Raw genomic sequence first — 72089 nt, forward strand, 5'->3', positions numbered from 1 at the left:
AATAGAGGCAGCGCGACCTCGACGCCGAGGTGACGGCGGGGCAAGCTGTCGCCTAGCGCACGACATGTAGCGTGGGCCCGGCGCGCTCCCGGCCAAGGTAGTGCAGAGCAGGACATGGCGCGGCAAGGTTGGTCGGCGGGCAGTAGCATGGTCATGGCCGGCAGCGGGGCAGTAGCATGGCCGAGGCCGGCAATGGGGGCAGGCGGACCTGGCGCGCAATGCTAGAGCCGCGCGCGTGCCTGGCGGGACGGTGGATGCGGTGCGCGCACGAACGCAGCCGACACGGTAGAGCGCTGTCAATGCCAGCAGCGTGCTAGGCCAGCGGTGACCGCGCCCAGTGTCAATTCCAGTGACGCACGCGCTTTTTAAAGCAGGCAGAAAACTTGTACACGATGCTCCAAAAGCCGAACTAACTATTCGATGCACAAGAGGGTACATTAAGCTATCTATCGCAGTCATGACATCGTGCTACTGCTTAAGCCGATTGCTCCACAGAGCTTGCCAAAAGTGGCATCGTCGACCACTTCCGAAACTTACGCGAACGACGTTGAAACGAACGATTCCACGTCGGAACCCAAACCCAGCCTACTCGAGGTACTAACCAGCTATCCTTGTCCGACCACACCTATTTTATCATGGTTAGCCAAACGTTCTTTAGCCTTTTGTTTCCAGAACAATTCGATTACATAGTATTATATGAAACGTAACCACGGACTCATGTTTCGTATGAATGTTTCAAGTGCCGAACATTGAGTTATACTTTATGTCATACACATATGCACATAATTCAGATACTTACGAAATGTTTAAGCAAAACATTACAATGTAACACCGGGGTGTTACAAACCTACCCCCCTAAAACAAAATCTTGACCTGAGATTTCATGTCCCTAGTGTGAGAAAGAGGTAGGGAGTACATTTGGCGCAAAAACTAACTATCCGACCTAGAGAGGAGATGGGGGTAATGCTTTAATCTGTAGCTCTCTTGCTTCCAGGTTGCTTCGTCTTCTGAATGATTTTGTCATTGCACCTTGTAAAATTTTATCACTCTGTTCCTGGTCACTCTCTCCTTCTCATCCAAGATTTTTATAGGATGCTCCACATAAGACAGATCAGGTTGGAGTGGAAGTCCCTCTATTTCCATAGATTCTTCAGGAACTCGTAGGCATTTCTTCAATTACGAGACGTGAAATACATTGTGAACTACCGAGAGAATTTTAGGGAGTTGGAGACGATAAGCAACGGGGCCACACTGCTGCAACACCTTGTATGGACCCACATATCGAGGGGCTAACTTGCCATGGACACCAAACTGATGTACCCCTCTCATAGGAGATACCTTGAGATACACATAATCCCCAACTGCAAACTCCAACGGCCTTCTCCGCTTGTCTGTGTAAGCCTTCTGCCGACTCTGAGCTGCCTTCAAGTGTTCATGAATTATATTTACTTTCTCTCGAGCCTCCTTTATGAAATCAGGCCTGAAGTACCCCCGATCTCCTACTTCAACCCAGTTTAGTGGCATCCTACACTTCTACCCATATAAAGCTTCAAATGGTGCCATGCGGATACTCTCTTGGTAGCTGTTATTATATGAAAATTCTGCTAGCTTCAAACACTGATCCCACTTCTCAGGAAAAGAGATGGTGCAAGCCCGCAGCATATCCTCGAGCACCTGGTTCACCCTTTTAGTTTAACCATCAGTTTGTGGGTGGCATGTCGAGCTTCTGAGAAGACGCGTACCCAGACATTCCTAGAGTTTCTCCCAGAAACGAGAGACAAAAACTGACCCTCTATCAGAGATGATGGTGAGAGGAACTCCATGTAGGGTCACAATCCGATCAAAGTATAACTCCGCATACTTCTTGGCAGTGTATCTAGTATCCATCGGAAGGAAGTGGGCAGACTTAGTGAGATGGTCCACAATGACCCAAATAGAATCAAAGCCCATGGAGGTGCGGGGTAAACCCACAATGAAATCTAGGGAAATATCCTCCCATTTCCAAATAGGAATGGGCAAAGGCTGCAGATATCTAGGAGCACGCATATGATCTGCCTTGACTCTACTACAAGTGTCACACTCTGCAATGAACTGGGTGATATCTTGCTTCATGTAGGACCACCAGTACAGTTGGCGCAGATCATGGTACATCTTGTTGCTACCAGGGTGGATAGACAGCTTGGAGTGATGGGCTTCTTGCAAAATCTTTCTTTTCAGCTCTTCATTGGATGGGACCACCAGCCTATCCTTGTATCTCATGATCCCTTGCTCATCAATGCTAAAATGAGGTCCACGCCCTTCAGCTAGCAACTTCCTGATGTGAGGAATCTCTTCGGGGTCTTCCTTCTGCTCCCGAATAATTTGTTCCAACAATTCTAAGGTCAATGCAATCTAAGCTAGCACCTCTATGTGGTGGAGTGACAAGGGTATTTCCTCAACCTGATGCGACTTACGACTCAAAGCATCAGCTACCACATCGGCTTTTCCTAGATGATAATGGACTTCCAAATTATAATCCTTGATCAACTCTAACCATCTCCTTTGCCTCATGTTCAACTCAGACCGAGTGAAAATATACTTAAGGCTCTTGTGGTCAGTAAAGATATGCACTTTGTTGCCCAACAGATAATGCCTCCAAATCTTCAAAGAGTGAACTACAGTAGCCAGCTCTAAATCATGGGTGGGGTAGTTCACCTCGTGCTTCTTCAGTCGGCGCGAAGCATAAGCTATCACACGCCCATCTTGCATAAGCACACATCCCAATCCCGTCTTCGAGGCATCACAGTAAACATCAAAGTGCCTCTCAATATCTGGTTGGGCCAACATAGGAGCAATGGTCAGAAAAGTCTTCAACGACTGAAAAGCTTCTTCACAAGCTAGACTCCAATCAAACTTAGCTTCTTTCTAGAGTAGCCTGGTCATGGGCTGGGCTATCTTGGAGAAATCAGTGACGAAACGCCGATAGTATCCAGCTAGCCCAAGGAACTGATGGATCTGGTGCACAGACTTGGGAGACTTCCAATCTAATACATCTTGCACCTTGCTGGGATCTACAAAAACACCTTCAGGTGTCAACACATGTCCCAAAAACTGCACTCGATCTAACCAAAACTCACACTTGCTGAATTTAGCATACAGCTGGTGCTCCTTTAGTCGAGTCAGTACTATCCTGAGGTGACGGGCATGCTCTTCACATTCTTGGAATAGATCAAGATGTCATCAATGAAAACCACCACAAACTTGTCTAACTCCGGCATGAAAACTAAATTCATTTGGTACATGAAGAAGGTCGGGGCATTGGTGAGACCGAAAGACATCACTAGGTACTCATACAACCCATACCTAGTAGAGAAAGCTGTCTTTGGTATATCCTGTGGCCTTATCTTGATCTGATGATAGCCCGATCGGAGATCTATCTTCGAGAACACCTTGGCACCAGCTAACTAATCAAACAAAGTATCTATGCGGGGCAAAGAATACTTGTTCTTAACTGTTACCGCATTGAGGGGGCGGTAATCCACACACATCCGCAGAGTACCATCCTTCTTCTTCACAAAAATAGCTAGGCAACCCCATGGTGAAGAACTTGGGCGGATGAAACCCTTGTCCATCAACTCCTCCAGTTGCTTCTTCATTTCTGCTAGTTCTCTCGGAGCCATGCGGTACGAACGTCTGGAGATAGGAGCAGTACCAGGCTCAAGCTCAATGGAGAATTCTACCTCACGGTCTGGTGGCAATCTAGGAAGATCTTCAGGGAAAACATCTGGGAACTCACATACTACTGGAATGGAGGTAAGATCAGGAATGGCTTCAGCATGGGCAGCAACAGGTAAGACTGGTTCTGAGGGTATGATAAGAGACATCCTATCCTCAGAAGAAGGAAGTCGCAACTCCACACTTCTCTTCATATCCAATACTACCCCATACACCCGTAACCAGTTCATTCCAAGAATAGCATCAATGCCTTGCCTAGGCATTATCATGAACTATAGACGGTACGTGTGGGTGGCTAATACCAAACTTACTATATCTGTGTGGGTATTGATGAATATCTAAGAACCCGCAGTACGGATCTTATAGGCATATGGTATAGCCAATAGTGATAAGTTATGCCACTCTACAAACCCCATGCTCATAAAGGAATGCGATGCACAGAATCAAACAACACCAAAGATGGATGGGATTCGATGGTAAACATACCAGCCATAACTGTCTCCTGCTGCACAACTTGCTGAGCATCTATGAAATGCACCTGACCAGATCTGCTGGGCACCTTCCTCTTGATGATAGTCCTCTTAATAAGCCTAGAATTTGCAGACGGCTGAGACGACTGAGTTGCCTGCTGCTGAGGACACTCTCTGGCATAGTGGCCATCCTTGCCACACTTGAAACAAGCACCAGGCTTGTTCCCGAATCCCTGACGAGGTGGGACCTGCTGTCCCTGAGTCTGCTGAGGCTGCACCTGCTGCGGAGGTGCTTTGTATTGAGTAGAGGATGTCTGTGACGTTTGCTGGGGTGACCGGAATGGAGGCCCATCGGATGGTTGATAGGGCCCCTGCCTAACAATTTGCACCTTCTGTGTATGAGGGTAGCTGGAGGATGCAGCTGCCACCCGCTTCCTCTTCCAATCCGCCTGTGATGCCCGCTAAAAACCCTCAAGAGCAATAGCGGCGTTCATGAGAGCCCCAAAGTTCTGATAGTTCCCTAGATATAGCTTCTCCTGAAGGGAAGGAGTGAGACCACAAAAGAAGCGGTCCCTCTTCTTGTCGTCCATATCCACCTGACTACTAGCATATTGAGCCAAGTGGTTAAACTGGGTCACATACTCCATTACCATCCTGCTTCCCTAGCGCAGCTCTAGGAACTCGATCACCTTCTGGTTGATAACACTAGCAGGGATGAAGAACTCATGGAAGGTGGTGGAGAACTCCTACCATGTTGCTGGATGATCCGGCAGCTCCGTGGCCTGGAAAGTTTCCCACTAGGCACCTACGGACCCCAAAAGCTGTTGGGACGCAAAGTGCACCTTCTGCTCGTTGGCCACTCCGAGCAGCTGAAACTTCTGCTCCAGCATGCGAAGCCAATGCTCTGCCTCCAAAGGCTCGTCCGATGGCGTGAACGTGGGCGGGTGGGTCTTGAGGAAGTCTTGGTAAGAGGACTGTCCCTCAGGACGGCGAGCACCACCCCCATTCCCACCGTTGCCCCTAGGGCCTCCACGGGCAAGGCCCGCAACGGCTTGTGCCATAATCTCCATGGCACGAGCTGTCTCCTGACGAGCAGCGGCTGACTCCCGACGAGTAGCCAACAACTCCACCATGATCTCCACGGGGGACATCGGCAGAGGCGGTGTCGGTGGCGGGAAAGGATGAGGAACTAGAGGTGGAACCTCCTGAGCTCCCACATTGCCACGCTCAAAGGCCCGAGCACTGTCACCTTGGCCCTCGTTGGCCGCTCCCGAACTGGTGCTCCCACGTCCGGACCTCGGATTCATCTGTAAGAGAGACAAGCCATCCATTAGGACACCTTCCCGATCAGAATCCAGGGATTAAAGAGATGACAACACATTTATTAAAGCATTCATTTAGTTAGTCCTACCAATTTACTACTTTCATTATATGTGAAGGGGGATTTATAGTTCAAGGAAGATGCAATTATATGATGCATGTTTCGACCTATGCGTTCACTCAAGCCGGAATATAGCGGCATTCGTAAAATTTTCGGCACACCGTACGCTCACTTTCCGTGTTCTAAACGATTTCTTACGCAACGTAAGTCAGTGTACCTACAGAAACCTGATTAGATAAAACTAGTGCCGCTATCCTAGATATACCATATAGCTAGGGCTTATACTTATATAACTTAACTTAATCGCATCCTACTTTTCGCAAAACTTTTGTTGGTCAAATTTTTAGTTTTGTAAAAGAGTGAGGAAACTCGTGACCATTATTGGTTCTGGTACCAACTGTGGCAGAACTGCCCGAAATAGCGTACTTACAGAGGCGCTTGTCTTCCACCAAACACTAAGCACCCCAGAAGCAACTATAGCGAGCGGTGTCCGTCGGGCACACCCCGAGGGAGAACCCAAAAGATCCACATTTTTTCCAAGGATCCAATAATGAGAACGAGTTACAACACAAGTCCATCTCATACATTAGAGTTTCTTAAAAAGTACATTATTACAATACCAAATACAGAGTGCGGAATAATAAACAGCGGAATATTAAAGATAACATCTAGCGATAAGATAACGAGGATTCCGTCTGAGCCCACCAGAAGAATCCTCCACACAAGGTACTCCACAAGCATCACCTGCAATAGGGGTAAATAAACCCTGAGTACACAATGTACTCGCAAGACTTATCCGACCAGTGGGAATACTTTCCCGACTCTAAGGAATATGCTAGGCTTTATGGTTGCTGGTTTTCTTTAGCAGAAAGCAATACTAATAGTGAGTCCTTATTGATGCATTATTATCATCAGCCATATTAAGTTTTCATCTAGTTAATCTATATAAGCACCTGTTCTACTTTCAAGCAAGAGTTGCACAATCGATGCTGTTCCTTCTCCTTTTTCCACTTCTAGTTCTTACTACGGTGCTAAACTGCAAACAAGTCGTACCGGATAGCCCAACGATTCGCGAATCAATGTGCCCAGCTGGGTGCCCCGAAGACACACGCCCTGCTTGTACCATAGGCACAAGCAGGACTAACCCACCACTCTCCTGTCCTGGGTGTCCAGGTCCCTGTCCAAACTTGGACTCTAAGCCCCCGCCCCTGAGTCCCGGACTCAGTGCGGTGCATGGACCTCCACCATCTCCTCTTCCCATCAGTCAGTCCAGAAAGAGCCAGATCCGCGACAAGAGAGCAGCAAGTCTTCCCTGCGCCCATACCCAAGTATGTGCTCAGGACAATAATCTGTTACTTGCCTAGAGTCATATGCAACGACCGGTCCTTAATCGACATAGACAGGGAAAAAGTGTAACCGGGCTATGCCCTATTGGCCGCAGGACACAACCCCTCACACCCACTAGTACCAAATTCACATCCCTGCCCGGTCACCATTTTCCTTTCCATTTTTTCATCATGATATCATAGTTTAATCACCTATTTGCGAGTAACGACAGGTTACTCACGCTACCGACATCCTGAGCATAGCAGCTATTCAACCTGTACTAGTAGGACTCATGGTGGATATATTTATGCATGTAGTTTCCATAAAATGCCTGTAACGTAAATGCATATCATATAAATATATTCAGTGATCATTTAAAAATAGGGGTTATGCACCGGGGCTTGCCTTGGGCAGGTGCTGGGTCAGCAAGGTCAGTACCAACAGGCTCCTGGGCTCCCTCCTGTGCGAAGAGCTCCTCCTCGTACTCCTCGATCACCTCGTCGTGCTCCGGCTCGTAGATGGGTACGAAGTCTACCTGTTCGTGATCTACATGAAATGATGATGCAATGCTTAAGAAGATGACGACAACAACTCTTCGCCTAAAAGTACATCTATTAAACTACTAAGTGAGATCTACCCACTAAAGGCTAAGCTACGTACTATCACCACCAACAAGTATTAAACATGGCATCTATTCTTATAGCAATTATCAATGTTCCTACTCCGAACGCTAATTTACACTATATGCAATAAAGCAAAGGTAATAGTAACTCTATCTAACAACTCGTTATAAGGCTACAAAATTTACAGCAAGCACATAATATCCTAGTGAACATATTGTAAAATTTCTAAAGCTAAAACTATTACCGATTTGCCAAAAGAATTCCTACAAACATTAATCTACATAAATGCTAAGTTTTCTAATTAGAATTTATGAACCTATAATCATAACAGCTAACTGTGAACTAACTACACTAACAGATAGATGGATATTTTGCAAACCTAACAAAAGTAGTTTCACTATTTTTGGATAACCACGTAATTTACTACGATTTATCGAAGTTGGATTCATAACCAAAATGAATAAGCATTTCTATCCTCTGGAAAAATTAGAAAACCAAATCCTCTACGTCGGCCCACACCGCGCGGCTCGGCCCAGTGCGCCATCCCGCCCGCGCGCGACAGCAGGCCACCACGCGGCCCACGCGGAGGCGCGGCCCAGACGGCCAACGACCCGTGACGGGGGGAAGGCATGTGCACATCAGCAAATATGCACGGACACCCCCGAAGTCCTAGATAATCTCCACGAGCACCAGAGCACTATTTCCTTAGTCTAGGATTTTACAGCTGCACCCTCCCTTTTCTACTTCTTCACCGCGGCTACATCACTGGCCCCAGGGCGCACACCGGCGCGACGGCGCGGGCACAGGATGGCCACGCCGGCGCCACCCGACCTCCCACTATATAACTAAGAGGACGATGATTACCATGGAGACAACACACGGCTGCTGGAAGCGCTACTATGGACAGGGGCGACGCTCCGAACTCCCTCCCCGGCGGTGGCTCCTGACCTGCAAAGGCGGGCGCGTTCCCGTAAGCAACAACGAAGGCAAGGCCAGCACACGAGCTAGCGAGCACCCGGGAGTACTCACGGATACCTTCACGTTGACGATTCAGTCGGAGGTGGTCTGAGCAGAGCTAGCCACGTGCGCTCGCGGTGGTGCGGCGGGGCCCGACGGTGGCACAACTGTGGCGGTGGGGGGGCTGGCCTACTGCAAAGCTACGGCTGAGGTGCGTGGGGTACTCAGGAGGGTACGACAAAGCTGTGGGTGCACTAAATCGCTATGAGGGGCACAGAGTGACTAGCTTGCCGTCGGGCAGCGTCCGTGCGGTCTTAAGGACCTGGTGGCGCGGGATGACGAAATTGTGCCCCTATGCAACGGCATACACAGCAAGGCGGAGATGGGACGCGGCCAGATACCTAACGAAGCCGTGCCTAAGCCAAATTGGAGCCTAATGCTACGGTCATGGCGAATTGAGAAGAATCGTCTCGGCGGCCAAGGAGACAGCGGGGCAGGGGACGTCATGGCTTGGCTTGTCTGCGGTGTCAACGCATAGGCCAACAGCACCACTATGGGACAGCGGGACAGGTGAGCTGTCAGCACAGCACAGCCACTGCGGCAAGGCGACAAGCGCGGTATGGCGCCATCGCGTCGGGTAGTGCCAGACAATAGAGGCAGCGCGACCTCGACGCCGAGGTGACGGCGGGGCAGGCTGTCGCCCAGCGCATGAGCAGCCAACAAGAGGTCAACGGACACAGGACCAGCGGGACGACGGGCGGCGTGTAGCACGGGCCCGGTGCGTTCCTGGCCAAGGCAATGTAGAGCAGGACATGGCGCGGCAAGGTTGGTCGGTGGGCAGCAGCGTGGTCGTGGCCGGCAGCGGGGCAGTAGCGTGGCCGAGGTCGGCAGCGAGGGCAGGCGGACTTGGCGCGCAATGCTAGAGCCGCACGCGTGCCCGGCGGGATGGTGGACGCGGTGCGCGCACGAACGCGCGGCACGGCAGAGCGCTGGCAATGCCAGCAGCATGCTAGGCCAGCGGTGACCGCGCCCATTGTCAAATCCAGTGATGCGCACGCTTTTTAAAGCAAGCAGAAAACTTGTACACGATGCTCCAAAAGCCAAACTAACTATTCGATGCACAAGAGGGCACATTAAGCTATCTATCGCAGTCATGACATCGTGCTACTGCTTAAGCCGATCGCTCCACAGAGCTTGCCAAAAGTGGCATCGTTGACCACTTCCGAAACTTACGTGAACGACGTTGAAACGAACGATTCTGCGTCGGAACCCAAACCCAGCCTACTCGAGGTACTAACCAGCTATCCTTGTCCGACCACACCTATTTTATCGCCGTTAGCCAAACGTTCTTTAGCCTTGTTGTTTCCAGAACAATTCGATTACACAGTATTATCTGAAACGTAACCACGGACTCGTGTTTCGTATGAATGTTTCAAGCGCCGAACATTGAGTTATACTTTATGTCATATACATATGCACATAATTTAGATGCTTATGAAATGTTTAAGCAAAACATTACAATGTAACACCGGGGTGTTACACCGAGCCGGTGAAGAAGGTGAGCACGGCGTTCGGCACCAGCTCCGCTCCAATCTCCACCGCCGCGCCATGGCAATGTTCACCGGCGAGGACCTCTTCGGGTGGCCACCTGTCCACCCCCTCCTCTACCACCTCCGCGCGGCCCACCACCATGTCATTCACCTCCGGCGGCCGCCCCGTCACTCTGTCCGCCGCCGACGGGGCCGGAGGACGAGACCCTGGTGGGCGGGGCCGAAGGCCGAGGCACCGTTGGCGGGCAGCCGTAGCAGCCGGTGAGGGGGAGGCTTGAGCAAAGAAGCAAGAGGTCAGGGGGAGTGAGGGGAGGCGGATCCGGGTAGCGTGGGCATGGATCTGGCGACGGCGGCGGAGGATCGACGACGACGTTGCTGGAAGAAGCGGCGGGGGTGGCAGAACGTGTGTGAGGCATGGCTGTGGCATCTAAGGAGTGGGGAGGAGACTGGAGGGAGAAAGAGTGGCGTGCGGAGCTGAGGGAGAAAGAGAGTAGCGTCAGGGGTAACTGGGGAGGGCATCATGGTCCTTTTACCTCCCTGGCTGCGCCACCGCCGGATCCTAGAGGGGTCGAGGAGGAGTGCCCGCGCCGTAGTGGATCCATGGCTTGGGAGGGAGAGGTAGCCCGCCGAGGTGGAGAGGAGGAGGAGCGCCCGCTCGATCTGGCCTCCCTGGCCGCGCCATCACCGGATCCCGCGCACCGTTGCGGAGGAGATGGTCGTCGCTGTCGGAAGCGCGCGGCCCTTGCCTAGGTGCGCAGCACCAGCCACCAGGGCCTCTGCTGGGGGCACGTCACCACCATGGCCAAGCCCTGCACCGCCGAGAGAGAGTGGAGGGAGGGCCAGAGGGAGAGAGAGTTTGAATGGAGGGAGAGAGAGGTGGTGGATCCGAGGGAGAGCGTGAGGGAGGGAGGCGGTGCCGGCGGGAGGAGAGGGGGCGCCGGGGGCCGGGACGAGTGGGGACGAAGAAGGGGTGGGGCGCTGGGGACGGGAGTGGGTTAATTACGATATTTTTTTCGTTTGCCGAGTGTCCCAGATCGGGATACTCGGCAAAGTTTTTTTTCATTTTTTTCTTCTTTTTTTTGCCGAGTGTTCTAGATCTGAGCACTCGGCAAAGTTTTTTTTATTTTTTTTTCTTCTCCTTCTGTTCCAGAAAAAAAAATTTATTTCTTTGCCGAGTGGTTTTTTTTAACACTCGGCAAACCCCCTCTTTGTCGAGTGTTTTTTTTTGACACTCAGCAAACCCTCTATTTGCCGAGTGTTTTTAGCGTAGCACTCGGCAAAGAACTGGTTCGCCGAGTGCCCGAGGAAATACACTCGACAAACATAAAAATACTCGGCAAAATTGAGGATTCCGGTAGTGTAGTGTACTCTCTATTTCAAACTATAAGTTGCTTTATCTTTCATAGGTACATGTCAAGCTATGTACCTAGATATACATTGTGTTTAGATACATAATAAAATTAATATATTAAAAAAGATAAAAACACCTAAAATTGAGGGAGTAGCTTGTATCTTATCGATCGACCGATAGCGAGGAAGAGGCCAAATTCTCAGAGCAGGCTAATAACAATGCAGAAAGGTGAAAGAGGATCGGAATCTGCCGCTCACTAACTAACTAACCGAACGCGGCAACAAATGATTAGTTTGTTCTGCCTCCCGTCGTGGTCGCAACTTTCAAGTAATCGTTCTTACCAACTAATGCAAATCATAACCTCGATCGCGAACAAAATCCGTCACCACCAGCTAGCAACTCCTTGATATAGAAGAAGAACAAGACGACGACGTTGACGACGCAACGAACACGAACCCGTTGGCATTGCGATTTGGGACACACTTGCTGTTGCGCCGGCCAGCCATGGCGGTGTTCAGACTTTGGTTAACCAACCGATCTGAGCAGACAGACAGACTATAGAGAGTAGAGAACACTCCACCGATCATGTGGTACGTTTCGTACGGGACAGCACGCGGTTGCGCCGGTGCACGCAGGACGACAACGGAGAGAAGTATGGGGAGGACGACGCCGTAGATGCCGAAATCTGACGGGGGAACATTTTTAAAGTAAACGAGCGCAGGCCACTTTTTTTTTTCTTTATGCAAGTCAATGCTGCCATTGCCAACCGCCAAAATGATTAGGGCAAGGCAATCACAGGCAGCTGGTTGGCTAATTAATTAAGCTCAGGAAATTAGTGCTTGGCTGGTGCATTATTAGGTGTGTTCATCACATGCATGTAGCTAGTGCCTAGTAGTAGCTTCTTCTTCCACCTGCCGTGTGTTCATATTCTGATCCCGGCTCAGGAAGAACGAGACGTACTGTACGATGGAGCGACCCCGTAGACTCGACACGACGACACGACGCATATGCATGCAGTGCAGGTCTCGCTGGATTCCTGGCCGCCCAAACCGCAAGAGGCTCTGACACGCCCGACCTGCTGTAGATCTGTTACAGTTGCAGCAGAAGCTAAGGGGGGAAACTGTTGGCCAACTGGCCGGCGGTTTCCGGAGCAAGGCGGCCGGGCTGTTGCTTGTTGGCAAAACGCTCTGGAGACCGGCAACGCTTCGTTTGACTGAATATTTCAGTTCAGGTGACGGTAGATTTGCCCATTTTCCCTTCGCTAGATCTGACAGAGCCGCCGTCAGAAAAGCAACGAGTTTTGGATAACTTTTGCACATCTACGGACTGATGCAGGCCCTGTTGGACATTTTAGCTTTGTTTTTTTTAGCCAGAACAGTATTTTTCTCTCACAACAAATTAGCCAGAACAGTGTTTCGGCTTGTTTTTTCAGCGAAGCGAACGAGGACCGCAAAGGCCAGCATTTTGTCCAAGATGGCAATGGCATGGCGCGCGAGAAATCTATCCAGCCTCTCCAACACATCAACTAGAAGAGAGCACCGCTAGTTCTCTTTCACAAGTTAACTTTACTCTACAAACCATACATTCGTTCTAAGACTTATATAAGTTTGGTTAAGGATTTTCTAAAAAAATTTATATTTAACATTTAAAATTTGAAATAAATGCAATATCAAGATGTTAATAAATTTTATTTGACTAGTTTGATATTTTAGGCACTCTCAAATTTATTGCTCCCGAGATAGGTAGGGGCACTTTGTCTCAGTTGAATATTTTAGCTCAGGTGACGATAGATGTGTACTCCCTCAATTCTAAATTATAAGACTGTTTGACTTTTTTAGATATATAGTTTTTACTATACACTTAGATATATATTATGTCTAGATACATAGTAAAACCAATAAATCTAGAAAGTCAAAATGTCTTATAATTTAAAATAGAGAAAGTAGTGGTTTTGGATCCATTTTCCATGGATTTTAGCGAGTGACCGAAAAGCAACAAGTTTTCGATACCTGTTGTCCATTCACATACTGACCCAAAGCTAGCATTTTGTTCGAGATTGCAAGGTCACAACGATCAAGAAATATATTGAGTGTCTTCAGCTAGTGGCGGATTTAAAAAAAAAAGGACCCAGAAGACTACGACTACATAAAACAATTATTTTGAAAAATGTGTTCTTTTTTAAAAAATAAATAAATTCCCTTTGTGCTTAGCCGAGCCTAGGTGGTGATCAAAGATTGTCGTGCGGTGGATCCACTACCGTCTCCAACACGAACATGGGCAGCTCTTGTTGTTCTATATAGTAGAAAATGAGGCAATTTAGGATGTCTCTAGTGGTAAAGTCGCTATCTATAAGAAACATACACATCAACCGAAGATATAGACAACATATCCAATGGTCGAACTTAACATGGGTCCACATGTCATAGAGCTTCATTAATTACTTCTTTAATACGAAAATAAGAGATTTTTAGTTATCCTAAGTCAAACCATTTTGAGTTTGATCAAGTTTGTATAAAAAGAACAATCATATTCACTATGAAATATATTTTCATGATTTACGATTTTGATATAGTAGACATTAATAATCTTCTCTATAAATCTGATTAAATTTAGGACATTATTATCCTCACTAGGTTTGAAAGATGAAATGACGGACGAAATCATGCCTAGAAGATGGAGAGAGAGAAGAGCTTTCTTGACCAGTTAAAAATCATGCCTAAGAAGATGGAGAGAGAAGATATTTCTTGACCGGTTAAACTAATTGACAGTTTGCTTGAATCAGTAGAGCTTAAGATAATCGGCAGGGAGAAATTCACCAAAAAAAACAAAATACTAAAGTGGGACCCACCAGAGAAAAGATCCTAAGCTGGGGCGGTGGGGCCCATCGCTCTCCTGCCTTTAAAACTCCCTCGATGGGCGCGGCAGAGCTCCACCACACCATCAAAACGAACTCGTTGAGAGCGCCTCAAAACCCGCCGAAAATTTCCCCAGATCGTCCCCAGCACAAAGAAGAAGCGCAGATGGAGCAGTCCGGCGCCAAGAAGTCAAACAAGATCACTGAGATCGTGCGGATGCAGCAGATGCTGAAGAAGTGGCGCAAGCTCTCGGTCACCCCCAAGGAGCCAAGCTCGCCCACCGCCGCCGGCGGCGGCGCCAATGCCGGCGAGAGCAAGGCCAAGAAGTTCCTGAAGCGGACGCTTTCCTTCACGGACGGCCCGCCCAAGGGCCACCTCGCCGTGTGCGTGGGCCCCGCGATGCAGAGGTTCGTGATCCCGATGGAGTACCTGAAGCACCGCGCCTTCGCGGCGCTGCTGCGGGAGGCTGAGGAGGAGTTCGGCTTCCAGCAGGAGGGCGTGCTCCGCATCCCCTGCGAGCTCCCCGTCTTCGAGTCCATCCTCAAGGCCGTCGAGAAGAACAAGAAGGATGCCGCCTTGTGTTACTGCAGCGTCGAGTACGCCGCCGACGAGGTCGGACTTGGCACGCCCAACAACCCGCTCTGCAGATAGGTGGAGCTCAAGAACAAAACAAAAAGGAATATTTTCTTCCTCTTTTTTCCCCTTGTTCTTTGTAACGTGGTGCGGTGAGGGATGAGTCGATAGTATCTCCCCCCGCGGATTAAAATTACTGCCTGATTTTTATTTCTGCTGAACTGAGCTGATCTGGACCGGATAATGCAGCCCTCATGGATGAAACGAATTATGGAAAATTTGATGTGGAAACGAAGGGTTTTCTGTGTTCTATGAAAGGCAATGAGGAGGAGCTACCTCTAACTGCTGAAAGATTCGATTTTTTTTCCCTTTCCGTTTGTCTTTTGTCATCCTTGATCTGCAGTAATTGCTATTCTATCTTTATGTAGTACATCACTGGTTTGTCGTTTGGTATGGTATGACTGCTATGTGCCTATGTCTCTGCAAATAGAATAGAAGTATTGACTATGACCACAGTTTTCATAGTTGCTTTGTTTTATTTTCGATACCAACGACTTCCAAGATAGAAAAGAAGCACAAGCCACAAGGTGACAAGCACACATATCCTAATACTGATATCATTCATGTGACAAGATCCTAGCTCATGTTTTCTGCATCTTGCTGTCTTAGGGATGCCTAAACCCTGTAGCTTAAGCTTCAGATATGGAAAATCTGTGTACAACCGGGCTTCACACGATATGCTATCAGAATCACCACTTCAGACTGACTGAACAACCAAGACAGATGAATCATCTCACAGATCTGCACTTCGTTCGCCGCTGCATCGACTCATGAACACACACATGGATTCACGACGTTGTGACCATGCCATCCATGTGACGGAGGTACGCCAGAGGTTTTGGCTGCACGTTTTGCTGTCCTCTATATGGATCCTTTGAGTGACTACACATGTCCAGAGACTAGAGATAGGCAGGCAGAGAACTAGAGAAACCATTTAGAAATGTTCACAGCAGTTGCTTTGCCCTTTTTCTTGTTTTTATTTTTATTTTTACTAGGCTGCTATATATTGTATCCTTGTACTGTGCAATTATATTTGGGCCAATTTCTAAATGGGCCCTTGATGTGTCGTTTTGGGTTTTATAGATGGGCCTATGACACAGAAACCATTTTTGATAATCTCAATCCAATCAAAATTGTAACTCCATCCGAGATAACCTCCTCCCGACCGTTCCCACTACACTCGTCGTCCTCGTCACCGCCGATGACTCGCATCACCGCGCCGCCGCCGCCGTCCTCGCCCCCGGGGTCCCTGCAACCCATCCGCCACTCCCCAGCGGCGGCAACCCCGCTTTCTCGCCTCCGCGGATGCCACTCGCCCTCCCCATCCCTTGCTCTCACCCCCTCCTCCACTTCCACCTCCTCGAGGACGAAGCTGCGGCCCACTCTGAAGCGGGCCTACTCTCCGGCGCAGTAGGTGCCTCTGAACTCTCACCCTGTCTTCTCTCAACGTGACAGCGGCGGCGGCGGCGCTGCCGCGTGGGACGCCATAGCATCGCGGCTGTACGCGTGGGATCCTTCAGCATGCGGCGCCCACCGGATTGGCGTGCGGACTAGGGACCCAGACACGGAGAATGGTTGTTAGAAATTTAGGCATTTTCATTATCAGTTTAATCCAGAAAAGTAACATCAGCAGGTTCGTGACGGTATATATGTGCATGCGTATATCTCTAATGAACACTATAGCATGCAGTGATAACATATAGATGAACACAGTAGCAGCGAGTACAGTAATCACAGAGATTAGAGTGTACCCAGCGGAGGGTCCCATGCCGAGAGCATCGGAGGCTCCATTCGCACTAGTCGACATAGTGCGTTGCTTGAAGTCGTGGACCACAGTCGGTGCAAGACGATGTTCGCAGTGCAGTCCCACGAATGGATCACTAGGAAGAAGACGCCTTGACGTTCCGCAGGCAATCACCGAGAAGAACATGTACGTGGACAAGCAGTCACGGATCGCTCCCCAAAAACCTAATCGCCGCGCACCCCGTGTAAGGTTCTCTAGCGGACGAGGGTTCCGGAGGCACCTGCTCTCCCGGACGAGGGTTCCGGAGGCACCTGCTCTCCCGCTACTCTGTGCGCGCAGAGGTACGGGACGGGGAAACCAGAAAGCTGTGGAAGTACCAGGTCTGGACTAATGGAAGACTCGGATATATGGACGAGGAGAAGAGAGGCAGCAGAGAATCCCAGGAGACGGAAGCGGAAGAGATAGTAACTAATCAGTTCATCTCCACCATCAAGGGGAGTAACTCCCGTTGTTATGTGGATTAAGTGGTAAAAGACTGGCCACGCCCGCCCGCTCGCCGCCTGCCACGGCTCGGCCGGCGGCGACGGCGGCACGCGTGTGTGGCATGCCATTGTCCTTTTCTCAGCTTCTCAATTTAGATGAATAATTTCCAACCATATAAGCTGAGTCAGCGTTCAGTCAAAATCACATATGGTATTAAACCATGCAACACTTACGCACCATAGAGTTTTATTTGATTCATTAAATATTATATGGGCCAAGCCCATATTACATCCAACAACAATTGTGAGGTGGATGTCGCCGTGGAAGCCGCCGTGCCTTCCGAGGTGAGGTGTTTCCCCGTTGTTTTTGCGTTTTGCTGCTAGTGCGATACTGCCATGAAGTGCTATAGCATCTGTCCTCCCCGTGTTCGATCGATAGGGACGTATGCTTGAGGGTTCGACCTAGGACGAGCTTAATACGCAATTCATTGCCACATCGATATCCAGTTTGATAGCATGTTGGGTTTTTAGTGTTCTGAGGGGTATTATAATGGGAGAATTGGTTCTGTAGCATCAAAAGATCACAAGAATCGGAAAATACCACCGAAAAAGCTCCGTCACGTGAAATACCATCGAAAGATGTAAGCGTTAACCAAAATTAGCATTTCGTCACGTTCAGTCAATTTTGGGGTAACGGCCGTCATGTCCACCCGCACGAGCATGCGCTGTGATGCGCCCTTCTTCCTCCGTCCATTTGCTGCCCCATGCTCTCCAGCTGTGAGCAGTGTCACCTCACCGCGCCGCCGTCCGCACGCCCGCGAGCACCGTGCCGCACCGTCATCCACATGTCGTCCGCGAGGAGCTGGAGGTCGCCGTAGTCGAGGAACCACGTGGTATGCTGCACGCGCTACTCGCTCCAGCTCCTCCAACCCCATCCCTCCTTCCCCGAGTCTCCAGCGCCTTCTTGAAGAAGGCCGCCCTCACGCACACGTCCGCCAGCGCCCCCAGCAGCTCCTCGTCAGCCTCCTCCAGGCACCGCTCCTTCACCTCGTTCCAGAGTACCAGCGCCTCCCCTGGCTTGCGCGCCATCGTGATGCCCTTTGCCAGGCTGCCGTACGTCGCCACGTCCGGCTGCATGCCGCGTTCCTTCATCCTCTCTACCACCTGCTTCGCCGTCTCCACCAGCCCCAGCTGGCAGTACCCCTCCACGAGCATGTTCCACGCCGCCCTGTCCACCGTCACCCTGGGGTCCCGCTCCATCTCCTCAAACACCTTGTGCGCTACCTTGGGCTGCCCCGACACAGCGAACGCCTTCATCAGCGTCGTGTAGCTCACCGTGGACGGCGCGATGCCCCATGACCGCATCTCGTTGAAGAAGGCTAGCGCGCCCGCGCTGTCGTCGCTGAGCACGCACCCGTCCATGAGGGTGTTGTATGTCACCACGCCGGGCTGGATGCCGGCGTCCGTCACCATCTCCTAAAGGAGCTGCTTCGCCATCTCCACCAGCCCCAGCTGGCAGTACCCCTCCACGAGCATGTTCCACGCCGCCCTGTCCACCGACACCCTGGGGTCCCGCTCCATCTCCTCGAACACCTTGTGCGCTACCTTGGGCTGCCCCGACACAGCAAACGCCTTCATCAGCGTCGTGTAGCTCACCGTGGACGGCACGATGCCCCATGACCGCATCTCGTTGAAGAAGGCTAGCGCGCCCGCGCTGTCGTCGCTGAGCACGCACCCGTCCATGAGGGTGTTGTATGTCACCACGCCGGGCTGGATGCCGGCGTCCGTCACCATCTCCTAAAAGAGCTCCCTGGCCTTGCCGATCTATAGCTGCTGGCAGTACCCCTTGAGTAGGACATTGTAGGTGACACGGTTGGCTGGAACTCCGGCCGCGGCCATCTCGCCCAGCACGCACGTGCGCGCGCGCCACATCGCCCGCACCGACAAGCGCTGATATCACCGTCGTGTAAGTCACATGGTCCGACCGGCTTGCGGGTACCATCAGCGCCTCTTGCCGCATCGCGCGCAGCACGGCCACGACATCGTCGACGCGGCCTGCGTTCATGTATCCCTTCATCAACGTGGTGTACACCCTGGCGTTGGGCAGATAAGCCTTGGGGAGCAGCGGCACCTCATCTGAGCCCTGTCCCTGTTTGGCCCCGGCAACAATGTCGTCCAGCAGCGCGGCACCCTCCTCGACGTCAGTCGCACCGGCGCAATCCATAGCGACAGCCCTGAGCAGTGAGCATATGTCTTTGCGCTCTTCCCGCATCGCCTGCGCGATCCTCTCCGCCGTGGTGATGTCACCGAAGCCGACGAACGAGGCGACGAGGGAGTGGAAAGTGGTGGCGCAGGGGGCGAGGCCGGAGGAGAGCATGCGCTCAAGCACGCGCGCGACGAGGTCCTTTCGGCCGGCGCGCGCGCACATCTTGATGACGACGTTGTAGGTGAGCGCATCGGCGGCGGCGCTCCATTCGCTCATTGCGTCGAACAACTGCCGGAATCGGCGGCAGTCCTCGGCGTCGACGCAGGCGCTGAGCGCTGCGTTGAATGCGGCCGCGTCGAGGAGGCAGGAGGGGTAGACGAGCTCTGGTGGCGCGCGATGGAGGTGGCAGAGATGGCGTCGAAGAGGCGGAGCGCCTTGGTGGGCGGCGTGAGGTGGGCGACGGCGGTGGTGTACGCGCGTCGGTCGGGGAGGAGGCCCTAACGGAGCATGTAGAGGAGGAGGGAGTGGGCGAGGCGGGTGTCGCGAGAGCGGGCGGCAGCCGCGGCCGCGGCCGCGAGGGAGAGGGAGTTGGCGTCGAGGAGGTCGAGGGCGCCGCGGGCGCGGAGGCTCTGGAGGAGGCAGGCGGCGCGGGAGAACGTATTGGGGCTGTTGGAATTGAAGGAGAGCTGCGCGAGGAGGCGAGAGGCCGTGGTGGGGGAGGAAGGGAGGGCAGAAGGCTTCGAGGAGAAGAGTCTGTAGGCGGCATCGGTGTCATGGGCGCGGAGGAGCGCCAGGAGGGCGTCATCGGAGGCGCCATCTTCGTCATGGTCAGGCGTGTGGGTGAGTGGCGGGGTGGAACGGGAAGTAGCTGGGGATAGGGCGGCTGGCGGATGGAGCCTCTGGTGCTGGTTGCCGGAGGAGGAAGAAGGCGGGGAACATGAGCATGAGCAAGAGCAGGTGGCGCCACCGGGGAAGGAGGGATGGGGTTGGAGGAGTTGGAGCGAGTAGCGCGTGCAGCATAGCATCCCTGGAGTACCACGTGGTTACTCGACTCCGGCGACCTCCAGCTCCTCGCGGACGACATGTGGATGGCGGTGCGGCACGGTGCTCGCGGGCGTGAGGACGGTGGCGCGGTGAGGCGACACTGCTCACAGCTGACGAGCATGGGCAGCAAATGGACGGAGGAGGAAGAAGGGCGCATCACAGCGCATGCTCGTGCGGGTGGAGATGACGGCGGTTACCCTAAAATTGACTGAACATGACGGAATGTTAATTTCGGTTAACGCTTACATCTTTCGATGGTATTTCACGTGACGGAGCTTTTTCAGTGGTATTTTCTGATTCTTGTGATCTTTTGATGCTACAGAACCAATTCTCCCTATTATAATTCAGACATTACTTTTTTGCTCTATATTATCTTATGTGGTAGCTTGTACTTTCGAATTTGTAGAAATGGGAAGCTTGTTTTCAGCATCATACATGGCAAAATGGGGAAGACTGGAAGAGGCAGGACTACCTTCCTATCTCTGTTACCATATGGCTTTAAGGGCCTTTTCCCCTCTTCCAATCATGTTGAGTGCGTTATAAAAACAGCAACAACACTAAGTTTCAACTAGGTCATTGTGTTAGTTCAATAACTGGATAACTAGTGTCATTCAGTAAAAGGATAACTAGTGGGCCTGTTTGGTACTCTCGGCCAGACGCGCGCGTGCGGCCACACCGCGCCGGTACCCTCGCCCCGGCTAGACGCGCTGCCACACCGCCGGCCGGTACCCTCGCCCCGGCCAGACACGCGGCCACACCGCCGGCCGCCCGAGGTACGCTAGCTGTGCTTGCTCCGATCCTATTCCATCGATCTCCATGCATGAAACACTACGTACATATGTTTTAGGCAACGATCATGGTAACCGTACGTACATGTTATTCACGTTTTCTTTTATTCCTACGTGCATGCTTTGATACAGTAGCGAAACATTGTTGGTTGTCACTTGCATACGTACGTACGTCAACAAATGTGTGTATCGATCACAAACCCAAACGTATACTTAGCTAATTTTCATGTCACGTCGCACACGGCGTTCAGACGGGCATTATTCTCTGTCACGCTAACTATTATAAGAAAGAAAGCGCCAAAGGAACAGATCAAAAAAAAATCCAGTGTATACGTGCCATCTATAAGCGCCATGCATTTCTATGTATAAGCGCCATGCGTTTCTATGTATACGGCGGAGCACCGCCGCCCTCGTTTGCCCTAGGGTTTATACGGCGGAGCACCGTCGCCCTCGTTCGCCCTAGGGTTTATATGGCAGAGCACCGCCGCCCTCGTTCGCCCTAGGGTTTAGGGTTTATACGGCGGAGCACCGCCGCCCTCGTTCGCCCTAGGGTTTAGGGTTACGCCGCCCTCGTTCGATCATTTTTGGTGGGTGAATGTTGGTTTGCAGGTGGTTGTGGATGATATAGCTGAGTCTATGAAGGATATAGCTCAGTCTATGAAGAGTGTGCTTGAAGTGGTTTTGTTGTAAATTTGGCGTGTTGTTGTGAACCTCTTCGAGGGTTCCAATCATTGTAAATATTATTTGGAGCTGTTTACTCGACGAGTTAGGATGCAGTGCGATTTTGTTGTCACTTTGGTTTGCAGCAACGCCCCCTTTTCTTTTAGGCGATGCTCATCGTTTATTGTTCTCAGAAACTTGACGCGCAACGATGCCCCCTTTCTTTCAGGCGAGGCTCGCTATTTTCCGTTTAATAAAACCTAATGCGTAGCGACGCCCCCCTTTTGTTTTAGGCGGGATCGCCGCCAAAACCTAATCGCTTCCTGATTCTTCTTATCATACAAACCAACCTTCACCCATCAAAACCTACTCGTTTAGGGTTTAGGGTTTATACGGCGGAAGATTTTACGCATGTAAGCAAAGATTTGACGTACTATATATTGGTTTTGTTTTTTGAAGCTAGATGGCCAACCCGAGAAACATGGATGAGGAGGAGTTGATGATGAATTTGATCAACACTGGCACTCAAGTTGCCGGCAATGATGGTGCTAAAAATAACGTGCAAGAGGATGCAGATGACGGGAGTTAGTACTTAGCTCTTGAACAAAATGAGCAACAACATATTGGCCAAGTATATATTTTTTATTATTAGCTATATATATTATCATATGTCTTATGTGTGCTCATGACATTAAAAATAATGTTTATGTTTTGTAGCCCTCTGAATCGACATCAACAACTACAATGAAGAGTAAAAATGTTCGAGGTCCCAAAAAGCCATTGGAGGGCCGCTTCATCATCTCGGAATTCAATGTGGATACAGGAGAACCGGGGGGGGGCGAATAAAATGAAATTCGTGCACCACTGTGGTTACCTTTTACGGGACCGGCTCCCGATCAGTACCCGCGAATGGAAGAAGAAGACCAATGCTCCTCATATCAGTTTTGTCTCCGATCATGACAAGACATTAATTTGGAAAGATGTATTGGTATATTTCACGCTCCAAACAGATGGTTACGATGATATAATAGATGATGATGAATTGAAGGAGCGAGTTAGGGATTGGGCAATGAAGAAGATGGCCACCCAGTTTCAGACTTGGAAGAAACACCTATACACGACGTATGTCAAGAAGAACATAGCACCAGATTTTACAGTCCCAGGCCCGATCTCAAAGCAGAGGCCCTATTGGGATGAGTTTGTACAGTACAAGACTTCGGAAGAGGGTGTGAGTCGGATGATAAAGAACCAACGTAATGCCCAACAGAAGACATACCACCATAACTTAGGATCAGATGGCTACCCGACTGCCATTAAGAAGTGGAACAAAATAGAAGCAGACCTTCTTGCCAAGGGTATCACACCAGAATCACTCGAGTGGGGAGAACGTGCAAAGAATTGGTTTTTTGCTCATGAGGGAACACTGGACCAGGAGACAGGGAAGTGCGTTTATGGCGCAAGACTGCAAGAAGCAGCAGAAAGATTGTTTTATGCTCAGAGAGCTACTGCTAGTGGTGCGTTCAGGCCCAACAGAGAGAAGGATGAGCTGACATACGCCATCAGAACTATTGAACATGGTGGCCGAACTAGAGGCAAAGGAAGTGTCTCGTGGGAGCATGGATTCCCTCAGGACAGACCTTCCTACAGAAGCCGCCAGAGAAAGAAGGAAGAAGAGGCACAGCGGCTCCAGAGGTTGGAGGAAGCGGTGCGTGAAGCACAGGAGCGAGAAAAAAAAACCTTGAAGCGAGAATGCAGGAGGAAATCAGAAGGCAAGTGCAAATAGTAGTGAGTGCAAGCAAGCATGCATCAGAGCCAGAAATCAACATTAGCCAATCTGTTCAGTTGAAAAGCAGCTGCGCTTCCACGGAGATACCAAATCAAGGGGACACAGGACTGCGCTTCCCTGTGGATGACGTCACTGAACCTTGTATATCATGTGAGCTACACATTCCGAAGGGGAATTCCACAATCAAGGTGGCTATCGGTCTTGTTAATCCTATCGACCGAACCAAGACACCAACGATTCATGGGAATATAATCCAAGAAGGATATGCTACCATCTCGGTAGATAAAGCTGAAAAAGGTTTTAGTGATTTGCCACTTGACATTCCTGGAGGTGATGGCGAGAAGACTCTAGGAGAAGCAGAGAAGACATTCATTCTATGGCGCAAGCGCTACATCATCATTCCCGGGATGTCGGCTCCACCTCCTCCTAAACTACCTCACCATAGGTACGTGCAGATGAAAACACTACATCATTAATTTGTATTGGCTTAAATAATTAACAATCTGCTCATAATAATATGTCATTCCTTTTTTTGTAGCAGATCCTCCCCCAACCTAAATCCAATTGTTCAATCGCCAGATCATCATAGTGCTCTGTACGATGACATTGTGTTGGAAGGCGAGGCTGCATCCACACCATCTCCAAGGAAGTCTCCAACGCCGCAGCCGCCACCTCCAAAGAGGTCTCCAACGCCGCTGCCAACACCTCCAAGGAGGTCTCCAACGCCTCCCCCGCCCCCGCCTACCAAGAAGCCTAGCAAGAGGCCAGCCCCACAAACGAAGAACCAGTCCCCATCGGCAAAGAAAGCCACCGTGAAACCAAGGGCTATTCCCAAAATAATATCTAAAGAGAAGGAAGAAGAAACTGATGCATATAAAAAAGATATGTCTAGATTCTATGACAAACTTAAAAAGAATCAAGAAGCAAGGAGAAACCCGGAGAAACCATACTTCTTCGTAGCTCCAGATATTCTAAGAAAAAGGGTGGCTTCTTACCAACAACAACAGCGGGAATCTCGTAAGCCGTCCAAATCAACGTTATCGGACTATGACCGCACTCTCACCAAGTCAGTTGAGGCGGCACAGAAAAAGAAGCGGGCAGGAAAAGGAGTTGCCCAACTCGGACAACAAGCGCACCAATCAGTCCCCCCGCTAGTTGTTGGTAATGAATATGGTTCGAATTTAGGATTAATGCATCAGGCAAACATACCTCCGGATGTCGATTTGGATCACCTTGGTGAATTTATTGATGAGACTGGTCTCGACCTTTACCAGATGTTTGGTGATGGAAACATTGAGAGTGTGGCGGAGGTTGATATTTGGAAGAAAAAAATTGTACTAGGCCAGAGTCTATACAACCCTCAAGCCTTATCTAATCTAGGGACGCAAATGTACCTGCTAAATAAGTGGTACATGTAGGCGTCTACCGGTGGAGACTTCTGCGTTGGTGTCAGATTTAGAGACGAACATTGGTTCCGTGGCGATGATGTTATGTATGTTGACTTTGCAGAATTTCATCAACTATGCCACCTGACCTCTCTGAACAAAGTTATCATTAGCTGCTATTGCCTATAAGTAATAATTCTTTCGATCTATTATTAAACTCATCATATGTGTGTATATGCATATAAATTATCCTAACAATTACTATATATATGTAGATTTACAATGACAGAGCTCAGAAAGGAAGGCTGCAATGAAATTGGTTTTGTTGATCCCCATATAGTATTCAAAGACCCAGTTACTCCAAAGACTAATTGGAAGTCTGAGTCAGAGAGTAACCTCATGAACTTCTTAGTGAAACAACGCCACAAGAAGGATATACTCTTTCCCTACAACTTCAAGTGAGTGTTAATAATGTCGATCATCCTTAATGGCTCATATGTTGATTCTAGTTAATTAATGATCGAGTGTTATGCGTTATATCCTATAAACACATGCAGCAATCACTGGATATTGATGGACATCGATCTGGTGAAAAGTCACTTGATAATCTATGACTCGATGAGAAAACCACAACAAGACTACCAAGATATGATAGATATTATCCAGAGGTAATTTTGGTATCTCTAGCAACTATATATACACACAAACATGATGATTAACTATATCTGTTGACGTGGCAAATTTTTTATTGGGCAGTGTTTGGAAAACCTTTATTGAGAAGCAACACATGGGAAAATGCAAAGCGCCACTGAATGTAATCCCTTTGAAAGTAAGTCCCCTAAATCGCATCATCTTTATTAATTAAACATATAGCTTTCACCGGATCACCAGATTGGATGACAAATCTTTTTCTCGTAAAGTGGTGTCTGAGGCAGGAACAGGGGAACAACTACTGTGGTTACTATGTTTGCAAGTTTATCAAGGTGGTCTCCCAAAAAAACTCCTACAGAGAGACTAAAAGTACGTTAAAAATACACTATATATTCATTTAATTATTATTATTGATTGTGTTACTATGTCTTTATATATATATATGTACATATATTAATTTATTTTCCTTTAATTCAAACCATAGACTCGATGGTTGGAGGAAAAGGTCATACGGCAAGACCAAATCAAAGCAATTCAAGAGTCTATAGTCGGATTTTTTAATGAGCAGGTCATCGATTCCAAGGGCGAGTTCTACTTCGACCCAACACTGCCATGGAAGCCAAGCTAGAGGATGAGAGAAAACTTGTTATATCACAACAACTGTAATGCAATCTTTTTGTAATATATACACATGAAATAATATAATGCAAAATACACATATGCATGCATGCATGTATATATATATATATATATATATATATATATATATATATATATATATATATATATATATATATATATATATATATATATATATATATATTTCTATGCTTGAATTGTGTGATTTAATACGTTCATTGTGCTTGAACCGAAACATACTATATGCGCGTATAAATGTATAATTAGCATCGTACAATATGACTTCGAAAACCTATTTTAAAAAGAAAACAAAAAAATAAAAAGAAAAGAAAAAAGAAAAAAACCTTTAGTCCCGGTTCGTGTTACCAACCGGGACTAAAGGTGCCGGCCATCGTGGCATGTCAGGAGGCATCTTTAGTCCCGGTTGGTGTTACCTACTGGGACTAAAGGTCCTCCTTTAGTCCCGGTTCCTGACCCGGGACTAAAGGACCCTCTTTAGTCCTGGATGCTTGCTCTCGGGTGGAGAACCGGGACTAGAGAGAGTTCCCCACCGGGAGTAAAGCTCTGTTCTCTACCAGTGGTATGCTCCAAGAATATTTGTAGCTGGTCATTCCTAGCTCCAGAAAGTCTTGGAGCTGGAGCCTTGGGCAGACTAGGGAGGGCTTTTAGTTGAGCCATTCTGTTGCTTTGGATTAAATACAGAAGTTTGGACCACTTTTATCTATCTTTTTTTTTGAAACGAGACCACTTTTATTTATCATACAAACTCCAAATCCTGCATGGATCTTGGAGCTGGAGCTCTGCCAGACAGCCCGTAGCACTGTACAGTAGTAGTATGTATGCAACATGAAGTATTGAAGTTTACACATGAAACTTGCACTACTTATAGTGATTTGACTCCAACAAGGATGCAGCATCCATCCCCATCCTTATTACTTTTGCAAAGAAATTTCTCATATTCCCTCCTTGTGCTGGTGTATTTGTGATATTCCTCATGGGAGCTGAAATTCGTCGCGTTTAATGCAATTCTTCTGTCTACCCATTTGAATTATCTTAGCACTATTGCCCCATCTGACCTCAGTTTTGTACATGAAATTCTTTCATAATTATGCATCGTTTTGTTATTGAGATCATATTCCATGTTATCTCATTCCGATATGTTGCTTTTGCTATACAGCTGTTGACACCAAGGTTTTCATTATCGGAAATAAAAATTTATTGGAGGTCATGGATAAATAGGATAAGCAAGATATATCGGAAATATCGGACCAAATTTAAAAAAAAATTCAAATTGTTTTAAAAAAATTCCATAGAATTTTACGTGAAACTATTCCTAAGCTATTAAACATCACTTGTTCACAGATAAAAACAAGAATAAAACATTATAGTGTGGGATTGTCGCACGGCTGAATTTGGGTTGTCTGTGTGGAAGCAGGAAAAAAGGGAAAAATTTGGCCGATGTCAAATTTTATCGGACCCTGTGGATAGAAAGGAAATTTCGAAAATTTCCGTGAATTTCGGCCGATAAAAAAAACCTTGGTTGACACCAGAGTCTGATCTTGGTTATACGGTCACACACATATCACTTAACGCTGACGGTTCATCACTGCTACTTGTTGGATCACATAACTTAAGTGTCCTGTATGTACATGAGAGGGTGTCTGAAGATGGGGATATAATCATATACAGGTATGTTGCTCCATTATGATTTTATCACATGCTGACAGCATTCTCTTTTTACTTCATTTCCTAATAACTGTTGTGGTTATGTAAGTTACAGAACTAAAATCAATGGAAAACTTGTGTCCCCTACATTCCATTAGTCATGCACTAGATTATTAATTATTTGAAGATTGTGCTAAAAAACTTGCGATCTTCTGCCCTATAGGTTAATGAGCTGTTTAGCTATCTCTTTGCTACATTTGACTTGTACATATGAAATTCACAACAGGACTGCACCGGTTGCTTCTCAGATCCTACCCAATGACAGTGATGGCATAAAAGTTCTCCAGGCATCTTGGCATCCCTTTAGCAACAACCATTTTCCAGTTTTGACATCAGATGCTGTTTTCAGGTATGCTACATGGATGAGTGCCATATAACCTCATTTGTCCAGTTTATAGTTGGTGTGACTGAGAAAGATAAGAAGTGTGTCTCACCCGTTTTCTTATATTTTTCTGAATAACCCTTTTATTGAAAATCAAGAAACCATTCTGCAGGTTATTTGATCTCTCATCCGATTTAGAACAGCCAGAATAGGAATTTTATTTGCAGCCAATTCTACCTGGGAAATGTCAACACTACTAGAGAAACAGGTTTTAGTCCCGGTTGGGAAGGCCCTTTAGTCCCGGTTTTCCCAACCGGGACTAAATTCCCGGGACTAAAGGTCCGGGTCTGGGAACCGGGACTAAAGGTCACCCACTTAAGAAAAAAAATAAAAAAAATCCTCGAGGCCTCGCTTGCTCTACGTGAGATTCGAACCCAACACCTCTCTTCTTGCGCGTAGGTACATTACCAACTCAACTGCACACCACTTGTGATAGAGTCATGTGCGCTCTCCTTTTGAATAGACTCGTGGGAGACCTTTAGTCCCGGGTAAAAGACCTTTAGTCCCGGTTGAAGACACCAACCGGGACTAAACGGTCACTCTTTAGTCCCGGTTGGTGTTACCAACCGGAACTAAAAGTTGGTGAACTTTTACTCCGGGTTGGTGACACCAACCGGGACTAAAGATGACTTTTAGTCCCAATTGGTATTACGAACCGGAACTAAAAGTCCTTTAGCCCCGAATGCAAAAAATATCGAGACTAAAGGCTAAAATCGAAGTGGGTGAAAGGTCTGTTTTGTAGTAGTGCAAAATGCTTCAGCGATTTGTCCAGTGGCTTTCTCTTATGGGGAGTGATCATCTATGGGATAGATTTTTGGTATGTCACAATTCACATAAATAAGCATATCAAGATCTTATAGAAGTCCTTTAGAAAAAAAATTACTTACCAGGAGCGTTGATAACTTATGTTAGGTGCCAAGGAGAAAAAATAGAGTTGATTTCACATTCCTGGATTATTATGGTAACTACTAATGAAGATTATGACAAAGTTAGTTCCTACTTCAAGTAGATAGTGGCCTTGTTCACACCATCCTTAGGTCAATTTACTTGTGACATTTTTTTAAGTCTTAAGGTTTTTACAATATTAATCTACACGATTTGCATTGTGACATCTTTGTAAAATGAACATGGGAATGTCATGCTGTTTTTTGTTTGTTTGTTTGTGTGTTTAGATGGTGCATGTATTTTTTTTCTTTTTTGCGTGAATCTATGCACGCACTGTAAGTCATAGTAGAGTTACACAAATACATGACATGATTGCCGTGTATCAGGTTTGGTTTTAAGTTACCATTTGGACATGCATACTCTTTATAGCTATCATTTAGTTTTGTGTTGGATGGTTCGTCTGCTTGATTTCACAATTCACATGCAAACCCATCTTTTATGCAGGTTTTCATCTTATTCAGTGATGGTTCAATTTTTGTGCTCTGTCCTGTTGTTCCATTTGGAAGGTAATATGACGTTTTTCTGTTTTATTTGTTGAATTCTTATGATTTTCTATAATGCCTGGCATTGTTGAAGCTACAAATTGTTGAGCTAATTTTCTTTTGTTAAAGGCAAATATGGTGCATGTATTAGGCAATGATATGGAAATGTCTCAGTATTCTTAAATCTGTAATATACATTCTCTTTTATCTGTGGCCTGTGGGTTGGTTTTTAATTTTGAAATTTCTTTTTCATGATGCAGTGACTATAGCAAGAAACATATTCAAGAGATATATGAAGATGTTAATGCATTTGGATTGAAATCTTCAAATCCAAATGTTGTCACTAATTCACATTTGGCCATAGCTTGGTTGGAGGCAACATTTCCTGACCTGTTACATCAATCAACAGATACCAGTTTTCTGATGTCAAAAGCTCATGCATATGCGCCAGTAGATGATTCTCTAACATTACAGGTCTTCTTCTACATTGATTTTATGAGATATTTGTCTGAGAGACTGTGTGCTATGCATCAATAACTGATAGACTGTGTGTTGGGTAACAAGATAATTTTCCAATGGATCAGTATTGAAAATGGTGAAGAAATTCATAGTTTATTTTGGAGTATGGGCTGGTGTTTCTCACCTTTAATTTTAGCTAGTTTTATCAAATGTTGGGGTGTGGGATGGTTAGCTTTGTAACATGTCCTCATACTACATTATTGCATCTATTTGTGCATTGACATCAAGTCAATACTTTTTAAAGGAAAGAAGGGGATGGCTATGTTCCCAAATTATAGATGACACTTCATTTTGTGTAAAAAGAGGATATAATCTCTACCAGTTTGGGTATATAAAAATCCACACTTTTGGAGGTTCACAGTATTTATGGATAACCGAACTCAAATATTAGAAGGTCACCTTACTTTCAATAGGTCTAACATCTATAAATCGATCTATTGTAAACCTGAAGTTTCTTTGATTGCCATTTAATTTTCTCATTGGTGTATCTTAATAGTTAAAAACATATATGGAATTTACAGTTTTTATTAAAAGGAAAGTTTTTAAATATCATGGAACTGAAAAACTACTCAAAAAGTGTTCATTCGTTTAGATTTGGCATTCCAAATTTGAACATCCTATTGTGTATAACTTGTGTTCTTTGCTTTTAACGTGAAGCTCATGAATCACGATCTATGTTGATCTGGTTGAGAACCTATGCAGGGGCATCTTTGTAGAGTTTGTGAGGAAAGTAATGAATCTGAAGGCAAGAACAGCAGTTGCGAAGGAAAAGCTGTAGGTTTTATGTACAGTTCTGCTGGCAAAGATTCAGTTCTTGTGACTGCCTGGGGTAGTGCGCAGTTCCAGATTGATGCTGTTGCAGATGAAATTCAACCGCAGTGGAACATTGGGGTTCCTTCTCGCCTTAATGTCGATTCACATGGACAAATAAAGAGTGTTGCCATGATATGTGACTCCAATTCACAAGATCCATTGGCTTTGAGATCACATCGACCATCTAGTACAGGATCAAACGTGAAGAGCAACATAGAAGCTGTTTGGATGGGGAACTCTCCTCCTTTGCTAAGGCTCGCAATTGTGGATTTGGCACTACACCAAAAACTCCTAATGATAACTCTCTGTCATTGTTTCCTGACCCCTTTGTTCCAGAGAGATTTTATTGTGCGCATGGTGGGGGCCTTGACATGGTCACACTGCACTTCCTACCTTTTTCATACCCCGAAATGTCTTCGACACCACCCTCTGTGCATCCTGTCCTCACTACAGGCAACAGCGAAACAAGTTCTCCTTTTCTTTCTGGATTTGTTACCATAGCTGATGCATATGGTCATGTACAGTTAGTTGGCATCACATGCTTGGGTGAGTGCTTTGTGGTGGAGATGAAGGGTTGGAAGGAACCAACACCTCTTCAGCTAGACATAGAAAGCAAAAGCACCAAGGATGTGGAGCCTCCTGCAACTGGAATGATCAGCAAAGAGCTTATTGCTGGTCCAGACCCACCCATACTTCCATCTTCATCAAGCTTGAAATCGTTGACCCCTGACTCTATTGAAGGAAAATCCACGCTTCATCACTATATTAAGGTCTTCCATGAGTACTATGTGGAGTACGGGCACAAGGTAAGAAATTGCTACAATGATATTTTTGTATTCAACCATTATCGTTTTTGCAATTTTTTCAAGGCCGTAAAACATGTTATCTGGAATTATTGGCCAAAGTTTGGTGGACAACTGAAGTCACTTGATTCTGTACACCATAATGTAAATGCGTCATTACTGATCCAGTAATAATAAATGAAGGGATGAAAGGAAAACACGCTGATCAAGAGGTTAATTTATTGATAATTAGGTTTTCATTGAACTCAAGGAGCATGCGGACTATTTAAAGACAGAAATGGATCGACAAACAGAAACGCTTAGAAGCAGTGAAGAAATCACTTATATCCATAGAAGCCAAAGACGGAGACATTAACAAGAGGATAGATCGGGCCTTCAAGGTGTATGAAGTGTTGGAGAAGCAAATAGATAGCTTCAAGATGCTTCCTGCTGCAAACAAGAAACCATTATCCCAGGCAGAGCAGGAGTTCAAGGCACAGCTTGGTCCGTTTATGTGTTATCTGATTTCGCATTCTTCACCTTGCAGTTTCATGTGCTAACTGAATTTGTATCTGCTAAAACCTTTTGCAGATAGGTTTGCAGATGTGGAGTTGGATGCTTTGCGCTCTTCCATTGCCACCCTGAGTGCTAGGATGAAACGGTTTGCTCAGCAATCCATGGGCGGTGCAGCTAGCACAGGAGTGACACCATGGCAGGCACCAAAGGCAGGACGGAGCCATATCTCAGAATCCCAGATGTCACTGCTGAAATCTTCGCTTGAGAAGCTCTCTCTCCTCAATGAAGAGAACAATCTGAAGCTGCGCCTTATTGATCATGAACTCAAGAACCAGGAACAATAGGTTGGCAGGTCCATGCGACTTATTGTACAGGATCCATAGGAGCCTGTTTGCTATCACTTTCTGTGGGGGCGGAACCGCGAAAGGGTTGGGCCTGTGGATTGCCCTTGATTGCAGCAGCAGAACCTCTACACATGTCGCGAACTGCATTTGCATGTCAGCGTGATGTAACTAGCACTCCAGAAGCACGTGCAAACCGCTTCACTTTTTCCTCCTGCAGATCGGGACCGGTAGGTTTGGTATCCTGTGTACTGCGTGGTCTGAAGCTGCAGACTACGATTGTCGATTGAGGGTAATGAGTAATGACAGCAAATGGTACTGGAAAAGTAAGTAGTACAGGCGAGATGGCCTGTGCCTGAGAAATGAGAACAGAGTGATCGAACATGATTCGAATACGGCTATCGTTTAGGGGACATGTTTAATGGCTGCTCTTGTGTCATTGGCATGTTCGCTTGTCTTATAATCCATATTTTTCAACTTGTTTTTTTAGCTAAAACAATATTTTTTCTCTCACAACAAATCAGCCGGAACAGTATTTTAGCTTGTTTTTTCAGCGAAGTGAACGTGCAATTATTTGGCTTGTTGGCTTGTACTAGGATTTAGTAGCGACGCTTGTTTTATTTTGCCATCAGGTATAGCCTGTTTGTGTGCCATGTACCGTGCTGCCCTTTCACCCCTTTTTGTGCTGGTGCTGCTACTGTTTTTGCGCTGCCCTATAAAACACATCTACGTAGAGTCAAAGAGCCTGTTCGTTTTCTTGTTTTCTGGCTGTTAAGTTCGGTTAGTGCTGGTTTATGATGAGAGAAAAATACTATTGACTAACTGATAAGCCCTGGTTAACAAGTGAACAGGCCGAAGAAGGCAAAATTGGCAGAAGGTGCATACACGCAGGACGCAGCAATGCCTGGCGACGTCGGGTACTCGAGTGACTGCCAGGTCTGTGGCCGTGGCAAATAGCTCGCGTGGCCGATCGTTGCCACACATTGCACTCTCGCCGAAACTTTTTTTCTTTTCTGTAAAGTTCTCAGCGAAACCTCGAGAGACACGCGACGGCGTGTTTAGAAGTTGTAGAGTGCCCGTTCGTGCGGTACGACTCCGGATACCCACGGCAGATTACAAGGGCTGCACTCCTAGGGGCGGTTCAGCCTATAAGACGAAGCCTTGCGGAGCACGGCGCTACTCGGCGCGTCCTGCAAGACACCGGGAAGATATCTTGAAGATACTACGAGATCTGTTAGGATATGTTCGATCTCATGATTCTTATAATCTGTTATTAATTTTCGGTTATCTCCTAGGTTTAACTGATTTGTAACCCTGCCTCTAGACTATATAAGACGGGCAGGGACCCCCTCAAAACACGCACAATATCATACGATAGTCAATATAATCCAACAGACCACAGGAGTAAGGTATTACGTCGTGCTGACGGTCCGAACCTGTCTAACTCTTATGTCTTTGTTGCCTTCTTGTTCTCGATTACACACATCTCTGCCGATCAATCTACCTTCATGGGATACCTCTCGAAGGACTACCGACGATATTATGTCGACAGTTGGCGCGTCAGGTAGGGGTGTGCGTGCTGTTTCCATGTCGAACAAGATAGTACGTTTTACAGGCTCTTTGTCCCTCCCACAGCCCGGCTAGATCTTCATGGTCGGATCGATCTCCTGGGTCATCAACGCTGACGGAGACGGAGAGCTCATCGAGCCGGTGCAGATCGATTCTGCACCGATCACCCCAACACCTGCGACTACAGATCCGATCTCGGAACCGCCTCCGAGGTCATCTTCATCGACAATTCGTCGTCCGCTCCCCCGCTATCCGAGGAGACAGATCAACAACGACGATCTGATCGTGTCCATCGATCAGGTTGACCAGAAGCTCATCGATTGCCTCTTCATCGTAGAATCGGCTCTAACCACTCTGGTCTAGCGCCGACCACCCTCCGAGTCAGATCTATCGGAGGTTGTTTAGGAAACTCCAGGGGTTACGACCCTACACTTTAGGCTCACCAGCATTGCCGCCACCTATCAAGGCGCCCTAAAGGGCAAATTCGCCGACCAGGCAGGAGATATCTATCCCCTCTTCGACCAGATCACCGACTAGCTCACGCCGACTGTCAACATGCTACACATCGACCGACGCCCTGAAGCATCCCTCCAAACCATCCTGGAGGAAAATCCAGACTCCAAGTCCCAGGGCTCTACAGAGACTGTCGCCGAAACCATCGCCGTACAACCTTCTCTCCCACCCTTCCGAGGAGGAGGGATTTTCAACGTCAGCGTCGATAGCCCTCTACGGGATGGAGAAACTGACGAGGACCACACCGCGCGTGTCAATTGGAACGCCAACCATGCGCAACGCCGAGCAAATGAGGCCGCCATTGTGCTGGCCGAAGCTGCTCGCAACGAATAGCTCGACTCGCAAGGGAGGCCACGCCCACTCCAACGCAATCTCGACGATGAATTTGTCCATGTTGATGACCACGACGTCTACAAGACCCCAAGCGTCAACTTGGCCGTGGCCGCCAATGAGCTCGCACGGCTCCCGCAAATACCAGAGGTCGCCAAGGTCGTCGCCATGCTTAAAGCGGTGCACTGCCAGGTCGACGAGATCCATCATGATCGGAGACCTTCCTACTCGATGAGCTCGATTCGCCGATCCGCCGTGCCAAGATCTAATCGCCGCCCCAGCCGAACTCGTTTCGCCGACCAGCACCGCGACAATGGACAACCTCTCTAGGGGGAGCTAGGGGCAACCGCATCGACTACCCTCGCCAACACGACCAGGAAGTCGACCAAGACGTCCGAGCGCACATCAACAATCTCCGAGACGCGCGACGTCATATCGACGGGCGTCGTTTCTCTCGCCATGAAGAAGTACACCGCCGTCAAGAATACGAGCAAGAGTTCGGTAATCTAGACTCAGCCCTCCAGCCACTCAACGTCGGCATGTAGGGTTATGAGGATGCTACGCTAGCCGAAAAACAAAAAAAAATCAACCTCATAAACCAGGATCTACTGCTAGTTATAGATCACGGGATTACCACTAGACGCGTAGGTGCAGCGGAAGCGACTCGATGTAGTCGTACGCGTCATAGCAGTGCCGTGCAGTTGTAAGGTCGTCCGTACGTCCCCTTCGTGCGGTTCGTCCTTGTGCTCCAGATGTAGCAACTCTGAGGTATCCACACGTACAGGGAGGAAGCGTCGCACCTCTGGACTGCTAGGTCCACGAGGAGCAGCAGACGTGGACATAGGATGGGCGGCGGCGGCTGCCAAAATGGCGTGGATCCCTAGCCCCGTTGCCCACCCCACTTATTTATAGGTGTCCCTAATGAGCTCCCGAGTTGGAGGCCCATTAGTAACCCTAAGCCTTGTCTAACTCGGATCTAATCCGAATTAGGCTTCCAGCCCCTTAAGCGTGCGACCCTATGGGTTCACGCACACATAGACATGGCCCGAGTACTCCTACTCGGCCATTAGTTGATAGCGGCCTCTAGCAAGGCATGTCAACTCCTATGCGTACGCAAAGATCATATCAGACGAACCACCACAAAACCACATACTTGTTATTCCCTTGCCTCTTGATATTTGGTCCAACTCATAGGTTAACACTTAACCCATGCACGGCCATGCATTTCTTGATCTAATCATTAGAGTGATCCAGTGATATCTCTCTCATATAGAGAGGGGCAAATTCCTTCTTGATTGTCTATGTCTCATAGCATGTTTCCCGACAAACCCGAAAACCACCTTTATAACTACCCTATTACGGAGTAGCATTTGATAGTCCCTGAGTAGGTCATTTCATATCTTGAATACATACAACAATCTCAGGTCTAAGGACATAACGTACATGATGTGAATAGAGATAATAACAATATCTCACGTTGGGTCAGTCCAGCCCCATGTCATACATGTGCCCACATTATTAGTTTGACATCTCCATGTCTATGACTTGTGAAACATAGTCATCAACTAATAATGTGCTGATCCTTTATTCATGTGTGTCCTCACACGAACTCTGACCAGGGACAACATTAGAATAACCATACAAGTAAAAGAGTTTCACAAACAATTCATATAATTGCTAATCGATACAGGTTGTCTTTAATGGAAATTCAATGAACTCATAATATATCATGGATATAAGGTAATATAATCATCTCTATGATTATCTCTAGGGCATACTCCCAGCAATCTCCCACTTGCACTAGAGTTAATCTCGAAGATATCTAATACCCATAGCTCTCATGTGCGCATCATGCTTAGGCTGTGGAAGGGCCTTTGTCAAAGGATCTGCAATATTCAAATCTGTGTGTATCTTGCACATCTTGATCTCATCTCGTCTAATAAACTCTCGAATGAGGTGAAACTTCCACAGTACATATTTGTTCTTTTGGTGATTCCTTGGCCCCTTAGCCTGCGCAATTGCCCCATTGTTGTCACAATGTAGATTCAATGGGCTGGACGCATTCGGAAACACACCATGTTCAATGAGAAACCTCCTCATCCAAACACCATCCTTCGCAGCTCCAGAAGCTACAATGTACTCGGCCTCTGCTGTAGAATCAGTCACCGTCTCTTGCTTGGAACTTTTCCAACTTACAGCACCACCATTTATTGTGAACACAAAACCTAATTGAGACTGTGAATCATCCATGTCAGTTTGTAAGCTAGCATCGGTGTAACCGTTTACAACGAGCTCCTCCTCACCTCCATAGATTAGGAACACATCTTTAGTCATTCTCAAGTACTTAAGAATGTTTTTAACAAGTGTCCAGTGACTCTCTCCTGGATCAGCTTGGTACCTGCTCACAACACTTAGAGCAAATGAGACATCTGGGCGAGTACATATCATGGCGTACATGATGGAACCAACTGCCGAGGCGTATGGAACCTTACTCATGCGCTTCCGCTCATCAGCTGTCGAAGGACACTATTTATCGCTAAAGCGCATACCATGTGACATAGGCAAGAACCCTTCCTTGGACCATTCCATGTTGAATCATTTCAACACCTTATCAATGTACGTATCTTGGCTTAATCCTATAAGCCTCTTCGATCTATCTCTATAGATCTTGATGCCCAAAATATATGCTGCTTCTCCTAAATCCTTCATAGAAAAAATATTATTCAGTGAAGTCTTTACGGATTGCAACATAGGAATGCCATTCCCAATCAATAATATGTCATCCACATACAAGATCAGAAATACAACAGCGCTCCCACTTTCCTTCTTATAAACACAAGGTTCTTCTTCATTCTGACAGAAGCCAAACACTTTGATCACTTCATCAAAACGAATGTTCCAACTCCGAGATGCTTGCTTTAACCCATAAATGGATTTCTGAAGCTTGCAAATTTTTCTAGCATTGTTTGGATCAACAAAACCTTCGGGCTGTATCATATACACGTCCTCATCTAAATTTCCATTTAGAAAGGCTATTTTAACATCCATCTGCCATATCTCATAATCAAAATAAGCAGCTATTGCTAGAATGATCCGGATAGATTTAAGCATCGCTACCGGCGAGAAAGTATCATCGTAGTCAATTCCTTGAACTTGCCGAAAACCCTTTGCAACAAGTCTAGCTTTATAGATGTGAATGTTTCCATCCATATCCAATTTCTTTTTATAGATCCATTTGCACTCTATGGGTCTAACCCCATCAGGCGGGTCAACCAAATTCCAAACTTGATTGTTTCGCATGGAATCTATCTCGGATCTCATGGCACTTTGCCATTTCTCGGAATCTGGGTCCATCATTGTTTCCGCATAAGTCGCAAGTTCGTCATCGTCTAACAATAACAAATCTCCACGCAACTCATGGATTCTTGCTGACCTTCGTGGTTGTGGCGGTGTTTCTATTGCCATGGGTATCTCAACTTGTTCTACTACATTAGCATCACTCGTAGAGTCCTTCCCAACTAGCTCATCTTGAACTTCTTCAAGATACACCTTCTGTCCACTTTTCTCTCTTTTGAGAAACTCTTTCTCTAAGAAAACACCGTTCCGAGCAACAAACACTTTGCCCTCTGATCGGTTGTAGAAGTAATACCCTAAAGTTTCATTCGGATATCCCACGAAAAAGCATTTGTCTGACTTGGGTGTTAGTTTATCTGTCATAAGTCATTTGACATAAACTTCACAACCCCAAATTTTCAGAAAAGACAAACTGGGACTCTTACCAGTCCACATCTCATGTGGTGTCTTAACTACGGACTTAGACGGTACCCTATTCAATGTGAAAGCGGTTGGTTCTAGAGCGTATCCCTAAAATGATAATGGTAGGTCTGACTGGCTCATCATAGACCGAACCATGTCCAACAAAGTCCGATTACGTCGCTCGAACACACCATTTCTATGAGGCATTCCAGGTGGTGTAAGCTGTGGAACAATTCCGCAACTCTTTAGATGATTGCTAAACTCGTGGCTCAAATATTCGCCTCCACGATCAGATCGCAAAGCATTAATTTTCTTGCCATGTTGATTCTCTACTTCATTCTAAAACTCCTTGAACTTTTCAAATGTCTCAGACTTATATCTCATTAAGTAGACATAGCCATATCTACTAAAGTCATCAATGAAGGTTATGAACTATTGGAATCCGCCTATTGCTGTCGTACTCATTGGTCCGCACACATCAGTATGTATGAGTTCCAGCAAGTCTGCCGCCCTCTCAGGAAAACCTACGAAGGGTGTCTTGGTCATCTTGCCCAGCAGGCAAGCCTCACATGTCTCGTATGATTCAAAATCAAATGAAGTTAAAAGCCCATCAGAATGGAACCTCTTCATGCGATTCTCACTTATATAACCTAAACGACAATGCCACATATAGGTAGGACTTAACTCATTAAGCCAAGGCTTTTTAGCACTTATATTATAGACAGGAGCATCTTTAAGATTTAAAATAAATAACCCATTCACAATGGATGCAGAAGCCACAAACATGTCATTTTTAGAGATCACAGAACCATTGCCTTTACTCGCAAATGAATAACCATCCTTCATCAAACATGAAGGTGACACAGTGTTTCGACTTAAACTAGGAACAAAATAACAATTATTCAACTCCATAATAAATCTTGACGGGAGGTGGAGTTGCATCGTCCCGACGTTCAACGCAGCAACTCTTGCATTATTGCCCACACAGAAATCAACTTCTCCCTTTTCCATGCTTCTACTTCTTATCATTCCCTGCATCGTATTGCAAATATGAGCAACCAATCCAATATCAAATACCCAAGAATTAATATAAGAATTAGCAAGGAAAATGTCTATAACATAAACAACAAGTGTACAAGCTGCGGGAGTACCTTTACTACTGTGATCCTTTATGGATTCCAGGTACAGCTTGCAATTCCTCTTCCAATGACCTTTCCCATGACAATGAAAGCACTCAGCATCAGCAGGTGGTCCAGCCTTGGGTGCAGGTGGGTTTAGCTTAGAGATCTCATCTTTAGCCTTGCCCTTTTTCTTCTTCCAAGAATTGCCCTTCTTCTTAAACTTAGGCTTGTTTTGGACCGCCATCACATGACTACTGCCAGCACCTTTCTTGATATCAGTCTCTGCTGTTTTAAGCATCCCACATAATTCATTCAAGCCCTTCTCTGCCCCATGCATATGGTAGTTCACGACGAAATTTCCATAGCTGGGCAAAAGAGACGCGAGAATAAAATCAGTAGCTAATTCAGGGCCAATGGGGAAGCCCAACTTCTCCAACCTCTGAGTGTAACCAACCATTTTGATCACATGTGGCCCAACTGTTGCGCCCTCTGCTAGCTTGGTTTCAGCAAAAGCCTTTGAGACATTGAACCTTTTAGTCCTGGCTTGAGTCTGGAACATATCATTGAGCGCCACGATCATATCGTGCGCTGTATGGTTACTGTCAAACTGCAACTACAGATCTGGTTCCATACAAGCAAGCATAAGGCAACTCACTTCAAGATCAGCATCACATGATCTCTTGTAAGCGTTTTTCTCTACAGTAGGTGCATTATCAGTAGACTCTTCTGGTAATGGGGTGTCTAGAATTTCTTCCTTTTTCTCAGCCCTGAGAACAATTCTCAGGTTGCGGATCCAATCCGCATAGTTTGTTCCATTCAACTTATCTTTCTCAAGAATTGAACGCAAAGTAAATGGTTGATTGCTAGGCGCCATTTATCTACAACAAAAGTAATGCAAAATACTAAGACAATGTATCTAAGACAGAGTAAACAATATTAAATCTTTAATAGAATCTACTCCCACTAAAATCAATATCCCTCTTTTGAAACTTAGTGATTCAAGACCCACAACTAACAAGTCTACTAGTGAGCTTTAGCATCACCGCTAGAAGACATGGTAGATTGGTAAGCAACTCTTTGCTAATCATATCACATATGACTCTTGTTGTTGGGTAGCATCTCCATGCTTTGGTGCCCAACTACTCATGCTCCAAGGTCCCTAACCGTTAGGATGACCTTGTCCAAGTAACCAACCCTTCTGCTGTAAGTATCCGATACGAACCTGTCTAGTCAAGGAAAACTAGTGGCACCCTAATTTCATAGACCCACCACCGATTGTACAAGACACATGATAGTGCAAGGTTTGGGGAAGCATTTTAACTTAAACATTGTTGAGGGATCGTTCCACTTCACCATCACATGTAGACAAAAACATTATCGCACGTGAAAGTAGAACATAGTAAGAATGGCATTAACATAGATATGACATGGTATAGCCCATTGTTCCTTTGGGGATCTCCATCTCCATCGAACTGTTCCTCATGATGATCTCCATCTCCATGATCCATGTATGCCATCCTTCAGTGATGAGTCCACCAAGACTAACTATCACTAACGCAAGGCAGTGAAGAAAATTACATAGTCGCGGATAGGATCATCACAGTTTGGCACGTAGGTCATTACATCAAATTGACAATATCTTTGTGGCTCCAGCCATATTGTCATACCCACGACATGAAAGCCATAAATTAATTACATACATGCATCACATACACATAAGGGCTATACCAGTCATAAATTCCTGAAAAACAGAGTTAACCGATTCTGATGTCTAATCTTAAACCACCGAAAACACCATCTTTCTGGGCATTTTCGCAAATCTAATTTCAACGAAACTACCAAAGGAGGTGAGAATTGGATGTAAAATTTTTTTCTCGAATCAATCTGATTCATCTCCATCTTGCCATGACTGGATTTACATGTATCACTTAACTCGGATGGCGGAATTCCGACCGGTACGAGTAGATCGTTACAAGACCAATACGGTAAAATCACGAACCATGATCAGAGACTCATCTACAACCACGCATATCTCCATATGCACTCATTCGAACCTATAACAACGCAGTAACCTAGCTCTGATACCACTGTAGGGTTATGAGGATGCTACGCTAGCCGGAAAACAAAAAAAATTTCGACCTCATAAATCAGGATCTACTGCTAGTTATAGATCACGGGATTACCACTAGATGCGTAGGTGCAGCGGAAGCGACTCGATGTAGTCGTACACGTCGTAGCAGTGCCGTGCAGTTGCAAGGTTGTCCATACGTCCGCCCCCTTTATGCGGTTCGTCCTTGTGCTCCAGATGCAGCAACTCCGAGGTATCCACACGTACAGGGAGGAAGCGTCGCGCCTCTGGACTGCTAGGTCCACGAGGAGCAGCAAGCGCGGGCATAGGATGGGCGGCGGCGGCTGCCAAAATGGCATGGATCCCTAGCCCCGTTGCCCACCGCACTTATTTATAGGCGTCCCTAATGAGCTCCCGAGTTGGAGGCCCATTAGTAACCCTAAGCCATGTCTAACTCGGATCCAATCCGAATTAGGCTTCCAGCCCCTTAAGCGTGCAACTCTATGGGTTCACGCACACATAGACATGGCCCGAGTACTCCTACTCAGCCATTAGTTGATAGCGGCCTCTAGCAAGGCATGTTAACTCCTATGCGTATGCAAAGATCATATCAGACGAACCAACATAAAAACCACATACCTGTTATTCCCTTGCCTCACGATATTTGGTCCAACTCATAGGTTAAAACTTAACCCAAGCATGGCCATGCATTTCTTGATCTAATCATTATAGTGATCCAGTGATATCTCTCTCATATAGAGAGGGGCAAATTCCTTTTGATTGTCTATGTCTCATAGCATGTTTCCCGACATACCCGAAAAACCACCTTTATAACTACCCTGTTATGGAATAGCGTTTGATAGTCCCTGAGTAGGTCGTTTCACATCTTGAATACATACAATAATCTCAAGTCTAAGGACATAACGTACATGATGTGAATAGAGATAATAACAACATCTCACGTTGGGTCAGTCCATCCCCATGTCATACATGTGCCCACATTATTAGTTTGACATCTCCATGTCTATGCTGATCCATTATTCATGTGTGTCCTCACACGAACTCTGACCAGGGACAACATTAGAATAACCATACAAGTAAAAGAGTTTCACAAACAATTCATATAATTGCTAATCGATACAGGTTGTCTTTAATGGAAATTCAATCAACTCATAATATATCATGGATACAAGGCAATATAATCATCTCTATGATTATCTCTAGGGCATACTCCCAACACGGCAACGCCGCAGATCATGACGACGACGATCTCGAAGGGCCCCGAGCATTTACGAGGGCACTCCGAACACTCTAGTGGCCCCGTGGTTTTAAAATCACTAGGGTCGAGCCCTACAAGGGACAGATGAACCCCACACAGTGGCTACAAGCTTATGCCACTGCTATGCGTGCCACCGGGGGAGATACCAGCGTCATGGTGCCCGTCATGCTTACGCCAACTGCGATGAACTGGTTCCCAAGCCTCACCCCAGACTCCATCGGATCCTAGGAAGAGCTGAAGAAAGTCTTCACCGACAACTACATGGCTACGTGTATTCGGGCGGGCACCAAACATGATCTGAATCGCATCTGATTTTTCTAAGGTTGGACTTGTAGTGGGCCAAATTTGGTTCAAACCGAATTTCGAATTTGGGATATTCCGAATTAAAAGTTGAAAAGTAAAAAACAGTTTTCTAAAAGACTACGTTTTTGTTTCTCTGTTTTGATGCTTACACCTACCTGTACATTGTTGCACGAGACAGCATGCGCTGATGCTGCATAGTATGGTTTAAAATCTGCCCCGGTTTCCTAAAAGACAATTTCACGCCCTTACCTCTATCCTGGTCTTATGGTAGGGCAGAATTACCTATTATCTGAGTTTTTGCATTTTTTTTCTTTTGGTTTTGTTAAGGTAGGATATTGTCCTGTTCATGATTTTCTACTTTTTAGCGCCCATGATAGTTTTTTCTGTGTGATGATCTAAGCTTTTGCTTTCATGATTTCATCTACAGGACACTTGGGTCAATGGGAGGGATACCCATATGCTGTGAGTGCAGAGGGACTTGATGCTGCATACCCTGTAACTGTAAGCCTGTTTCTTAATTTTCTTGGTCATGTTTACTTAAGTGATTTTACTGCAAAACTAGCTACTCATGTATCTCCTCAATATGCAAACAATTCACAGGTATATGTATGGAGCTTATTCCCCTTTGTCAGCCATTGGAGACAGCCAGACATATTTCTCTTTGCTCTGCCCCATGTCAAGCCCTTGCTACCAGACACCTGCTTCAAGCACGGGATATTCAAGTCCTGGTACTGGAATGTCACAATTTGATCCGATGCACCAGTATTACTTTCCTGACGAAGTTCATTACTCACCGACTACTGGCTTCTACCAGTCTTTTGGTTCTTTCAATGGAGGTAAGAATTCATTTTGTTGATATCTTTGTGGCTCTTTATAATATATGTAGAATTGAATTTCTGTTTTCATTGTCACATATTTTACTACATTATTCACATGCCATTTTGTGAATTTGTTGCAGTTCCTATGCAATCTAGTGGTGTTCCTGGATTTTTTGAGCAAGGAAACATACCCCTGGCTTCTAGAATGGTATGTGATCATTTAATTGCATTTTAACTTGTTCTTGTTAATTGATTGTATTAGTGTTTGTGGTCCAAAGATGGTTCTATAACTAGATTTTATAGTTTCACTGCACTTTCCGTGCCAGTTATGTTGTTTTGGAACTAATAGCATGCATTCTTTTAGCATCAGGAATAGTCTAATTCTGGATCATACAAGGCATTCCAGCAACGTGGTAAATTTGGAGGCAGTACACAAAGTTGGAGCACTGCTAGTTGCAGATTCGGCACCTTCAACAAGGGCTTCAAGAATGAGAAGGGCTCTCTTGACTTTCTGAATGAGCAATGCCGTGGCCCAAGGGCCACCAAAACACAGAAAGAAGTGGGGAGCTCTTCAGCTGAGGACAAAAATAAGAAGACATTGCCAATAGCTGATTCTGAGAAGTACAACCACCCTGGTTTTGTCACAGAGTACAAAGATGCCAAATTTTTTGTAATAAAATCCTACACTGAAGATCACATTCACAAGAGCATAAAGTATAATGTTTGGGCCAGCACTCCCAGAGGGAACAGGAAGTTAAATGCTTGTTATTGTGAGGCGAAAGAGAAGGAAGACCGTTGTCCCATTTTCTTGTTTTTCTCGGTATGGTTATTCACTTTACCGCTAGATTTTCTTTTTAATCTTTTGCTTTCTTGCGGAGGGAGAAATAGAACAATCTCCACGCCTATGGGTGCCATATGATTTTGGCTAAGAGTCAGTCACTGTGCTCAAGATGCCTTATGAATTTATAACTATTTCTTTGCAGGTTAATAGCAGTGGTCAATTCTGCGGTGTAGCTGAGATGACTGGGCCTGTCGATTTTGACAAGAGTGTTGATTACTGGCAGAATGACAGATGGAATGGCCAATTCCCTGTCAAATGGCACATTGTTAAGGATGTCCCAAACAACATTGTCCGGCACATCATCCTGGAGAACAATGAGAACAAGCGAGTTACAAATAGCAGGGACACGCAGGAGGTACAACTGATGCACATAGCCCCTATCTATCTTTGTGTTTCTGGGCAATTTTTGAACAATAGTTCATTAACTTGACAAGCTAACTTGCAGGTGAAACTGGAGCAGGGTCTTAAGATGTTAGTCATATTCAAGAACCATAAAGCCGAGACAAGCATCCTTGAGGACTTCGAATTCTATGAGCAACGAGAGAAAGCTATGCTAGATGACAAGCAGCAACAGAAGCAACAGTGTTCCAACTGACTGGGAAGCAGGTGCAGACCAGTGCACCAGTGGACATTGTGACTGGTATCTCGGACGTTTTTGCAGAGGCTGTCCAACTGGAAGAAACCAATGACAAAGAAAACAAACCAATGATTGAAGATGCTGCAGCTGCTGATAACGTTCCTGCTGCTCCTGTGACGATCGAAGAAGCCATGCTGAAAACAGCGGAAGTGGGAGGCCTCTTGAAAGAAAGCGGTGATTACTCGTTCTCCTTTCATGACTAATCCAGAGCAGCAGCTGGGCCCATTTCTGATGGTATTTCAGGGAGGAGAGAATGAGGGTTATGCAAATATTGCCGCAGCTGCATCTTTTGTACAGCATGGTATATAGTCTAATTACAGAGCTTCCCAAGTTGTCACCGTTTTCCTCCACTTTCACTGCTTTCTTCTGTAACTTTTTTCCACTTCCCCCCTGAAGAATTGTGCTCAGTGTTTTAGCCAATTATCAAGGAAAAAAGAAAATATTATTCTATATTAGTCCTGATCAAATTCTACATATTAGCTAAGGCGGCCACTATCAGAACTGTTGTCATTGGAACAAATCATTGCCAGGAAATTATACATGCTATATACTCATAAGCAACAAAGTGTTTGTGCATATTCCAGTAGGAGGGTTATAACATGAACAAAGCAGCAGGATCACAAGGACATTACAAGAATAGGAAGCCTGCATGATGTTTCGACAGGACATAGGCTAGCCCTAAAACATCTCAAGAGTCTGAAAACACAAACTAGGTATATTTCTAAGGGCAGAAATATTTCAAAGACAACAGGCTTACACCTGAGTATATACACACACACAGCCATACACTCAGGTGTGCTTTCTACTTCAGCTGAGCGAAGTCTGGACACATGATAAATACACTCAATTATGCTTCCATGGAGTTCTTTTCGACTCTCTTTTGTTTGATTCAGTCGGTAGTCATCGGTTGGGAGATGCAACACCGAAATCGGGCCTTGGGGACAGTGATCAGGATCTCCATCTCAGCATGCTCCAGCATCCTCACAACTTCAGTGAATGGCGGACGGACATCAGGATTTGGATCCCAGCACCTGGTCATGATCTCACCGAGTGTGGGCAGGCAGTCCTGGGGTATAGCTGGGCGGACACCCTTGTTCACCACAGCGAAAGCAGCCTGCACTGCTGTCATTTTAGCAAAAGGGAGCATGCCAGTTATGAGCTCCCACAGCACAATGCCAAAGCTGTAGACATCAACTTTCTGGTCATATGGCAGCTTGTTCGCTTGGTCGTAAACGATCGTAAATTTCCAGCCAGAACAGTATTTTTCTCACACCAAACCAGCCAGCAGTAATAATCCACGATCGTATACGATCGTATCAGCACCAGCCGAACAGGCTGATGGCCTATGCTGAATCATCTCTCTGCAAGATTAAAAAACAATATGTAAACATCTACAATTCTTCTTTTATAACTTTGTTAAATGTGTATGCATGAATGACTTAGATTCAAACAAGAAAAACGTACGGCCAATGAGCAGCTGGGTAAGCAAATTAAAGAAATACATAAGTTACTACTCCCCCATTCCAAAATGTAGGTCATTTTAGTTTTACCCTAAGTCAAACATAACTAACTTTGACCAAGTTTATAGAAAAATGTACCAACATTTATGACATCAAATTGGTTTCATTAAAATCCACCATGAAATGTCCTTGAAGTGCATTGATTTGGTATTGTGGATCAGTGGATGTTAATATTTTTCTATGAACTTAATCAACCCGTTAGAGAAGTTTGACTTAAAACAAAATTAAAAGTAAAACAGCCTACAGTTTGGGACGGAGAAGTACTATGCAACAACTGTTTTAAAACACCGGTGCGGAAACTACTAATTATTTTAATTAACACTAGCGCGAAAAACACCTGTTTCTATAAACTTTACAGTAGGTGGTGTTTTAAGAGCAATTATTTTCTTTTCAGTAACCACTAATTATTTTTGCCAAAGAAAGAGGAATATGTGAAATGTGAAATGTGATATAGTTTTCAGTTTGTCTTAACACATCTGGAGATAACAATGTAATAAACCCACATCTATTCTGGGATCAAAACTTCTGTTAAATATTCAAAGACAATGCATCAATTTACATTCTTTCAGTGCCAAAGCAGCTCAACAGGTAAATAATGCCAAAAAAAAGTAGCAACGAACACAAATAATTCCTGGATAAGCATCATGCGAGCAACCTGCAAACACCTTAAAATCATAAAAGTCCAGTATAAAAAAATATATGTGGAATTACATAATCCATACTTTCATACTACTGATCAACACTAATGTTCGATATATGATGTGACTTTTAATTTTAATTAATATCATGTGGCTAAACAAGCTCTGGAATTAGCACCAACAATGTCAGAGTGTTCAACTTACGGTGCCATCCAACGGTAGGTTCCCGTTTCAGGTGTCATCCCCTCAGTTTTTACTTCAATCCGAGCTACTCCAAAGTCAGCTATCTTGATAGATTTATCACCAGATATCAAGAGGTTATCTGACTTAAGATCCCTATGGATGAACCCAAGACCATGAACATACGCCATCCCCCTTGCAACATCCAATGCTTGCTTAACCGCCAGTTTTAGTGGAACGGACCTATTCTGCCTCTTCGCCACAAACTGCCTAACCGATCCACCCTTGGCATACTCCGTCACAATGCACCAAACCACTGGCTTCCTGCATGCTCCAATAAATTTAACAATGTTCTGGTGCCTCAGGGTTGCAAGCATCATAACTTCTTGCACAAACTGCTGCTCCATTAACCCAGCTCTCTCCGGATCAGCCTCTGGCCTCTCCAAAAGCTTAATGGCAACATCTTCACCATTGTAGGTACCCCTGTAGAGTTTTCCAAAGGCGCCCTGTGCAAAGGGCATTCCCATGTGGAGCTTGGCTAAGTCAATTGTCCACTCCTCATAATCCTTGAGCGTCTCAGTCGGGTACCTTGGGTCCATCAACGCTTGTGCTAGCGCATCATCGCTCAAGGCATGAGACACCCGTCCATGACGGAAAATACTGTGCCCACCGACCTAGTAATTGCCAACAACAGGCCCCTTGAGGCCAGGATGATTGAGCATCCTAGTATGGGAGTCGCAGGACCCTACACTGCTATTGTCCACAGACATTGCGATGGAGCCACCATGTGTGCTGGTCTGCATGCTGTTAAGGCTATCTATCGACATGTTTGAGCCCTCACCAAGCTTCCGATAGTATGCCATGTCGCAAAAATTCCCACCATTGTCATGACCACCAATCATGCCAGCGAAATTGGGGCCTTCCACCATCATGCAACAACCAAATGTTCTCCTTTTCTCTGCAGTTCACCTGTCGCCCTGTTATCTTCCTCACACCGCTTGGAGGTAAAGACACAACCTGCACAGCAAGAGTACATCAGAACTAAGAGCTAAATTCTAGGTATTGCAAGCAGCTGTAACTAGGGTCTAAAAGTTACGAACATTTAGAGTTAAAAATTCAAGAAACTCTTTGAAACAGCTGCAGGCACCGAAACTATTTCAACCCAACCTGGAATGGGAACTTCACCTCTGTCCGCAAAATGGCCAGAAGCCGACGAATTTGAGCAAGAGTGCAGCCAGTAAGCATCCCAAACCCACAAGAAAACCATGTAAACCATCAAAAGCTGCAGGCTTTCTAACAAATCACCAAGCTCCGCCCGAAACAAAGGGGAAACGAAAAAAAAGGTTAATTGGATTTATGCCATTATAATTTTCAACGTTCAAAGAAACGCCATTACTATTCATCTATTTCGAAGCATGCCATTACAATTCTTCGTTTCCCACAAAAATGCCACTGAATACGTATGGACATAGCCTGAGCCCAGCTGCAGACGTATATGAAGACGTATACTTCATCTCCCCTGTCACTGACACACGGGCCCCACCTATCATCTTCTTCTTCCTCTCCTCATCTCTCTCTCCTGGTGGGCGCATCGAAGCGGTGTGGGCGAGAGCCGCCATTGGCAATGTGCTCGACAGGAGGAGTGGAGGGATGGGGGCGACTGGAGGAGGAGGCTGCTGCTCGCCCGCGTGGCCGCGTGGTCTCGGCGGCGCGTGGCTATGGCGTGCCGGAGCTTCTCCGCCTCGAGCCCCAGCGCGGCCATGGCGGGCGGACCTGCTGCGCGGCCATGGTGGGTGGAGCTCGCGCGCAGCTATGGCGGGCCGAAGCTCCGCGCCTCGAGCTCCACTGGCGCCACCAGGAATGGGCAAGTAGCAGCAGCTCGTGGAGCCCCATGACGACTTGACGAGGCGGAGCTTCTTCTTGCGGTGGCCGGAGCTGGAGGCGGGCGCGCCATCGTCCCCGTCCGCGGAGCCGACGCTCCGGCGGTTGGAGCTTCGCCCTTGGGGCTGCTGCTACTGCTGCTCTAGGCGGAGGAGCTCTGGCCAGCCAGCTCCGCCTGCCGTGGCGTGCGCCATGGCCGCGTGGGAGCTCCGTCCGCCAGGGCAGCGCGGGAGCTCGAGGCGGAGGAGCTCCGGCCCGCCATGGCTGCACGTGCTGCTGCTCGCCGTGGCCGTGGCCGTGTCGAGATGGAGAGAGAGAGGAGGAGAGGAGGAAGAAGAAGATGACATGTGGGGCCCGCGTATCAGTGACAGGGGTGATGAAGTATACGTCTTCATATACGCCTGCAGCTGGGCCCAGGCTGTGTCCGTATGTATTCAGTGGCATTTTTGTGGGAAACGAAGAATTGTAATGGCATGCTTCAAAATAGACGAATAGTAATGGCGGGCGAACATCAAAAATTATAATGGCATGAATCCAATTAACCCAAAAAAACGTGCAAAACCAGATCATCTTTCTTCGCCTGAGGAACCTAGAAACCAAATCAAACACCAGTAAGCAACCAAACACCTCCACCAGAACCCCACCCGGACCAAATCCCAAGCTGAGACGCGGCCCACGAAATCACACCTCGTGAAGTCCACGGTTTTCGACGATTCGAGGGTCGATCGGAGTGAGGCGGCGGCGCTGAGGCGGGGGGCCGCGTCCGGGAGGTGGCGGCGCAGGCGGAGTCGGCCGCCCGGGATGGAGTCAGAGTAGGGAGATGGGGTGCGATGACAAGATACTGTTGAGCTATGATCCAAATTCAAGCTTGGGCCGAAGCGAAGCGGCCATTAGCGTTAAGAGGGACTAGACCATCTATTAGTTCCGTATTGCTAATAGACGAGGGTGTGGGGTTTTTCCTCCCTATATATACTTCATGTAAGCCATCGTATTTGGATAAGAAAAGTTGTAAATCCCCGACGTTTGTAACCTCACCCGATATAGTGAAGATTTATTGGTTGGTGCCCGTGGTTTTTTTCCTTCCACCTTGGGAGGGTTTTCCACGTTAAAATCTCGTGTCCCCTGTGCTTGATCTACTGTTCTTTATCGTTTATATTACCTATCGTTTCTAACAAGTGGTACCAGAGCTTGGTTTCACCTTAGGGTTTCACGATGGTATCGATGAAGTTTGATCTACCGCTGCTAGATTACAAGACGAGATTTGCACTATAGCAAGTCAAGATGCAGGCGATTCTAGCACAATCTTCGGATCTTGATGAGGCATTGGATGGTTTTGGAGGAAAAGGGCAGAAGTCATGGACCGCTGAAGAGAAGCGGAAGGATCGTAAGGCTTTGTCTCTAATTCAACTTCATCTACATAATGATATTTTGCAAGAAGTGCTGCAGGAGAAAACTGTCGCAGAACTTTGGCTCAAGCTGGAATCGATCTGCATGTCCAAGGATCTAACCAGTAAGATGCACATGAAGATGAAGCTGTTTACGCACAAGCTGCAAGAAGGTGGTTCAGTGATGAACCACTTATCGATCTTTAAGGAGATCATTGCCGACCTAGTGTCGATGGAGGTAAAATATGATGATGAAGATTTAGCTCTTCTACTGTTATGCTCACTACCTACTTCGTTTGCAAATTTCCGAGATACCATACTATTAAGCCGTGATGAACGAATGCTTGCGGAAGTATATGAGGCCCTTCAGACAAGGGAGAAGATAAAAGGTATGGTTCAGTCTGACGTGTCGTCCTCCAAGGGTGAAGTGTTGTAGGTTAGAGGCAGGCCCGAGTAGAAAACCTACAACAACAACAATAATCGAGACAAGAGCAAGAACAGTAAAGGCCGTTTCAAGTCTAGAGGCAGGGATAAGCTCTGTAGGTATTGTAAGAAAGATACTCATGTCATTGAGGATTGTTGGAAGCTACAGAATAAGGAGAAAAGAAACGATACGTATAAACCGGAAAACAACTCCGATGGTGATGGTAAGGCCTCTGTTGTCTCCGCTATTGATACTTCTGATTTAGGAGACATTCTTGTTGTCTTTGCTGGTTGTGTTGCTGGTCGTGATGAATGGATACTTGATTCTGCATGCTTGTTTCATATATGCTCTAACAGAGATTGGTTCAGTTCTTACGAGTCTGTGCAGAGTGGAGATGTCGTGCGTATGGGAGATAACAACCCACGTGAGATCATGGGCATTGGCTCCGTTCAGATCAAGATGCATGATGGCATGATACATACACTAAAAGATATGAGACACATACCAGGGATGGTCAGAAATCTCATCTCCCTCAGCACACTTGATGCTGAGGGGTATAGACACTTCGGTTCAAGTAGAGTGTGTAAGGTATCAAAAGGCTCTCTCGTTCATATGATAAGTGATATGAATTTTGCAAAGTTATATGTTCTTAGAGAAAGTACTTTACATGGTTTCGTCACTGCTGCTATTGTTTCTAATGATGAACCAAGTAAAACTAATCTCTGGCATATGCGTCTTGGGCATATGAGTGAACTTGGTATGACAGAATTGATCAAGAGAGACCTGCTGGATGGCTACACTATGGGTAAGATGAAGTTATATAAGCACTGTATTTTTGATAAGCACAAGAGGGTAAAATTCAATGCATCTATTCATACCACCAAAGGTACACTTGATTATGTACATGCTGATTTGTGGGGGCCGTCTTGTAAGCCTTCTTATGGTGGTGCTCGTTAAATGCTTACCATTATTGATGATTACTCTAGAAAAGTGTGGCCTTATTTTCTAAAAAATAAAGATGATACTTTTGCTGCTTTTAAAGAGTGGAAAGTTATGATAGAAAGGCAAACTGAAAAGATGGTAAAATTGGTTCGTACTGACAATGGAGGTGAATTCTGTTCGGATGCTTTTAATGATTACTACAGGGAAGAAGGCATTGTGAGGCACCACACCATCCCGTACACTCCTCAACAGAATGGTGTGGCTGAGTGCATGAACCGAACCATCATCTCGAGGGCTCGTTGCATGTTGTCCAATGCTCGTATGAACATGCGTTTTTGGGTTGAGGTTGCTCACACCGCCTGTTACTTGATCAACCGGTTACCTTCTATCCCACTTAATAAGAAAACTTCCATTGAGGTATGGTCTGGTATGCCTGCTGATTATTCACAGTTGAGTGTTTTTGGTTGCACTGCTTATGCTCATGTTGATAATGGAAAGCTAGAACCTAGAGCCATTAAGTGTCTGTTTCTTGGTTATGGTTCTAGAGTTAAAGGATATAAGTTATGGAATCCTAAAACTAAAAAGACTTTCATGAGCAGGAGCGTTGTTTTCAATGAATCTGTTATGTTTAAATGACAGCCTGTCCATAGATGTTTCACCAATTGGTTTTGATGAGGAGCAGGTGGAGCACGTAGATGATCAGGAAACTAAAATTGTTGATAATAATGTTCATGATATTGTTCAGCACTCACCTCCTGTTTTGCAGCATCAAAATCAGTCTATTGCAGATTGTAGAACAAAGAGGAATTGTGGACCTCGTCCATGTTTAATTGAGGAATGTGATATTGTTCATTATGCCTTTAGTTGTGTTGAACAGGTGGAGAACATTCATGAGCCAGCTACGTACACTGAAGCTGTTGTTTCTAGTGACCGCAAGAAGTGAATTTCCGCTATGCAAGAGGACATGCAGTCACTCGAGAAAAATGGCACATGGGATGTTGTGCGCTTGCCTAAACAAAAGAAGGCCGTTCGTTGCAAATGGATCTTCAAAAGAAAGGAGGGTTTGTCTCCTAGTGAGCCTCCAAGATTTAAGACAAGGTTAGTAGCAAAAGGTTTCAGTTAGATTTCTGGCGTTGATTATAATGATGTGTTCTCTCCAGTTGTAAAGCATAGTTCAATTTGTATATTTTTCGGTATTGTTGCTATGCGAGATCTTGAGCTTGAGCAGTTAGATGTAAAGACTGTGTTTCTATATGGAGAGCTCGAGGAGGAGATATACATGGACCAGCCATAATGGTTCATAGTACCTAGTAAGGAGGATCATGTTTGCAAATTAAAGAGGTCCTTATATGGTTTTAAACAGTCTCCTCATCAATGGTATAAAAGGTTTGATTCTTTTATGATGTCACATGGTTTTAAGAGATATGAATTTGATAGCTGTGTGTACATTAAATTTGTTGATGGATCACCTATATATTTGCTGTTATATGTTGATTGCTGCCAAGAGCAAGAAAGAAATCACTACATTGAAGAAACAGTTGAGTAGTGAGTTTGAGATGAAGGATCTTGGTGCTGCTAAGAAGATTCTATGTATGGAAATTACAAGAAACAAAAATTCTGGTTTGTTATTTCTTAGTTAGCAAAGTTACATTAAGAAAGTTCTTCATCGTTTCAACATGCATGATGCAAAGTCTTTTAGTACTCCTATTGCTCCTCATTTCAAATTATCAGCTTTACAATGTGCTAGTACGGATGAGGATTTTGAGTACATGTCAAGAGTTCCATATTCTAGTGCTGTTGGTTCTTTGATGTATGCCATGGTTTGCTCTCATCCTGATTTATCATATGCTATGAGTTTGGTTAGTAGATACATGGCTAATCCTGGTAAAGAACATTGGAAGGCTATTTAGTGGATTTTTAGGTACCTTCGTGGCACAACAAATGCTTGTTTGAAGTTTGGCAGGACTAATAAGGGACTCATTAGCTATGTGGATTCAAATTTTGCTGTTGATTTGGATAAGAGGAGATCTCTCACAGGTTATGTGTTCACTATTGGTGGTTGTACTGTGAGTTGGAGGGCAACATTGCAGCCCATTGTTGCCATGTCTACCACTGAAGCAGAATACATGGCTATTGCTAAAGCATGTAAAGAATCAGTTTGGTTGAAAGGTTTATTTGCTAAGCTTTGTAGAGATGATTCTTGCATTAATTTATTTCAAAGTGCTATATGTCTCACTAAAGATCAGATGTTCCATGAGAGAACGAAGCACATTGATGTCAAATACCATTATGTTCGCGATGTGGTCGCGCAAGGTAAGCTGAAGGTATGCAAGATAAGCACACATGATAATCCTGCTGATATGTTGATAAAGCCAGTTCCTGTTGCTAAGTTTGAGCTTTGCCCAAGCTTAGTTGGTATAAAGGTTTAGCCCAAGAGGCTATTTGGCACCGGAAGTATTTCTTTGTTGTTTCAGGATGAAGGTTCATTTTATACTATAAGAAGGAATTTGTCTCAAGGTGGAGTTTGTTGAGCTATGATCCAAATTCAAGCTTGGGCTGAAGCGAAGCGGCCCATTAGCGTTAAGAGGGACTACACCATCTATTAGTTCTGTATTGCTAATAGGCGAGGGTGTTGGGTTTTTCCTCCCTATATATACTTCATGTAAGCCATCGTCTTGGGATAAGAAAAGTTGTAAATCCCCGATGTTTGTAACCTCACCCGATATAGTGAAGATTTGCTGGCTGGTGTCCGTGGTTTTTTCCCTTCCACCTTGGGAGGGTTTTCCATGTTAAAATCTCATGCCCCCTATGCTTGATCTACTGTTCTTTGTCGTTTATATTGTCTATCGTTTCTAAGAGAGACCAGAGGAAAGGGGAGCAGAGAGAAGGCCTCGAGAGGGGAGAGGACCAGAGGAGAGAGGGGGGAGACGAGACGACTGGAGTCGCCTCTCGCTTTTCTCTCTCCTAGTAGTAAGTGCGGGTTGTTAGCAAGGGTGAGCTAGTTAAATGCTTGCGGCGCCGCGATAGGGTTGGTTTGGATATTATCTTACTAAAACCGAGGGTGTTTCTGTAAACTTTTCCTCTGCTGCCTGCCTGCCTTCAAGTCTCTCAAATTTTACTCCAGGGGCTTATCTGTGAGTACTGTACCGTCAGGAGGATGCACCCGCGAAAATACTCCAGTAACAGCAGAAGCCCACGTGACGTGACATGACTGGAGGTCGTTGGTGTCGTAATCAAAGAGGGAGCACGATGCGCAAACCGCAGCATGCTCCATGGTACTACCGGTGGGCCGTGGGCGCACCACAGCGTGCATTTCTTTCGTACTTGTACGCCACGGCCAGCCGGCCTCGGCCTCGTCCGCCCTGGCCGGCTGGCTTGGTGCAATCACACGCCACTGCTGGTGAATGGTGATGGCTGGTTGGTCTGCCTACGCTGCGCAGGACGGAGACGAGCGAGCGAACCGTGGGAGAGTCGGAGTCCAGCTCATGACTGTGAGCTCATGGCTTCTCAACCCAGGGGAGGGGATCGTGCGCGAGTCGCGTGCCTCACGCTCTTTACACACCTGACCTAGCCAGCGCTGCGGTTGGCTGGCTATCTTTTTTTTCAATATAATCGGATAGGCTGGCTGGCTGTCTAGCTGAGGTTATGTTTAATAGTGTTTGGGTTTCTCTAAAATCAGAGAAGCCAAGAAAAACTATATTTTAGTTATTTTGACTTCTGTCTCTAAAACGATCTTGGCTCACCGTATTTTTAACTTGGTTTTGGCTTCAAAAGTTGTTCTTGTGTGTGCTCATTAAGCTGGTGGAAAAGCTACAATAAAAACCCTATCAAAGATACTCTAATTTCTTGAGCTACAGTCTTTTTCTCCAACTCCGTCGAGTTAAGAGCTCACTTTTCAAACTACTCCTTCGGTTCCTCCAAACTGCAAATAATTTTGATTTTTTTATACATATAATTTTGTTGTACATCTTGATATATACACTATGTTTAGATATGTAGTAAAACTATATAATCTAGAAAAAAACAAAAATAACTTATAGTTTAGAATGAATGTAGTGGTTAAAATTAGCTCTCGCAGATCTAAATAAATCACACATCAACTAGTAGCAATTAATAACTTAATATGAACTACTAAGCTAAGGTATCATTCGGCAAAGCTATGATCAACTCTGGCTTCTCCGTGCATTGTAGTATCTCTTTTCTCAAAATGAACATGGAACTAGAGTAGGCGTGGCTGGTAGGCATGGGGCTAGCAATGGCAGCTCTGGTGGAGCAAGTCATCGAGAAGCATGTTGCGTTTATGTTTTAATAGGTGATTTTTGATGCTGCAGCAAGCAAATTAAGATGTCACCGCATGCTGCTTTGTTGGATTTAGTTTTGTATCGATGTTGCATTTAGTTTTTCTTTTTGGCATATCACGATGGTGGTTATTTTTCCCCTTCCAAGCCATGTCTTTGAATCTGGTGTTATCAGGTCGATGGGGATTATGTTTTCCTATGTTGCAGCGAGTGGCATGCTTGAGATTTAATGTTTTTTTTGTGATGTTGCAACGCTATGAGAAAAAAGGTATTCACAACATTAAAACTTACCTTTTCCAACACATGAATCATTTATTATAACATTAAAAAATTCTCCATTACAACACCCTCAAAAGCCTCGTGCAACACAGAGAAACAATAACATCATAAATCAGATACCACAACATCCGGGTTGTCTATTAGAAAGAGTAAAACACAAGACAGGAACAACTTTGGGTGGACCTATGCTAAATTTCAAAACCTTGTAACGCCCGTTCTGTAATCAATAACAATTTCTATCTTCATACAAAGACGTTGTCGGCGCGGGACCCACGAGGTACCCCGCAAGGAAGGAAGAAGATCTAGTCTAACTAGGATTCTTCCCATGTAATCTTAGTAGTAGTATTATTCTGTAATCCTACTAGGAACTCTCATTGTCAACCGACTAGGATTCTGACCTCCTGACTATATAAAGGAGGGCAGGGTTCCTAGAGACAGGACAATGGTACGACACAACACTTTACAATCAATCTAACGCAAAGGCTAACGCTGACTGGACGTAGGGCTATTACTCGATCGAAGATCGAGGGCCCGAACTAGATAAATCGAATGTCTCTTGCGTTAACCATCGAGTTCCGCATACGCTGAAGCCCGAACATACTACCCTGAGTACCCCCGTGGCAGGCTATCGGTGGTCAAACATCGACAGCTGGCGCGCCAGGTAGGGGCTTTCGGCGACTTTGCATCCGAGAGCTCGACGGACCTCGACAACATGATTTTTTCGAAGGGATCAACCTTCATCTTCGGTTCATGGATCAGCGAGGCAGGCGACGATGGCAAGCTCCGAGGCCGCCTCCTCGAAGATTTGGATCATCATCAAGACCTTTCCATTTCGGCGACAACGACAGATCAGCTTGCCGGAAGATTCGCGCAGCTCGTGATGTCCAATCCAACTCAGATTTCGTGGCTTCACGCATCCGATTCAAACTCAGGCTCCGCTTCCGAGATGGAGTCTTATCCGAGTTCTTTTGGAAAACCGAGTTCTTTTCCGACAGGGCTCCGGAACACGACATCAACCTATCAAGAATACAACTTTGGGTACACTCAGAGTACTTTAAAGAAGACGGATCCTTTTCCGTTCGATCTCCGCAACATGACAACGTCTTATCACGCACAGCTCGAAAGATCTCTTAATCCAGTGCTTAGAATGCCACTGAAAGGAGCCCAGGAAGGTCTCGTGTTAACTATAACATCTCAAGACTGCATCGTCCACTGGCCAGGTTCGTTCCTGAGGATTGCAGCACCCAACTAGTCGACAATACGACAACGACAATTCTACCCTACCAAGAAGGAGACTCAATCTGCGACCTTGAAGCCTCTACTAAAGTTATCAACTACTCTGACAGTGTGGAAACCGACGCCGATAGCGGAGCAATTCACGCACGAGAAGTATTGATGGTTCGCCGTCCTTGATCACCATTGGTCCCCCCAGAAGCGCCCGATGTCAGGTCATCGGATGAATCTGAGTCCAACATATCACCCTTTACTCAGGGGCACGATGGTGAGACCAAGAGTCAGAGGCAAGCCAGAGAGAGAAAGAACAAATTGAAGCAAGGACGTCAACGTCGTGCTAGGCAACACAAGGAAGCTTGGATCAGATATGAGTCAGATCTAGCCGAGTACAATAGAAGAAAATCAGAGCGAGAGGTCAAAGAAGGACGAGCGACGAATACACCCTACGATAAGATCCGAGAAGCACTAGAAGAACTCAAGGCGACTTCACATCCTAGTGAAAAACAAGAACAGCTACGGGATTTTCTCCGATCAATAGTCCTAAGGACGCACGACGGAAGGACCCGCTCAAGACTACCTGCCATGTCAACATCTTATGAGCAGGAAGATCAAGATCAAAGGAAGTCCGCTTTCGAGAGACTTGGACCAAGTGGAAGTCACAATAGAGAAAGTAGAAGAAACCATAGTCAAAACAACCGAGTCAAACAACTAAGAAAGGCCAGAAGCAAAGCACCTACTCGAACAGCCACGCGAAACTACTCTCACCAAGACAATAGTTGGCAAGAAGGGGGTGCTGAATCAGAATACACAGAAGCCAGAACACATGATAGATTCCCCTGTTTTGCAAACAGACTTGTTTCAATACCACTGCCTCACAAGTTCAAGCCGTCCAACCACTCCAAGTATGATGGCAAGACCAAACGAAGGCAGTGGCTCAAGATTTACTCGCAATCGATTGAATTGGCCGAAGGAGACGATGATATCAAGACCTTGTTCTTTCCCATGGCCCTAGAAACCATGCCCCTTCAATGGTTTGACAAATTGAATCCGGGATCAATCAGAAATTGGGAGGACTTGCAAAGAGCTTTCTGTGAAAATTTCGTAGGTATCATTACACACCTAATCACCCACGCAGAGTTAAAAGGACTCAAGCAGAAAGGAGGTGAAAGTCTCAGAAATTACTATCGACGATTCGGCGAACTACGAACTCAAGTACATGACATCACCGAACGAGAAATAATTGAAGCTTTCTCTCAGGGAATCATGGCTAGGTGGCAATTTCAGGACTTCTGCAAAGAAAACCCAAGAAACAATGAAGAATTTAGACGGACAGTAGAAAAGATGATTACTGCAGAGAAGACACGAGAAAGGTTCCCGGATAAAAACAACCGAGACAACCCGGATAAGCAAAATCATCGAAACAACAGACATCAGGAGAGGAAACGTGGACCAGACAACACCATTGCGGTAACTGACAAATCAAGGAAGTTTTCCAAGCCCAAAAGGTATGACGACATTGAAAACATGCGTTGCATCTTGCACCCCAAAGGAAATCACACCATCGGAGACTGCTACACCTTCAAAGATTGATACACAAGAAAAGATAGTAAGGAGAATACCAAAGAAGACAATCAGAAAAAAGAGGAAGACAACCATGAAGACAAGGGATTCCAAAAATCCAGGGGGAGAGTAGCAGTAATCTTTGCCGGGGTTCCAGATTCCAGAAGCAAACATCAAGAAAAGCTAGCACTACGAACCATCATGGCAGCAGAACCGGCTACACCAAGATATCTCAATTGGTCACAATATCCAATCCAATTTTCAAGAGAAGACCAATGGACTAGCGTAGGAAACATAGGCCATTACCCACTGGTTCTAGATCCAACTATTGCCGGTATGACTATCACAAAAGTACTAATTGACGGGGGAGCCGGACTCAACATCATTTTTTCAGAAACTCTAAGGAAGATGGGACTACAACTCGCCGGGATGATTACACCAACAAGCACGCCTTTTATGGCATAGTACCTGGCAAGGCAGCTATGCCACTTGGACAAATTACTCCACCGGTTACTTTTGGGACTCCCTCGAACTACCGTATAGAGTTCATCAAGTTTGAAGTTGCAGACTTCGATTCATCATATCATGCAATCCTCGGGCGCCCAGCACTAGCAAAATTTATGGCAATACCGCATTATCCGTACCTGTTGCTTAAGATGTCAGGGCCTAACGGTGTCCTTTCTCCTCGAAGTGATTTGAAGCACGCTTTTGACTGCGATGTTCAGGCAATCCAAATTGCAGCAAAAGCACAAGCCATCGATGGAAGAAAAGAAATAGCCACTGTCACAGTAGAAATGAGCCCAGAAGAGCTAGAAATACCGGCTAAAAAACCCAGCATCCTCGCACCACCAAAAGAAGCCGACGTCAAGCAAATTGACCTGGGCACCGGTGATCCCTCCAAAACGGCAGCCATCAGTGCCCACCTCTCGGCAAAATAGGAACTCACGCTCAACAATTTTCTTCGGGACAAAAAAGATATCTTCGCTTGGAAGCCGGCCGACATGCCAGGTGTCCCAAGAGAGTTGGCTGAGCACATAATTGATATCAATGAAGGCTCCAAGCCTGTGAAGCAACTACTACGACGATTCTCACCCAACAAGAAGGCAGCAATTAAAAAAGAAATCACAAAGCTAATGGCAGCCGGATTCATCAGAGAAATCCTCCATCCAGATTGGCTAGCAAACCCAGTTCTAGTACAAAAAAAGAATACGGACGAGTGGCGCATGTGTGTCGACTACACAGATCTCAACAAACACTGCCCGAAAGATCCATTCGGGCTACCACGCATTGATCAGATAGTTGATTCAACAGCAGGATCTGCCCAATTATCCTTCCTTGATTGCTATTCAGGATATCACCAAATCACATTAAAGGAACAAGACCAGAGCAAGACATCTTTGATCACTCCATTCGGTGCCTACTGCTACAAAACCATGTCATTTGGACTCAAGAATGCTGGTGCAACTTACCAAAGAGCTATCCAAATGTGCCTTGGTGATCAGATCAGCGAAAACGTAGAAGCATACGTGGATGACGTAGTAGTAAAAACAAAGAATCTGGATACACTAATTGAAGACTTAAAGCAAACCTTCGAAAACCTAAAAAGGTGGAGGTGGAAATTGAACCCAAACAAGTGTCTATTCGGAGTTCCATCAGGACAACTACTCAGATTCTTGGTCAGTCATTGGGGAATCGAAGCCAGCACCAAGCAAATTCGAACCATAATAGAGATGGACCCTCCTCGAAGTGTCAAAGATGCACAGAAACTAACAAGATGCATGGCGGCCCTCAATCATTTCATATCAAGACTGGGCGAAAAAGGGTTACCTTTCTTTAAACTGCTAAAGAAGACAGACAAGTTCGAGTGGACAGAAGAAGCCAACGAAGCTTTCAAGAAGCTCAAGGCATACCTCACCTCCTCGCCCATTCTCACACCTCCAAAGAAATACGAAGACATGATGCTGTACATTGCGGCAACTTCTACTATGATCAGCACAGCGATTGTCGTAGAAAGAGAAGAAGAAGGGCATGTATATAAAGTACAATGCCCCATATACTACATCAGCGAAGTACTGTCAGAATCAAAAATCCGGTACCCGCATGTGCAAAAACTACTCTACGCCCTCCTAATCACTTCACGCAAGCTTCACCACTATTTTGAAAGCCACAAGATTACCGTGGTGATAGATTTCCCACTCGGAGACATCCTACACAACAGAGACGCAACAGGGCACATATCTAAGTGGGCAATTGAACTTGGTGCTCTTAATATCGATTTCACCCCACGGAAGGCAATTAAATCTCAAGCCCTGGCCGATTTTGTTGCCGAGTGGACAGAAATCCAACAACCTATGTCAAATACCATCCTTGATCATTGGAAGATGTACTTTGATGGATCACTCGAGCTAGGTAGAGCCAGTGCAGGCATTCTCCTCATTGCTCCGGACGGAAAACAACTCAAGTACGTCCTCCAGATATTATGGCAAGCTACAAACAATGAAGCAGAATACGACGCCCTCATCCATGGGCTACAAGTGGCAATTACCCTCGAAATCAAGCGTTTACTCGTATACGGCGATTCGGCAGTAGTCATCAATCAAGTCAACAATGATTGGGACTGCACCAAAGAAAACATGGGCGCTTACTGTGCTGAAATACGAAAGCTCGAAAAACATTTTCAAGGATTAGAAATTCTACATGTCCTGCGTGATTCTAATATTGCGGCAGACGTCCTCGCCAAGCTTGGATCAGATAGGGCGAAGGTCCCACCCGGTGTATTCATAGAAGAGTTATCAGCTCCCTCTATCAAACAACCCGGTGAGATAACCCCTGAGATCCCAGCTAAAGGCACCCAGATTTTTGTAATCACCACCTCATGGACCCAGGTTTTTATTGATTACATCAAAGAGAATAAGTTGCCAGTGGATAAAGAGGAAGCTACCCGAGTTGTTCGCAGAAGCAAGAACTACGTCCTAGTGGGAGACAAGCTCTACAGAAGAGCCGCATCATCAGGAGTACTCCTAAAATGTGTCTCATTTGAAGAGGGCAAAGAGATCCTAGACGAAATACGCTCAGGTTGCTGTGGAAATTATGCCGCCTCAAGAACACTGATCGGCAAGGCATTCCGCACCGGATTCTACTGGCCAACCGCTTTGAAAGACGCGGAAGAACTTGTCAGAAAATGCAAAGGTTGTCAAATGTTCATAAGACAAGCTCATGTGCCAGCACACAATCTCATCTACATCCCACCCGCTTGGCCCTTCTCCTACTGGGGGCTGGATCAAGTAGGACCTCTCAAGAAAGCAAAAGGCGGGTTCGAGTACATCTTCGTAGCAATTGACAAGTTCACCAAGTGGATTGAATACAAACCACTCGCAAAATACAGCGCAGCCAAAGCAGACGAGTTCATCCAAGACATTATGCACCGCTTCGGCATGCCCAATCGAATCATCACAGATTTGGGTTCTCCCTTCACAGCCACATAATTCCAAAGTTGGGCATAGGACTACGGCTTCAGCATAGATTACGCATCAGTCGCACATCCAGAGGCCAACGGATAGGTAGAAAGGGCTAATGGACTCATACTAGCCAGATTAAAACCAAGATTGTATGAAAAACTAGTGGACTATGGATCAAAATGGATTGAAGAATTACCCAAGGTCGCATGGGGGCTACGAACTCAAATAAGCAGAGCCACCGGATACTCACCTTTCTTCCTAGTTTACGGATCAGAAGCCGTACTACCTGCTGACTTGATCTGGACGTCACCAAGGATAGAACAATATGACGAAGGAGAAGCAGAACACACCCGAAGATTAGAACTCGACAGTATAGAAGAAGTCAGAGTAAACGCTACCCTTCAATCAGCAAGATACCTCCAAGGATTAAGACGCCACTACAACAAGAATACCCAGCCTCGATCACTACAAGTCGGAGACCTAGTACTAAGAAGAATACAAAAAACTGACGGACGTCATAAACTACTCAGTCCATGGGAAGGTACTTTTATCGTCACAAAAGTCACCGGACCAGGCACATACAAGTTGATAACTGAAGACAGAAAAGAAGTCAACAGTATATGGCACATCAGCCAGCTAAGAAGATTCTATGCATGAAAACAACTCAAGGAAGAATATATATACAAGCCACAAGAGATCAACATTCAAGATCAATAGAGATGATGTTCCTTGACAACACATGTATTATTATGGTTTTCATTCAAGATCAATAAAGATGGTGTTCATCGACAACATGTCCTATTATGGCTTTCCCTGAGTTGATTTCACAAACCAAAAAGCAAAATGGCTAAAAATACGCCTGAGCATACCGGCCGAGAGCAAAAGAGCTGAAAAGATGCTTGAGCCCGCCGATGAGGGTAGCTAATAAGCTAACACCCAAACCAAAAAGCAAAATGGTTGAAAAGACGTCTGAGCATACCGGCCGAGAGCAAAAGAGCTAAAAAGATGCTTGAGCCCGCCGATGAGGGTAGCTAATAAGCTAACACCCGAACCAAAAAGCAAAATAGCTGAAAAGACGCCTGAGCATACCGGCCGAGAGCAAAAGAGCTGAAAAGATGCTTGAGCCCGCCGATGAGGGTAGCTAACAAGCTAACACCCGAACCAAAAAGCAAAATGGCTGAAAATACGCCTAAGCATACCGGCCGAGTGCAAAAGAGCTGAAAAGATGCTTGAGCCCATCGATGAGGGTAGCTAATAAGCTAACACCCGAACCAAAAAGCAAAATGGCTGAAAAGACGCCTGAGCATACCGGTTGAGAGCAAAAGAGTTGAAAAGATGCTTGAGCCCGCCGATGAGGGTAGCTAATAAGCTAACACCCGAACCAAAAAGAAAAATGGCTGAAAATATGCCTGAGCATACCGACCGAGAGCAAAAGAGCCAAAAAGATGTTTGAGCCCGCCGATGAGGGTAGCTAATAAGCTAACACCTGAACCAAAAAGCAAAATGACTGAAACTAATCCTGAGCATAAATCAGAACAATTTCAAGACAAGACCCTCCAGCTCCTTGTTCCAAATAGCAAGAGTCTCGGGGGATACACTCAGAAGATCCCAAGAAGCACTACACGGTTTCAATCAGGAAAGCACTCAGACGACGCTTGTACCTACTTGGCAGGACATGAAGGAACAAGACGAGGCTTCCAGAACTCAACCATGAAGTACTCGGGGGCTTGTCGATCCTAGGATGTTTTTGCAACCAGGGAAAGGACCAGATGCTGACCACATTCCGAGTTAAGCTGAAAAGAAGAAGCTAAAGATGTCCTAAGTCTTTTCAGTACTAACAAGAACACAAAGTTTGTTGAGACAACGACATATACCGAGTTGTTTACATGGCACAAACGAAAGCCAGAAAAGCACTCGACGGATCAAGAAAGTTTGTCAAGACAACAATCTACCTAAACTGGGTTGTTTACAAGACGAAGAAATACAGACAAAGAAGACGTCAACAAAAATCTTCATTCAAAAAGAAGTATAATATCCCATTACAAAGGTTGGAGTACAGAGGTCAATTACATCAAGCATCATCATCAGGAGAAGAAATATCAATATTAAGATTATCTACAATCTTCCTAGCTAAATCTTCGACCTCAGGCTCCACCTTCTCAACAGCATCCAGATATTCTTGACTCTTGGCTTCATCAGCAACCTTGGACAAAGGAAACTCCAGAGAAAGAACCTGGACCTGGGCAAGAACATTCCTGGTACATAGATGGGCGCACCTCTTCACGAACTCCTAGAAATGGGTTGGTACTTGGGGAATAAACTGAGCCCAAGATTGACCATCATCTGCTGGAGTCCGGAGAAGGTCGGCTACTAACCGAAAAGACTTCCACAAAGCATTCCAGTTCTCAGTAGCCATTGCCAACTTGCCAGTCAAGTCTTCAACAGTTTTTTGGACCTGCACAAGGTCCCTGTCAGCTCCACGCCTAATCAACTTGGCAAGCACGAGTTCTTCTTCAGCACAAGAAATTACCTCCTCAGCCCTGTTGTGACTATTGCAAACAGTTATCTTTATTTCCTCAATACCCTCTGAGAGCTTCTGCTTTTCAACTCGGATAGCTAGAACAAGCACCAAAAAAGAAGTCAGCAGAAAGGGAAATCTGATTACAAAAGGAAATGAAGAAGAACTCGCAATACTAGTGCACTCTTTCTTCATGGCCTCCATATTTTTCAAGGCCTCCTAGGCAGCTGCATCCCTCTGCTTTTCTGCCTCAACCACCCGGGCATGGAGAGCCTTCTCCTCCTTCTGATGCGTCTGACGCTCAGTCTCCAACTCGGCCCGACAGAGGTCAAGCTCTGCCTTTAGGGTACTCACCTCAGAAGACAACTTTTTCTCGGTTTCAGACGAGAAAAAGAAGCCGGTATGATCATGAGAAAAAGACTGAGCAAAAAGAGAGAGAAAAAACAAGACATAAGGATAGAAGAAAGACGAACATCCAAAGAAAGAACTTCAGAAAAACTTACCTGGAGCTTTTCCCCAAAAGAAGTCGCAAAGGTCGCCAAGTTTCCCCAGGCAGCGGTCAGCTCCGACAATCAATGAGTGGCATCAAATTGCTGCACCACGTCATCAGCCAAAGGCGGACCACCAGAAGCAAGAAGAGGAGAGGGAGAAGCCGGCCGATGCAAAAAAGGCACAGCCAGGGCAATCTCCTGGGAAGCCGCGACCAACCCCTCAGATGGATCCGCCGCCATGGCCACGGTCACCTCAGGAGTCATCAAATCTTCAGCTACGTACTATGTCCCCCTCACAGCCACCTCAACGACTGTGCTTTCCGAGTCCTAAGGCTCAGTACACAAGGGCGCACCAGAGGACTGACAAGAAGTCGACTGAGGGTTCAGGGAAGACAAAGACCTGAAAGTTGACAAGGAAACTCGCCAATAAGAATAAGAAAAAGGAGAACAGAAGCAAAGAAATAAAACCAGAATTCACTCACTCAGCTATCTTCTTCTTCATAAAACCAAAAGAAGACCTCATAGGGGGAACCATAGCAGCAAAAACATCACCACCACCCTACGACGGGAGTGGCATGGTTGGCACTAGAGCCCCAGAAGAACTCAAGCTCGACGACCGCTTACTACAAGACAACAAGCCCAAAGTTAGAACAAAAAGAGGTGTTCAAAAACAGAAAAGTAAGGAAACAACTCACCGACGCGTGACAAGAGGCGCATCATCAGCCTCGTCTTCCTCAGTCTCCAACAAGGCAGCCACAGCACCATCTGAAAAAGGAGAAAAGTACTCGGTCAAAGACACAAACAAACAACAACAAAACAAAACATGATTATATGCTCACCTAAGAGCACGCTACCTATAACTGGAGTACCTGGATGAGTACTTGGCTGGCGAGATTTCTTGGAAGCAAGCAAACCAGAGGAAGAACAATCTGCCCGTCCCCTTTTTCGCCACTGCGAGGAGCTCAGGGAACTGGACGAGGAACATACTCTTCATATACGTCAGAAAATGTGGAAGAAACACCAGGAAGCATCATAGTAGTTTGAAACTTACTGGTCAAGGATGCCCCAGCAAGACTACCCCCAGCCTCCACATTTGTAGGGCAATCATTGAGGGGAATCGGATCAGCGAAATTACGCCCCAATTCCTATAAAAGAACAAGACAAAGAAGATTAAGCAAAAGTGGATACAACAAAAGACACACAAATGTACCCACATAAGAAAAGAACAACTCATAGCAGGGGGCGGGTTGTTAGCACTGTACTCAAGGACAGCAAGCGGGACAACGCTTACTCCTTTCAGCATCTTCTGAAGATGCTCAAGCACTTCCTCATCAGTCAACTCAAGGGCAGGGACCATACGAGAAGGGTCCTCTGCCCTAGAGTACTCAAATCCGTAATTTTCTCGCTCCTTCAGAGGTTGAACTCGGCGATGAAGAAAACTAGAAATAATCCCAAAGCCGGTCAAGCCTTGTTGTTTCAGAGTACAAATCCTCTCAAGAAACGGCTTGATCGCCTGGATTTCGGCCGTCGTCACAGGATTCTTTTCCCATCGGTCATTAACCAAGGGACCAAATCTAGAATGAACGGAAAGAGGAGGAATCAAATTGGTGGCATAAAACCAGTCGGTACGCCAATCCCTCACAGAATCAACCAGGTCATAGTCAAAGAATTTGCTCTTAAGACCCTGGCGAAACTGAATCCCACAGCCACTAAGAACATTGGTGTCATCACGGCGGGGTTGTGGCTTCAGACGAAAGAAGTAGCGAAAGAGAGAGAGAGGGAAGGAGGAATTCCAAGGAAAGTTTCACAAAGATGAACAAAAACAGAAAGATGAAGGACAACATTGGGAGCAAGATGGTTTAGGCTAATCCCAAAATAGTTGAGAAATCGGTGAAGAAAAGCAGAAGCAGGAAGGCAGAGTCCGGCACGGATAAAGAATAATCTCACCAGCACCTGGAGTAGGGACCCGATGCTCGCCTGGAGCTCTCCAATCAGCAAACTCCTTGCTCTGGAGCAGACCATCACTCACGAGCTTGCGCAACTGGTCCTCAGTCGTAGTCGGAGCTGGCCAGATCTTCTGAGCAGCCCTCATGGCCATGAATTCTTGATTTTCAATAACGGAGAGCGATGCTTCCTCGTCAACAAAGGTCGCCTAGGACTTACTCGTTGACTTCTTCCTACCCATATACTAGCAAAAGCAATGGGGCACTAAGAATCAAGAAGGCTCGGACGGCAGCGCTCAGATGACGGCAACAATGGCGGCAGCGGAAGTTTGAAGACTAGGGTTTCAAGGGAAAATCAGGGCAGTAAAGAAGAAGAAGAGGAAAGGCCCTTAAATAGATTTTACACCAGTAAAAACGCGGCCCACCAGGCCCGTTTTAACATGGCATGAGGACGCAATGGTCCATTTACTGACATAGCTAAAATGACGGACGACACAAATCCACACAACGGTACAGTTCAACGGGCAGATTTCAAACTTATCCATCTAGCACCACGGCGGAGTTATCATATTGCTACAAAAAGAACTCATCAACCATGAAGCAACGAAGGGTTACTTCACAAGGAACGCAACAACCCGGTCCTTATAGAAAGAACTCAGGAATCTCATAAACAACCGGGACAACAGCAGACTACTAGAGAACATGCCAAGAACCTGTATCCAAGTTCTTTTCGGATAAAGGAACCCAGGTATACACTCGGGGGCTGCAATAGGAAAGGCTTTTAGTAATTTGAACAACTCAGATTCAAGACCCTCCAACTTTTTGTCCCAAATAGCAAGAGGCTCGGGGCTACACTCAGTGAGTGCACTTTTTCCTTCAAAAAAGCGCACATCACTTAGAAGACTTCTTCAAGAAAGACCACTTCAAGGCCACACGACAAAAAGAGCTCGGACCCCTCAGAGAGTGCACTTTTTCCTTAAAAAAGCGCACATCACTCAGAGGACTTCCTCAAGACAGCAGTATTTCAAACAACATAAGATTCAAGACCCTCCAACTTTTTGTCCCAAATAACAAGAGGCTCGGGGGCTACACTCAGTGAGTGCACTTTTTCCTTCAAAAAAGCACACATCACTCAGAAGACTTCTTCAAGAAAGACCACTTCAAGGCCACACGACAAAAAGAACCCAGACATAGCTATATCCGAGCTCTTTTCGACAAAGAAGCCGGGTATATGCTCAAGAGCCCTTCGACGAAGAATCAAAGCGATTTTAAGAGAAGACCCTCCAGCTCCTTGTGCCAAATAGCAAGAGGCTCAGGGGCTACACCCAAATAGGAGTACTTTTTTCTACAAAAAGGTACACACCACGCGAAGATCTCATGAAGCGCTACTCTTTTCGACAAAGAAGCCGGGTATATGCTCAGGAGCCCTTCGACGAAGAATCAGAGCGATTTCAAGAGAAGACCCTCCAGCTCCTTGTGCCAAATAGCAAGAGGCTCGGGGGCTACACCCAAATGGGAGTACTTTTTTCTTCAAAAAGGTACACACCACGCAAAGATCTCACGAAGCGCTACATGGTTTTGCTCAAGAAAGCACTCGAACGACGCTTGTTCCTGCTCGACAAGACCTGAAGGAACAAGACGAGGCTTCCAGAGCTCAACCATGAAGTGCTCGGGGGCTTGTCGGTGCGGGACCCATGAGGTACCCCACAAGGAAGGGAGAAGATCTAGTCTAACTAGGATTCTTCCCATATAATCTTAGTAGTAGTATTATTCTGTAATCCTACTAGGAACTCTCATTGTAAACCGACTAGGATTCTGACCTCCTGACTATATAAAGGAGGGCAGGGTTCCTAGAGACAGGACAATGGTACGACACAACACTTTACAATCAATCTAACATAAAGGCTAACGCCAACTGGACATAGGGCTATTACTCGATCGAAGATCGAGGGCCTGAACCAGGATAAATCGACTATCTCTTGCGTTAACCGTCGAGTTCCGCATACGCTGAAGCCCGAACATACTGCTCCGGGTACCCTCGTGGTAGGCTATCGGTGGTCAAACATCAATAGACGCGTAGACCTTTTGCGTGACCAAGAAAAGAAGATACCACAACATCGTTGGTCACGTGGGTTTGAATGTACAATAGTTAGGGGCTATCATTGTTGAACTTACCTAGGGAAGGAGGGAGAAGGTCATCATAGGTAGCTTGCATCCATGGGCGGACCCAGGGCCAGGGTCAGTAGGGCCATGGCCTTAGTCGTGGCTTACCGTGCACATGACCTGCTGCGTCGGGCTGGAGCCTGGAGAACAAGTTGTTCGACCTCAAGAGGGTGATCGTGTACCGGAAGCGCAAGAGCATCCGCTGTGGGGGAGCGGCAGATGGAGAAGATCGGCTAGATGTTCCAGCCTTCCAGGGAGGAAGATGCATGCACTGACTGACTATGGCTACACGTGCGTTCATGTATGTACGTATTTGAATTATCGAATAGATAGATGTATATGTTTCAATCCATATTCTACAACGCAGTATTGGTTGCTCTCCGGATTGGCTTCAATTCAAATATATATGTACGACTTGTTCGAACTTCACAATTATATTCTAGTTCTGGGACCAATCATCTCCATCAAATTAAACCAGCCTATGTGTAGTCTATCAATCACTCAAACCTAAGAATTCTGAAGCATTGATATCAGCTTTTATGTCTTTTTCAGCAATATTATTTACTGTTCATTTAGTTACGTGCGAGCGAAGTGCTCTTTCTTCTGAAAACACAACATAGAGGAACAAGACAGACGTTATTTTTCTCGTGTTCATGTTGCACAATCCAATGAATTGATCTGAGAGTTGATCTTTCAGACTAATTTAATAGTTTTGCTACTAAATTTGGTCCTAGTCTTCCTTAAATCCTGGGTCCGCCACTGCTTGCATCCACCCCACCAGGCCACCGCCATGGACGAGTCTGCACCTGTGGTGGTTGTAGCGACACTCTCTAGCCTTCTCTATAAGTGGTGAAGCGAGCATGACCCCCTATGGGAGACTAGGGTAGCGGATTTGGAAGCAAGATCGATTGACACATTTGAGATTTGGCGATTGGGTTATGCTAATGTTGCAACAGTAATTTCTTTCTTGTTAACTTTTTCAAATGTCAATTTTCTAATTATTATGAACATTGATTTTAAATTGTTTCAAGTGCTATTTTATAATCCAGTGCTCATTGTCCCCAAATGTCAACCAATTCTGGCTGTTGCATTTTTCTTCTTTTCTTGTTCCATCTGCCGCCTCGACTTGTCAAGGTCGAGCAAAGACCGATCTGGTCCGTGCGTGCAACGAAGATAAGATAAGGGATGGGA

General features: G+C 46.0%; 3 protein-coding genes, 1 long non-coding RNA gene and 4 pseudogenes across 5 annotated transcripts; 4 read left to right on the top strand and 4 right to left on the bottom strand.

The window, feature by feature from the left end:
• Positions 1 to 14284: 14284 nt before the first annotated feature.
• On the top strand, positions 14285 to 15161 carry LOC136483913 (protein SMALL AUXIN UP-REGULATED RNA 51-like). The gene has a single exon (XM_066481088.1). The coding sequence runs from the start codon at positions 14285 to 14287 to the stop codon at positions 14876 to 14878; it is 594 nt and encodes a 197-aa protein (XP_066337185.1). The 3' UTR covers positions 14879 to 15161.
• A 2762-nt stretch (positions 15162 to 17923) lies between these two features.
• LOC136482341 (pentatricopeptide repeat-containing protein At3g09650, chloroplastic-like) lies at positions 17924 to 20499 on the bottom strand (annotated as a pseudogene).
• Positions 20500 to 27790: 7291 nt separating this feature from the next.
• On the top strand, positions 27791 to 28543 carry LOC136483914 (uncharacterized). 2 transcript variants are annotated; one of them, XR_010765701.1, is made up of 3 exons: positions 27791 to 27934; positions 28197 to 28319; positions 28465 to 28543. It is a non-coding gene; the product is annotated as an uncharacterized lncRNA (long non-coding RNA). The 2 variants fall into 2 exon arrangements; XR_010765702.1 differs by having other exon boundaries at positions 28451 to 28534.
• Positions 28544 to 29726: 1183 nt separating this feature from the next.
• On the top strand, positions 29727 to 33185 carry LOC136483912 (nuclear pore complex protein NUP88-like; annotated as a pseudogene).
• Positions 33186 to 37167: 3982 nt separating this feature from the next.
• LOC136480247 (secreted RxLR effector protein 161-like) lies at positions 37168 to 37658 on the bottom strand. The gene is made up of 2 exons (XM_066477847.1): positions 37238 to 37658; positions 37168 to 37172 (listed from the first exon to the last, which is right to left on the bottom strand). The coding sequence occupies exons 1-2, from the start codon at positions 37656 to 37658 to the stop codon at positions 37168 to 37170; spliced, it is 426 nt and encodes a 141-aa protein (XP_066333944.1).
• Positions 37659 to 39933: 2275 nt separating this feature from the next.
• LOC136480248 (uncharacterized) lies at positions 39934 to 42466 on the bottom strand. Its single transcript, XM_066477848.1, has 5 exons — positions 42375 to 42466; positions 40695 to 40806; positions 40247 to 40646; positions 40070 to 40129; positions 39934 to 39950 (listed from the first exon to the last, which is right to left on the bottom strand). The coding sequence occupies exons 1-5, from the start codon at positions 42464 to 42466 to the stop codon at positions 39934 to 39936; spliced, it is 681 nt and encodes a 226-aa protein (XP_066333945.1).
• A 1774-nt stretch (positions 42467 to 44240) lies between these two features.
• LOC136483915 (YTH domain-containing protein ECT2-like) lies at positions 44241 to 46283 on the top strand (annotated as a pseudogene).
• Positions 46284 to 46539: 256 nt separating this feature from the next.
• LOC136483917 (serine/threonine-protein kinase STY13-like) lies at positions 46540 to 49655 on the bottom strand (annotated as a pseudogene).
• Between the last annotated feature and the right edge of the window lie 22434 nt (positions 49656 to 72089).

This window comes from Miscanthus floridulus, chromosome 9 (assembly GCF_019320115.1).
Source record: "Miscanthus floridulus cultivar M001 chromosome 9, ASM1932011v1, whole genome shotgun sequence".
NCBI classification, from domain to species: domain Eukaryota; kingdom Viridiplantae; phylum Streptophyta; class Magnoliopsida; order Poales; family Poaceae; genus Miscanthus; species Miscanthus floridulus.

Bases quoted from the DNA above. Each gene is read 5' to 3' on its own strand.
- LOC136483913 (XM_066481088.1), top strand. From the start codon at position 14,285: ATGGGCGCGGCAGAGCTCCACCACACCATCAAAACGAACTCGTTGAGA.
- LOC136480248 (XM_066477848.1), bottom strand. From the start codon at position 42,466: ATGCCATTTTGGCAGCCGCCGCCGCCCATCCTATGCCCGCGCTTGCTG. The intron at 40,647-40,694 runs GTGAGTTGCCTT...CTGTAGTTGCAG, and splicing joins CATGTGATGCTGATCTTGAA to TTTGACAGTAACCATACAGC. The intron at 40,130-40,246 runs GCAATTCTTGGA...GTCATGGGAAAG, and splicing joins GCCTAAGTTTAAGAAGAAGG to GTCATTGGAAGAGGAATTGC.
- LOC136480247 (XM_066477847.1), bottom strand. From the start codon at position 37,658: ATGAGTAAGGTTCCATACGCCTCGGCAGTTGGTTCCATCATGTACGCC.